Below are 70,778 nucleotides of genomic sequence, written 5' to 3' on the forward strand. Positions count from 1 at the left end.
ACCACACGATTGTTGCGGCACCCTCGTGGTCACATGATCAGAATCCAGACGCTTGGCAACCAACTCAGATATTAATGACGGTTTGCAGAGTCCTGGCATCGTGTGATCCCATTTTGCAACTTTCTGAGGAGCTGGATTGACTGAACAACCGTGTTACTAATTTAACAATTGCAATAATTCACACAACTGTGGCACGAAAGGTGATAAAATGGGGCAAAGGTCACTTAACAAAAGGTCTCACTTAGCAACAGAGATTCTGGGCTGAATTGTGGTCGTACGTCAAGGACTTCCCGTCATTCGTTTACAGTACAGAACTGTTACACCAGCAACCTTGGCCTGCTTGAGGATGTCTGGACTTCAACTCCCAGAATCCCCTCGGCCGCCATGCTGGCTGGGGAATTCTGGGAGTTGAACTCCACACACGATCTAATGTTTGATTTGTTAATCAGTTGTTTCTAAAACCCTAGTGAGAGCACACCTGGAATACTACAGCCAATTTTGGTCACCGTGCTACAAAAAAGACATTGAGAGTTTGGAAAAAAATTCAGAGAAGAGCAACTAAGATGATCCAAGGCCTGGAGACTAAAAAACGTACGAAGAACGGCTGTGGGACTTTGGGTTTGGCCAGTCTAAAGAAAAGAAGAAATAGGGGAGACATGATAGCAGCGTTCCAGTATCTGAGGGGCTGCCACAAGGCAGAAGGGGCCAAGTTGTTCACCAAGGCACACAGAAGGCAGGACGAGAAACCATGGTTGGAAACTGATCAAGGAGAGAAGCCACCTGGAATTAAGGAGAAACTTCCTGATTGTGAGGACAATTAACCCGTGGAACAGCTTTGCCTCCAGAAATCGTGGGCACTCCCATCAGTGGAGATTTTTAAGAAGAGGCTAGATGGTCATTTGTCTGAGATGGTGTATAGGTTCTCTTGCTTAAACAGGGGGGCTGGACTAGAAGACCTCCGAGGTCCCTTCCAGTTCTTATTCCATTAAGAATATTAAGCGATCAAGCATTAGGCAGATCCGAGTTCCCCATTGACTTTGATCGCTGGGAACGTGGCAAATAGTGGCCACATGTCCCCGTTGTAGAAATATGCCGGTGCTAAGCACTCAAATTTTGCTCACGTGACCGTGGGGTCGTAAGTCGGGGACTGCCTGTACCTCTTTCATTTCCGATGACTAATAAAGAGGGGTGCATGGAGATGAGAAATAAGTGGCGCAGAGGGAAGGCGACTGCTAAGCTTGTAAGCCGCCCTGAGTCTTCGGAGAAGGGCGGGATATAAATGGAATTAAAATAAATAAATAAAATAAGGCTGGTGGAATTTCTTCTGCCTGTGAGCTGCTCAGAGGCCTCTGATTAGCTTACATCTAGAAGGATGCCAGGCTGATCTGGAAGATGCTTTTGAATGCTCAGGCCCAAACCAGTATTTGAACTGGTTTGGGTCTCCTCAGCTGAGGCAAAAGGAAGAAGAATATTTATGTCTTTATGAGATGAAGTTGATTCTTGAAGAACTGGCGCCTTTCTTGCCCCAAATTGGAGATATGGGGACAAGCCACAGAATAGAACATGGCTCTTCAAACGTGGCCCAATTTTATGACTTGTGGACTTCAACTCCCAGGATCCCTCGGCCACAGGCACACGCCTGGCTGAGGAATTCTGGGAGTTGAAGTCCACAAGTCATAAAAGGGCCACGTTTGAAAGAGCCCTAGAATAGAAGTTTGTCATAAATTATATGGCAGCTATAGCATATAAATTATGTAGCTCAGTGGCCGAGTATGTGTTTTGCCCGGAGAAATTTGCTGCGTTCACAATAACTTCTTCTTAAAAAAAAAAAAAAGGCTGGAAAATTGCTTCTGGACACATGGGTGCCTCGGTCTTACAACCATTAGCGACTTCAGACTATATTTCCGATCCCAATTTCGGTTACAATCTGAGGACTGCCTGTACAGAAATAGACGGCTATTGTGCCTCGGAAGAATATAGGTTTATTCTTCAGAGTTTAAATTTTTACGCCACCCAGAGTCCCCTTGTAAGGAAGATGGGCGGCGTAAAAATTTAATAAATAAATAAAACAAAAGCACATCGATTCCTTCCCAGAAGGCCCGTGTTTCTACAATTTGGGCCTTTGGGGAGAAAAAACAACAGCAGCCAAATTATTTCATAAAGGAAACTGGTGGGAATTTGGGGTTTTGTGGACTTTAGAGCAGGTCAGGGAGATCACCGAACGGAGCGCTTGTCTCTACTTCTGCGCCTGAATCGCACAAGGGATTGTTTAAAAAAATAATTACATCCCAAATGGCTTTTCTTTGCTGACATGTTTTAATAGAGATCGGAAGAGGTGGGTGTGGTATTGTCGAAAGAAATCTGTACGTGTCTTACGTTTTTTTGGAGGTGGGGGGAAAGCATGAGTATGTTTGACTATTTATTTATCCTCGTGGTTGGGACGCTACCTTTTTAATGCCTGTAATATAAATGGCTTATTTCTCAACGCCTTGGTGAAAACTAGATGAGTGTCTTTGGGTCACAAGGTGGATTCAAGCAGATCAACTCTGTTCAGGTGCGGCTATGCAACCGTGGCAGCAACCCCCCCCTCCCTCCGCCTAACCCTGCCAAAGAATGATTTGCCTTACTCAAGACTTGACCAACACAGCTGGAAAAGTTGCCAGTCCTCAAAAAGGAAGGCAAAGAGGTCGTTGGGTGGATTGATGCGTAATGCGTTGATAGGCTGGGAGGAAGGAACGGCAGGAATCTTAGCTGCACAGATCCTTATTTCCAAAACAGGTCTTTTCCAACTCCCCAAAGTTGTTGGACGTACACTGGGGTACAACTGGAATGTGATCCAGGCCTCCCAAGACACCCTAAAGGCCAAACGCATGGCTACCTCTCCAGATTTTCTGTATCTACCTTGGATCCTTTTCTACTTGTTCTGATTTTTGGTTAACGCAAACCTCGCTCCGCGAATCCCAAAAAAAAAATCTCTCTCCGAGCCATTACGAGAAACTCTGCAGCCAACATTAAGGATCTAAAAAAATCACCACAGAAATGGACGTTAAGCTGGACTGTGTCCTTGTTTCACTCCTGTGCCTGGAATCTCTGCAGGATCGGTGGCAAAAAAAAGTCAAGATGGCCGCAAGAATGAGATGGAGGCAAAAGACGGTGGAACTTCAGCCACACCGGTGCAGCCGCCGTCTTGCTCTTGTCCAAATTGTGTGGTCTCCTTGCCTGCCCGGCCGTATCGTTGTTGTAGCAGGAAAGCTATAAAATTCTGTTTCTAGAAGCACCTGGCTGGAGAAAGGTCAGCCATCACTTTCGGAGTTCTTAGCTAAGGATCCATTTGACACCAGCAGATCCAATTCAGACAGAAAAGCACAATTTCTCCCCCCCCCCCTCCGACTTTTGCTGTCTTCCCCGCTGCTTCTCCAAAGACCTTCAATGTTTGTGGCTCAAGGGTGCATGTTTAATGACGCACACGTGAGGAAGGACCCTTCAAAATCGCACCACAAGCTGTCCCAGCCTTTGAACCCTTAAAAACAGTGCTTTTATCTTGGGGGGGGGCCCGCGGGGCTGTCTATGAGATGCATGCTCAACCTGAGGTTTTCTCAATTTTTTTTCCAATCTGCCTAAATAATTGAGGGCAGAGCTAGCTTGCAATATTAATGTTTATGATGCTCGTCCTGTACACCGCTTTTGTGTTTGTGTGTGCGCGCGCGCGTGTGTGTATATATATGTAATGCTGTATTCTTGAAATAAATAATCCTTTTGGTTTAGAAGCTCAGCCATAAATCTCGTTCTTGAGAGGCAGCGTTAGCACCTCAATGGACCTCACCCATCTACTAATAATCGCTTGCGTTAAAATATCTCAGGCATAGTTATGTTGGGCCCAGAGGTAGCTGAGAAGTATGCAGTTGAGTAGTGAGTAAAAAGTTTAAAAAAAGAGAAAAAAGACAAGCATGCCCACTGGAGAATTTTGGGAATTGAAGTCCACACATCTTAAAGTTGCCAAGTTTGAAAAGCACTGATATAGTTAAACGCTGTATAATCTGTAATTTACCCAGAGACCATCTGAGTTTGGCAGAAAGAAAGAGAGGAAGGAAGATAAATCCCTGTGTTTCCATTCCACTCCCTGTTCTATTCTATTCTGTTCTATTCTATTCTGTTCTGTTCTGTTCTGTTCTGTTCCTTATTCTATTCTGTTCTATTCTATTCTATTCTGTTCTGTTCTGTTCTGTTCTGTTCTATTCTATTCTATTCTATTCTGTTCTGTTCCTTATTCTATTCTGTTCTATTCTATTCTATTCTATTCTATTCTATTCTATTCTATTCTATTCCTTATTCGATTCTATTCCTTATTCTATTCTATTCTATTCTATTCTATTCTATTCTATTCTATTCCTTATTCTATTCTATTCTATTCTATTCTATTCTATTCTATTCCTTATTCTATTCTATTCCTTATTCTATTCTATTCTATTCTATCCTGTTCTGTTCTGTTCTGTTCCTTATTCTATTCTGTTCTGTTCTGTTCTATTCTATTCTGTTCTGTTCTGTTCCTTATTCTATTCTGTTCTATTCTATTCTATTCTATTCTATTCTATTCTATTCCTTATTCTATTCTATTCCTTATTCTATTCTATTCTATTCTATTCTATTCTATTCTATTCTATTCTATTCTATTCTATTCCTTATATGATTCTATTCCTTATTCTGTTCTATTCTATTCTATTCTATTCTATTCTATTCCTTATTCTATTCTATTCTATTCTATTCCTTATTCTATTCTATTCTATCCTATTCTATTCTATTCCTTATTCTATTCTATTCTATTCTATTCTATTCCTTATTCTATTCTATTCTATTCTATTCTATTCTATTCTATTCTATTCCTTATTCTATTCTATTCTATTCTATTCTATTCTATTCTATTCTATTCTATTCCTTATTCTATTCTATTCTATTCTATTCTATTCCTTATTCTATTCTATTCTATCCTATCCTATTCTATTCTATTCCTTATTCTATTCTATTCTATTCCTTATTCTATTCTATTCTATTCTATTCTATCCTATCCTATCCTATTCCCTATTCTATTCTATTCTATTCTATCCTATCCTATCCTATTCCCTATTCTATTCTATCCTATTCTATTCTATTCTATTCTATTCTATTCCTTATTCTATTCTATTCTATTCTATTCTATTCTATTCCTTATACGATTCTATTCCTTATTCTGTTCTATTCTATTCTATTCTATTCTATTCTATTCTATTCTATTCCTATTCCTATTCTATTACATTACATCTCTTCTCTTCTGTTACATTACATTATATCTCTTCATTCTATTCTATTCTATTCTATTCTATTCTATTCTATTCTATTCCTTATTCTATTCTATTCTATTCTATTCTATTCCTTATTCTATTCTATTCCTTATTCTATTCTATTCTATTCTATTCCTTATTCTATTCTATTCTATTCTATTCTATTCTATTCTATTCTATTCTATTCCTTATACGATTCTATTCCTTATTCTGTTCTATTCTATTCTATTCTATTCCTTATTCTATTCTATTCCTTATTCTATTCTATTCTATTCCTTATTCTATTCTATTCTATTCTATTCTATTCTATTCTATTCTATTCCTTATTCTATTCCTTATTCTATTCTATTCTATTCTATTCTATTCTATTCTATTCTATCCTATCCTATCCTATCCTATTCCCTATTCTATTCTATTCTATCCTATCCTATCCTATCCTATTCCCTATTCTATTCTATTCTATTCTATTCTATTCCTTATTCTATTCTATTCTATTCTATTCTATTCTATTCCTTATACGATTCTATTCCTTATTCTGTTCTATTCTATTCTATTCTATTCCTATTCCTATTTCTATTCCTATTCTATTACATTACATCTCTTCTCTTCTGTTACATTACATTATATCTCTTCATTCTATTCTATTCTATTCTATTCTATTCTATTCTATTCTATTCTATTCTATTCCTTATTCTATTCTATTCCTTATTCTATTCTATTCTATTCTATTCTATTCCTTATTCTATTCTATTCTATTCTATTCCTTATACGATTCTATTCCTTATTCTGTTCTATTCTATTCTATTCTATTCTATTCTATTCCTATTCCTATTCCTATTCCTATTCTATTACATTACATCTCTTCTCTTCTCTTACATTACATTATATCTCTTCATTCTATTCTATTCTATTCTATTCTATTCTATTCCTTATTCTATTCTATTCTATTCCTTATTCTATTCTATTCTATTCTATTCTATTCTATTCTATTCTATTCCTTATTCTATTCTATTCTATTCTATTCTATTCTATTCTATTCCTTATTCTATTCTATTCTATTCTATTCTATTCCTTATTCTATTCTATTCTATCCTATTCTATTCTATTCTATTCCTTATTCTATTCTATTCTATTCTATTCTATTCTATTCTATTCTATTCTATTCTATTCTATTCTATTCCTTATACGATTCTATTCCTTATTCTGTTCTATTCTATTCTATTCTTATTCTATTCCAAATACATGCCAGTTGTCCAGTACCTGAATTTTGACTATGTGACCATGGCGACACTACAAAGGTCATCAGGGAAAAACAGTCATAAGTCACTTTTTTCAGTGCTGTTTTGACTTCAAACGGTCACTAAATGAAGGTTTGTAAGTCAGGGACTATCGGTACAGGCAGGGGTAGGCAACCTCGGCTCTTTTATGACTCATGGACTTCAACTCCCAGAATTCCTTAGCATAGCATAGCTGACTGAGGAATTCTGGGAGTTGAAGTCCATGAGTCATAAAAGAGCCGAGGTTGCCTACCCCTGGGTACAGGGAATAATTGACCTACCATCAGTCACTTAGCAACTGTTCGAAGATACAGTGGTGATGGGTACAAGAAAGGAGCCTCTTTAGGTAATATATTCAGTGAAAGGACTGGCTTTTGATTATTGTTTTGAGTTTCTTTGGAGTAAGAAGCTAAGAACCGCAGTGTTCTGCTGAGAACTGGTTCAGGCTGGAATGATACAGAAAATCGAATTCTCTTATCATAAAAGCTCATTATAACAGTAGCACGCTCTTGAATGTACCATTAGTCATTAACAATATGTTAAGAATATTAGGGGATAGATATGCCAGATAACTAGATAAAATGTAGAATCTCTCTCTCTCTCATGGACAAATTTATTTATTTATTTATTGATGGGATTTATATCCCGCCCTATCTCCCGAAGGACTCAGGGCGGCTAACAACAAAACATATAATAAGTACAGAAATCAAGATAAAAATAAAATTAAAATCATCTGTGCAATAAATTAAAAACTAAAAATAAATTAAAAATTCTAAATATAATTAATTAAAATGCCTCTCAGTCCAGGTCAGCCTGGTGGAAAAGGAGTGTTTTGAGGCCGCGGCGAAAGGACTGGAGATTTTGGGCCATCCGAAGCTCAGGGGGGAGCTGATTCCATAGGGCTGGCGCTCCCACAGAGAAGGCCCTCCCCCTGGGGGGTCGCCGGCCGACATTGTCTAGCCGACGGTACCCTGAGGAGGCCTTCTCTGTGTGAGCGTACTGGGCGATGGGAATTCGTTCCCGGCAGCAGATGTTCCTGCAAGTATCCCGGGCCTAAGCCATTTAGGGCTTTAAAGGTAAGTACCAGCACCTTAAATCTCACCCGGAGGGCAACCGGTAGCCAATGCAGCTCACGCAGGAGGGGTGTAATATGGGAGTATCGGGGTGCTCCCATCACTACCCGTGCAGCTGCACTCTGCACCAGCTGAAGCCTCCGGGTGGTCTTCAAGGGCAGCCCCATGTAGAGAGCATTACAGTAATCTATACGGGAGGTAACGAGTGCGTGGGTGACTGTACGTAGGGCATCTCGGTCCAGAAAGGGGCGCAATTGGTATATAAGGCGAATTTTTGCAAATGCCCCCCTAGCCACGACTCCAATATGATCTTCAAAACTGAGTCATGAATCTAGGAGGACGCCCAGATTGCTGGAGAAAATGGTATCTCTTTATCTCTGCCCACGCCAAGGCACAGAAGCCACAATGGCGGGAGGGGAACGATAAAAAGATAAAAAGCAGGCCCAGGATTTGTGCGACTTGTCTTTCAGAAGTTAAAAAGTGATGGAAGACTGCTCCTTTGGAACTTCTGCCTGTAATGCCGCAGCTGACCAACGGGAGCCACCAGGAAGCGTATGGTGGTGGTGGTGGTGGAAACTTCTGATTATCTGGGAAAAGGTGGCAGCTGGGTCTTTTAACGAAATACAAGTACTGTGGTCAACGCTGCTAACATCAGATCTTCTGGCTTTGACAAGATGTGGAGAGGCAGCTTTGCTTCTCTAAAAACTTGTGTGTTACTTTTAGAGCTAGAATTAGTTGATGTTGGGGGGTGGGGGGGAACAGGAAGAATGTCTCCCAAGGCTGTTTTGAAATAAGAGAAGAATTGGGCGGGTTGTTGGGCTTGATTGTGTACATGCCAAAGCTATGCTATAATAATAATAATAATAATAATAATAATAATAATAATAATAATAATAATAAGAAGAAGAAGAAGAAGAAGAAGAAGAAGAAGAAGAAGAAGAAGAAGAAGAAGAAGAAGAAGAAGAAGAAGAAGAAGAAGAAGAAGAAGAAGAAGAAGAAGAAGAAGAAGAAGTTGGAAGGGACCTTGGAGGTCATCTAGTCCAACCCCCTGCTAAGGCAGGAAACCCTATACCATTTCAGGCAAATGGCTGTCCAGTCTCTTCTTAAAAACATCCAGTGTTGGGAGCATTCACCACTTCTGGAGGCAGGTTGTTCCACTGGTTAGTTGTTCTAACTGCCAGGAAGTTTCTCCTTAGTTCTAGGTTGCTTCTCTCCTTGACTAGTTTCCATCCATTGCTTCTTGTCCTGCTTTCAGGTGCTTTGGAGAATAGCTTGACTCCCTCTTCTTTGTGGCAGACCCTGAGATACTGGAAGACTGCTATCATGTCACCCCTCACCCTTCTCTTCGTTAAACTACACATACCCAATTCCAGCAACCGTTCTCGATTTGTTTTAGCCTCCAGTCCCCCAATCATCTTTGTTGCTCTTCTCTGTACCCTTTCTAGAGTCTCGACATCTTTTTTACATTGTGGTGACCAAAACTGGATGCAGCATTCCAGGTGTGGCCTTACCAAAGCATTGTAAAGTGGTATTAGTACTTCAATTGATCTTGATTCTATCCCTCTGTTAATGCAGCCTAGCACTGTGTTGGCTTTTTTGGCAGCTGCAGCACACGGCTGGCTCATATTGAAGTGATTGTTTACTAGGACTCCGAGATCCCTCTCACAGTTACTACTATCGAGCAAGGTACCACCTATACTATACCTGTGCATTTGATTTTTCCTGCCTAAATGTAGAACCTTACTTTTTTCACCATTGAATTTCATTTTGTTAGATAGTGCCCAGTGTTCGAGTCTGTCCAGATCCTCCTGTATCTTAAGCCTGTCTTCTGGAGGGTTGGCTATTCCTGCCAGCTTGGTGTCGTCTGCAAATTTGATGAGTTCCCCATCTATCCCCTCATCCAAATTGTTGATGAAGATGTTGAAGAGCACTGGGCCCAGAACAGAGCCCTGGGGCACCCCACTACACACTTCCTTCCGTGTAGATGCGGTTCCATTGGTCTTTCTATTAAAAGACTCCTTAAGGTAAACAATGCCTCGAGGTTCTTTGAAGAATTGCATCTGTCGGAACCACGCCAACTGTATTTAAAAACCCTCGGTGTTTGCTCTCCTGGTGGGTCTTTCAAGGGTTAAAGCCATGGAGGGCATATTCCCAGAGCGGCCATGTGGCACCTGCAAAAGGGGGTGGGGGGAACAGTAAATAATAAAAGTCCCTTCCTGCTCCCTCTTCCTCTCTCTCTCCCCCCCCCCCTCTCCAACAGAGCCAGCCTTTTGAATTCCCCCATCCAGGCTGATTGCTCAGCAGCCAATGTGGCAAGGTGGTTGTCCTTGTTTTTAAGTGCGGGGTGGGGGTTTGGGGTCTGGTAGACCCATCCTTTGCTTTGCAAGATTTCACGGAAGGAGAAGCTGCTTCTGGGATGGTTTTGTCAATGGGAAGCCCAAGGTGTGCAGGTAGTCCTCGACTTACGGCCGTTCACTTCGTGACTTCGTTCCAAGTTGCAACGGCAGTGAAAAAGATGATTAGGGGGCTGGAGGCTAAAACATATAGGGAACGGTTGCTGGAATTGGGTATGTGTAGTTTAATGAAGAGAAGGACGAGGGGTGACATGATAGCAGTCTTCCAATATCTCAGGGGCTGCCCCAAAGAAGAGGGAGCCAAGCTATTCTCCAAAGCACCTGAAAGCAGGACAAGAAGCAACGGATGGAAACTAGTCAAGGAGAGAAGCAACCTAGAACTAAGGAGAAACTTCCTGACAGTTAGAATAATTAACCAGTGGAACAACCAGCTTCCAGAAGCTGTGAATGCTCCAACACTGGAAGTTTTTAAGAAGAGACTGGACAGCCATTTGCCTGAAATGGTATAGGGTTTCCTGCCTGAGCAGGGGGTTGGACTAGATGACCTCCAAGGTCCCTTCCAACTTTATATTATTATTATTATTATTATTATTATTATTATTATTATTATTATTATTATAATAAAGGTGGCTTACAACCGTTTTTCACACTTGCAACCTGTGCAGCAATCCCCGTGATCACGTGATCGGAATCCAGACGCTCGGCAACAGGTTCATCTTTATGACGGGAGCTGTGTCCCCAAGGTCACGTCACCCCCTTTTGCGACCTTCTGACCAGCCAAGTCCATGGGGGAAAGCGAGATTCACTTAACAACCGGGTTACTAACTTATCAGCTGCAGTGATTCACTTAACAACTGTGGCAGGAAAGGTTATAAAATGGGCCGAAGCTTACTTAACGGATGTCTCACTTAACAACAGAAATGTTGGGCTCAATTGCGGTCGTTTAAGTCGAGGTCCACCTGCATTGTCTGACATCTCACACGCAGTATGTACATGTATGCAGTAGGGATGTGGGAAGAATCCAGAGAAAGAAATATTTCTTGGGGAATATTAAAAAGGCAGAATATATTCCCCAAAGGATCTTAAAGGCTGAAAAGCAAACCCAGTTTTTCTTAATAGCCCCAAGCAGAAACTAGGTAGAGGCCAGGTCTGTAGAAATGCAGATGTCATAATCCATTCAGGAAGGTTGCAGCCTGGAAGATAGAAGTTGACGAGATTAAGAAGACAAAGACCCCTAAAATCTACACAGCTCCACCCAGACTCTTAAGAACAGAAAACAAAATAGGATTAACCCACCAATACCAAAAAAGACACACTGAGACTCAGGTTAAAGTCTGTGACACAGGAGATACAAAGTCTCAAACAGGAACAGGAAACCACCTCAAAAGACCCAGAAGGTATAAAAACCCACCCACACGTGGTCAGTTTTTCCTAGAGCCCTCTTTCTGTCTGGCTCTCCTCTTCAATAAACTACAAGCTTCTTTCTAAAGCAGTCTCCATTTTGTTCATTCCCAGCTTGGACTGGACGCTGACGAAGATTTTTCTTTCAACAGGGAACATGTGAATATATCCGCATTTCTGTATACGTGTACATCATATGCGTACGTGGCTTATGCGTGTGAATCTATATCATGTTGGAAGGCGCGTTGGGTACGCCTGTTGCCTTATTTGTGAAAATAATAAAGGCGGGAGACAAATAAATACATTTTAATAAAATATCTCTAGTGTACTTGCTCCCTCCTGTTGTAGTTCAAAACTAGCCTCTTTTTTTTTTTATTTTGAGCTTTCCTTTTTATCATTTTGTACACACAAAAATTAAGCATCTAAACCAGACATGTCAAACTCAAGGCCCGGGGGCCAGATCCGGCCCATGAAGTGGTTTCATGCGGCCCGCGAAGCCATCCTGGAAACAGTGAGGGAACGGCCCCCACTGCCTTGGCCCTGGCCCTGAGACACTCCTTCTGCCAGAGACCCTCAGATCTGTCCCACTCCTGCCCAGGCCCCCATAGGCACCCTTGATGCGAACGATGTAGAGCTGGCCATGCCCACCCAGTAGGCCATATGCACTTTAGCCATGCCCACCCAGTAGGCCACACCCACCCGGCCCCCTGAGGGCAACCGCAATGCTGATGCGGCCCTCAATGAAATTGAGTTTAACACCCCTGATCTAAACTCTCGTGGCAGCTGTGGAAACGCTAGCCTCAAGCGTGCACATTAGCCACCCACTCACCCAATTTTGCCTTGCATTAAGCGCAACCTGGTGTCAGTTTATAAAAACGTAAAGGTAAAGGTTCCCCCGCACATGCGTGCTAGTCGTTTCTGACTCGAGGGGCCGGTGCTCATCTCCGTTTCAAAGCCGAAGAGCCAGCGCTTGTCCGAAGATGTCTCCGTGGTCATGTGGCTGGCATGACTAGATGCCAAAGGCAAATGGAACGCTGTTACCTTCCCACCGTAGTGGTCCCTATTTTTCTACTTGCACTTTTTACATGCTTTCGAACTGCTAGGTTGGCAGAAGCTGGGACGAGTAACAGGCGCTCGCTCTGCTACGCGGCACTTGGGATTCGACCCGCCAAACTGCCGACCTTCTGATCGACAAGCTCAGCGTCCTAACCCACTGAGCCACCGCGTCAATTTATAATTACCATAAATCCAATATCACTCTATTTGAGTTCACGCTAATTGTGACCTATCTATACAGATAGTCCTAGACTTGCAGTGGCAACTGAACCCAGAGCTTATGTTACTAAGTGAGCAACTTGTTAAATGAGCTCTTGCCTCACTCTACGCCTGTTCTTCCCACATTTGCTAAGTGAATCGCTGCAGTTGTTTAATTAGGAACACGGGTGGTGAAGTGAATCTGTCTTTCCTCTTTGCTCGTCAGAAGTTCACAAAAGATGATCACGTGACCCCGGGGACACCGCAACCGCCATAAATACGGACCGGCTCCCAAGCATCCAAAGGTAAATCACGTGGCCCTGGGGATGCTGTAACAGTCACAAGTGTGAAACGTGGTGGTCCCAAGTCACTTTTTTCAGTGCCCTTGCAACTTTGAAGGGTCACCAAAGAAACTGTTGTAAATCGAGGACTACAAGCTGACATCAGATTCGTTAATGAGCAGAGATTAACATCCTCTGCAAAATTACGTCATACCCACATTCACCACCGAGTGGCAGTCCCGAGACCCTTGCCATACAAGGCAATAATAGTTGCTACTGGCAGCAATGTTTGCAAATAGTGTCCTCCCTCCAAGTTGATTTTGTCACATGATCACACACACACACACAAACACACACACAAAGAAACAAAAACCCACCCACCCCCATCCTGATTGGCTGCCACGGTCAGGCCAGATTGGCTGGGATACTTTGAGCAGGCGGTCCTGCTTCTAAGAAAATGGCACTGAAGCAGCAAACGTAGTGACAATTTAAAGCTATGACAGACCCCTCCCCCCACCAAAAGGGACTTAGGATCCAGATTTAAAGTTCCCCCTCCCTCATGGTCACGTGGCTGCATGACAGGCAGAATCAGCCCACATTTGCAGCCATTTGTGGCATCCCGTGGTCACTTGACCACAATTTAGGTTTTTTCTGGAAATCAGTTACAGGTAGCCAATCAGAATAGCGTTGAAAGGGACCTTAGGGGTCTTCTAGTTCAACCCCTTCCTCAAACAGAAGACCCTATAACAGGGGTAGGCAACCTCAGCTCTTTTATGACTCGTGGACTTCAACTCCCAGAATTCCTGAGCCAGCCATGCTGAGGGGAAAGGGAGAGGTTTCCAAGCTGATTCGTGCTGGCTCAGGAATTCTGGGAGTGTTGTGATTCAGGGTCAGCCTGTGGGTTCGGCAGTTGGGTCGGACGACTCAGAGGAGGAGGAGGGGGGTGTTGAAGAGCTTGCTGATGATGGCCTTGAGGCTCCGCAGAGCCCTCAGCCAGGCCCCTCTCACCTGGTCACGACGCAGACCCAGCTGTGTGAGCCATGACAGCATGGATGAAGATGACCCACAGCTGGCCCTGTTCAAGGATGCCCGACGCAGGAGGCAGTCAATCAGGAGTAAACAGAGGAAGGCAATGGGGCACCTCGGAAGGAGGCAGAGAGAAGCCACGCCCTGAACTGTATAAAAGGGGAATGTGTGGGAGGGCTGGTTTGCTGAAGGCAACCGCTTGAATAGTTCCTGTTTCATAGATCCTGTTTCATGGTTGGTGTCTGTTTTATGTTAATAAATTTGGCAGGCTTTATTCCAGCCTCTTGCCGTTTGTAAAGGGGTTGTCCCTGCTTTTTCTGCAGGGCAGGTAGCAGGCTGGTACAGAACAGGGAGTTGAAGTCCATGAGTCATAAAAGAGCCGAGGTTGCCTACCCCTGCCTTATAACATCTAAGACAAATGGCTGTCCAGTCTCTTCTTAAAGACCTCCAGTAATGGAGCAGCCAAGGTTTCTGAAGGCAAAGCTGTTCCACTGGTTTAATTGTTCTCACAGTTAGGAAGTTTCTCCTCAATTCCAGGTTGCTTCTCTCCTTGGTTAGTTTCCACCCATAACTTCTTGTCCTGCCCTCTGGTGCTTTGGAAAAGAAATTGACACCCCACTTCTCTTTGTGGCAGCCCCTCAAATACTGGAATACTGCTATTATGTCACTCTTAATTCTCCTTTTCTCCAGAGTCTAAAGCAGGGGTAGGCCACCTTGGCTCTTTTATGTCTCGCGGACTTCAACTCCCAGAATTCCTGAGCCAGCACGGCTCAGCTTGGAAACCTGTCTCTTTCCCCTCAGCATGGCTGGCTCAGGAATTCTGGGAGTTGAAGTCCACGAGACATAAAAGAGCCAAGGTGGCCTACCCCTGTTCTAGGGCATAATAAGTGAGCCAGTGGAGTAGTGCTTAAAATATCGGGCTAGAGATGGAGAGGCTCTGAGTTCGAGGCAGCTAGAGAGCAGGCAATGAAAAACCTTGCCAAGAAAACAGCCAGGTTCTGTATAGTCATTCTCCAAGAATTGGACATGACCGTAGGCAGGGCTTTTTTTGTCATAGAACTCTCAGAACGGAGTTCCGGCACCTTTTTTGGATGGAACCTTGTAGGGTAGGCAAGGCGGGTTGTATGACATGTATGAGTTCCGGCACCTTTTTCTTTTACAAAAAAAGCACTGACTGTAGGAATAGGAAAAAATTCCTATAGAATGGACTTCAACTCCCAGAATTCCTGAGCCAGCATGGCTCAGCTTGGAAATCTCTCCCTTTCTCCTCAGCACGGCTGGCTCAGGAATTCTGGGAGTTGAAGTCCACGAGTCATAAAGGAGCCAAGATGGCCTACCCCTTCTCTAGACTAACCAAACCCAAATTCTGCAACCGTTCTTCCATTTAATGACTGTTCAAAATTACAACGGCACTGGGGAAAAAAAGTGACCCTCCTGCTCACATGATCAAAATTTGGGAGCTTGACGACAGGTTCCGCATTTATGACGCTTGAGGTGTCTCCCGGGCTCACGTGATCCCCTTTTGCGACCTTCTGACGAGCAAAGTCAAGGGGGAAGCGAGATTTGCTTAACAACCCGGGTTACTAACTTTACTAACAGCAGCAGTGATTCACTTAACAACTGTGGCAAGAAAGGTTGCAAAACGAGGCAAAATTCACTTAACAACGGTCTTGCTTAGCAACAGAAATTTGGGGCTCCATTGTGGTCGTAATCCAAGAGCTACCTGTACTTCTAGTTTCCAGAAAAAAAAATGCCACACAAGAGAAGAACGAACAACCAAAATGGCAGGTTCAATTACGTAAGACGAGGACTATCTGTCAAGACAAAGTAATGAAGAACGAGAAGCAAGGGACGAGGTTTAAGAAGACTGTCCATTTGCAGTCTTAGAAAAGGGGAAATTATTTTGGGGGGGCTCAAAAGAGTCAAGTTAAGGGCCCACAATCGTGTGATCAAAGCCCCGCCCCTTTTAAATGTATTTGTAAAAAGAGGCGGGGCTTCTACTGTAGAAGCTTGCAGCTGCCATATTGACTTTTTTGACCTCTCCTGCAGAAGCTGCTGAGCGTAACTCGAATTTCGGGTGGGTGGGGGGAATTAGTTTGCAATTTAAGAGTTGCCAAAGTTTGAAGTCCGTGTCAAAGCAAGTCTCAGAGAAACCACACAACCAACATCCATCTATTTATTACAAAATACATAATAATAATAACAATAACCACCACACATAATAACTCATGAAAATCACAATGTACTGGGTTTGGTGAGTGTAATCTAATTAAATTCATCTTGGGTTTACTGCCAATTTTGCCAAGCCAGCTCCGGACCCCCATCTGGATTGGAGTGGGAAAAATTATGGCTTCTCTCCTAATTCAATTTTTTTTCCTCTCCCCGCCCCCCCCCACCATGCATAATAAGAACAGATCCATTCCTAAGATTACTTTTTCTACCCTCCTCTATTCTGGATTCTAGTTTGATTTAGAGAGAACCGGCTTGTTGGCAGCAGACAAAATGCGATTAGTTTTTCCTCCGAGAAGCTCTCTCACACACATCCAGTAAATACACCCACCCCCACCAGCCTGAGACAACACCAATCGTTACACTTTGAAGACCTCCCCATCTTTGTGGGTCCGCTTGTGGACCACTAAGTGCGCGCTGCAGGTGAAACACCTGCCGCAAATCAGACAGGAATAAGGCTTCTCCCCCGTGTGGATTCTCTGGTGCTGCATGAGGTGGGCGCTCTGGCTGAAGCTTTTCCCACAGGTGCCGCATTTATAGGGTTTCTCGCCCGTGTGGGTCCGCTCGTGCTTCACCACATCCGAACTGGTGGTGAAGCTTTTCCCGCACAGGGAGCATTTGTAGGGCTTCTCCCCGGTGTGGATCCTTTTGTGCTTCACGAGATCTGAGCTGGAGCGAAAGCTCTTGCCGCAGGCCGGGCATTTGCAAGGCTTCTCACCCGTGTGAGTCCTCTCGTGCTGGGTGAGGATCATGCTTTGGCTGAAGCACTTCCCGCAGTACGAGCATTTGTAAGGCCTCTCCCCCGTGTGGCTTCGCTGGTGTTTCACGAGACCCGAGTTGGAAGCAAAGCTTTCCCCGCAGGTTAGGCAGGCATACGGCTTCTCGCCCGTGTGGGTCCTCTCGTGCTGGATCAGGTTTGAGCTGCGCTTGAAGCTTTTCTCGCAGAGGGAGCAACTGTAGGGTTTCTCCTCCGTGTGGGTCTTCTTGTGGTTGACAAAGTTGGAGCTGGTCGTGAAACGTTTCCCGCACTCAGGACACTGATAGGGCCGTTCGCCCGTGTGGGTCCTTTGGTGGGTCATGAGGTGGGCGTTGGAGCAGAAGCTCTTCCCGCACAGGAAACACTTGTACGGCTTCTCGGCCGCGTGGAAGCGTTCGTGGACGATCAGGTAGGACCGCTGGTTGAACCGCTTCTCGCACACCGTGCACTGATAGGGCTTCTCCCCCGTGTGGATCCGCTCGTGTTTCACCAGATCCGAACTCTGGTGGAAGCTCCTCCCGCAGTCGGCGCACTTGTACGGCTTCTCCCCCGAGTGGTTTCGTTTCTGATGGCTGATCAGGCTGGCGATGCTGCAGAAGCTTTTCCCGCAATCGGAGCAGATGTAAGTCGTGCCTTCGATGGGACTCCCGTCTTCCAAGCCGGGGATCATGCCTGGCAGACCCACCGATCCGTGTTGGAGCTCGCAGATTCCTTCCACTTTGCGGAAAGCCGAAATGCCTGGGGCCGTTTCCAGGAACGAAACACACGGTTCCAGGAATCCCGGCTTCTTCACCTCCGCGGTGTCCCCATGGTCATCCATCTGTCCGCCAGCCCCTTGCTTCGTTAAAAAAGAAAGAAGAAAGAAAGAAAGAAAGAAAGAAAGAAAGAAAGAAAGAAAGAAAGAAAGAAAGAAAGAAAGAAAGAAAGAAAAATTAAATCAGGTGACGCTCCAAAAGAATACACAGGCAGTCCTCGACTTACGACCACGACTGAGTTCAAAGTTTCTGCTGCGGAGTGACATGCGGGTTAAGTGGATTTTTGCCCCGTTTGGCGACCTTTCTTGCCACAGAGGCTAAGTGGATCACTGCGGTCGTCAAGTCACAGTGGATCTGGCTTCTCCATTGAATTGGTTTGTCAGAGGTACGCAAGAGGGGATTGCGTGACCCCGGCACCCTGCAACCGTTATAAATATGAGCCAGTTGCCAAGCATCTGAATTTTGACCACTAACCCTGGGGAAGCTGCAACGGTTGTAAATGCAAAACGGCCATAAGTCGTTTTTTTTTTAGTGCCGTTATAACTCTGAATGGTCACAAAACGATCGGTTGTAAATCGAGGGCTACAAGTAATCTGTCTACTTGGTAAGTGTTAATGCCACTTTACAATGCCTTGGTAAGGCCACGCTTGGAATACGGCATCCAGCTTTGGTCACCACGATGTAAAAAAGATGTAGAGACTCTAGAAAGAGTACAGAGAAGAGCAACAAAGATGATTAGGAGATTGGAGACTAAAACATATAAGGAACGGTTGCTGGAATTGGGTATGTGTAGTTTAACGAAGAGAAGGGTGACGGGTGACATGATAGCAGTGTTCCAGTATCTCAGGGGCTGCCCCAAAGAAGAGGGAGTCAAGCTATTCTCCAAAGCACCTGAAAGCAGGACAAGAAGCAACGGATGGAAACTAGTCAAGGAGAGAAGCAACCTAGAACTAAGGAGAAACTTCCTGACAGTTAGAACAATTAACCAGTGGAACAACCTGCCTCCAGAAGTGGTGAATGCTCCAACACTGGAGGTTTTTAAGAAGAAACTGGACAGCCATTTGCCTGAAATGGTAGAGGGTTTTCTGTTTGAGCAGGGGGTTGGACTAGATGACCTCCAAGGTCCCTTCCAACTACTTCTTCTTCTTCTTCTTCTTCTTCTTCTTCTTATTATTATTATTATTATTATTATTATTATTATTATTATTATTATTATCATCAACAACAACAACAACTGGAGCACCACTTGAACACCATTGGCACTGACAAATTTGCAATAAGTCAATTGCAAAAGGCAGCCTTACTAGGAACTGCTTGCATCCTGCAACAATATCTGTAATACCATCAAATATCTGTAATACATCTGCCTATGCCAGGTCCTTGGTAAGGACTCGATAGGTAGATAAAAATGCCAAATCCAGTCTGAACATCTGGCTGACTGTGTGATGAAGAAGAAGAAGAAGAAGAAGAAGAAGAAGAAGAAGAAGAAGAAGAAGAAGAAGAAGAAGAAGAAGAAGAAGAAGAAGAAGAAGAAGAAGAAGAAGAAGAATCCTGGTGAAGCAGATGGGCACCAGGGACCGGTTCCATGGAGGAAGGTTCTTCCGTGGACCGGAGAGTGTGTGGTTTTGTGGGCCGCCTGCATCCCACGGATAGGGCTTTGCTTGTTTGTGCGGACCAGTTGCTGGCATGCTGCGGCCCGGTACAAGTCCACGGAGCGGGGATTCTGGACCCTGCTTTAATCTAAGGATGATCTCTGCAATACTTTACTTGAAATGATCTCTGCAATGTATTAGATGTTGATGAGCTTTTATTGTATCCCATTCTTCATGTTTTGCTTTTTTTTTCCCTCTTGATTGTGCTCTTCCAAGAGCCCACCAGCTGGGATTGTAATGGGCTGCAAAAATAACCTGGGGAGACAGCAAGAAATGCTGCAGCTTTAAGCTTCAACCTTGGCCGCTTTAAGACGCGGGAACTTCGATTCCTAGAACTCCCCAACCAGCATGAATTCTGGGAGTTGAAGTCCACAGGTCTTAAAAGCGGCCAAGGTTGAGAAACATTAGCCTAGAGACCAGGAGTCTCCAAGCTTGGCAACTTTAAGACCTGTGGACTTCAACTCCCAGAATTCCTCAACCAAGCACGGCAGGCTGAGGAATTCTGGGAGCTGAAGTCTACAAGTCAGACAAGAGCTCTCTTTAACTCACAGAAGAAACGGGAGCATGGAAGACACCTCAGGAAATATCATGGGGTTGGACTAGAAGACCTCCAAGGTCCCTTCCAACTCTGTTATTCTAGCTAACTCAAATCACTGAAAGGGTGGCCGTTCTCAAGAGTGGCTGGGCTGCTCTAGGAAGTTTTCTTGCCATAGAGTTTGTCCTCCGGATACTTATGATTTTTTTTTAAAATTGTTTTTTACTTTTTTAATGTAAGATTCATCTGGACTCAAGCCGTCTCGACTTACCAGCATTTGTTTAATGACCGTTCGAAGTTACGACGCCGATGAAAAAAGTGATATGACCGTTTTTCACACCTACGACCACAGCAGCCTTCCCCCATGGTCACATGATCAAGATTCAGACGCTTGGCAACTGGCATCTACTTATGACGTTTGGAGTGCCCCGGGGTCATGCGATCCTCTTTTGTGACCTTCGGACGAGCGAAGTCAACGGGGGGGGGGGGGGGGGGGGGGGGAAGCCAGATCCACTTAACAACCGTGTCGCTAACTGAACAGCTGCAGTGGATTCACTTAACAACCGGGGCAAGAAAGGTTGTAAAATGAGGCAAAGCTTGCTGAACAAACTGTCTTGCTTAGCAACGGAAATTCTGAGCTCAGTTGTGGTAAATAAGCCGAGGACCACCTGTATAAAATAAATACGTCTAAAAAATTTCTTATGCCACCCCCCCCCGTCAGAGCGCTAAATACAGTTAAATAAATAAATAACGCCTCCTTTTTAATATTGCATGGAACTCCTGCTCAGTCTAAGTCAGGGGCCTTCAAACTTGGCCCTTTTATGACTGGTGGACTTCAACTCCCAGAATTCCTCAGCCAATGTGCCTGGCTGAGGAATTCTGGGAGTTGAAGTCCACAAGTCATAAAAGGGCCAAGTTTGAAAGACCCCTGGTCTAAGTAGTAACTATTATGTCAGGTCCCTGGTTCCTTCGCCCTTCGACTGAAAGCGAGCCAACGCTTCACTTCTTTCTATCATTACTCCCCCGCTCCCCCCATTTTCTAATCTAGAGAATCGACTCTCGCTTGGAAAGAGACTCAGCAATCAAGGTGCTTGGTGATGACCTATACAACCTCGGCTCTTTTATGACTCATGGACTTCAACTTCCAGAATTCCTGAGCCAGCTTGGCTGGCTCAGGAATTCTGGGAGTTGAAGTCCATGAGTCATAAAAGAGCCGAGGTTGCCTACCCCTGACCTATAGAGCCCTAAATGGCATGGGTCCGGATTACCTACGGGAGCACCTGCTGCCAGCATCAACTTCCCATCGTCCTGTGCGCTCCCACAGGGAAGGCCTCCTCAGGGTCCCGCTGGTCAGGGAGTGCCGGCGGGTGATCCCCAGGGGGAGAGCGTTCTCGGTGGGCGCGCCTGCCCTATGGAACCAACTTCCCACAGAACTCAGGACTGCCCCCGACCTTCGCTCGTTTCGCCGGGACCTAAAAACTTGGCTATTCGAGCTTGCCGGCCTGGACTGAGGGTTTTTGGGTTAATGGTTTTAATTTTTAATTATTTGGGGGCTATTTCATTTCATTTTTTTATTTTAACCGGTATATATATTGTACTGTTTTAATTTGCCCTGTAAACCGCCCTGAGTCCCTCGGGAAAAGGGCGGTATGTAAATCGAAATAAATAAAAATAAATAAATAAATAAGTCCAAATAAAGATCTTACTTCGGCCCAAAATATCACCTTGGCTATTCAATTTCTCTGCAGCGAAAGAGACGGTGGAAGAAAAGGGAGAGAGAGGATTATCATTACAAATAGGTTTATTTCAAGGGACTAAGAGACCCCAACAGGAATAGGCTAGATATGTTTTCCCCAAAGTGTTTTCCCTCCTTACATGTTTATTTGATAATGAAAAAAAGAAAGAAAAGCTGGATAAAAGTTCCATTGTAAGCTGCATAGCTTGGCAGGGAAGAAAAAAAAAAAGCCCGTCATTGGCGATAAATAAAGTACTGGGCCTGGCAAGCAGCCATCCCCAAGTAGCTTTTGCAAGGGCACCTCTGAACACAAATCTTTGATGAAGGTATAATTGCAGGCAGCCGGGGTTGCCTCCTCTGTTCTTTTCAAACACTGCACATTTGCCTGTACAGCCAGGATGTAGCAAGTAGGGCTTGGCTTGTTCTCCAAAAAGCGCATTCTGGTTCTTTTCATTTAAGGGTTGAAAAGCCAAACTGAGTTGGGGAGGGTGTTCAATCTTGGAGCCCCACTAATGTGACTTAAAGGGGCAGAAGCCCCTTCCTTTCATCCAATGCACCATCAAATCAAATCCAACAAGGTCTTAACAAAACAGTGGAGGGGTGGGGCGTGTGGGGGGGGAAGAACAGCTATCAATCATCCCTCTGCCTTTCACTTACCCTCTGGAACAACACAGCCCCCCCCCAAATGAGGTTAGCCCCAGCCCTCAGGATCTTCCCGAAAGCCCTTAAAACATGGCTGTTGTTTTTTCCAAAAAGCTGGAGATCCCGTCACTTGGGAGCTTGCCCGCTCGTTGGTTGTATTTCTAACACCTCTTCCCTCCTGGCTTTGCTTATTTAAGAGAAATAACAGAAGAACAGAGTGGGAAGGGACCTTGGGGGTCATCTAGTCCAACCCCCTGCTTGAGCATGACATCTTATACCAGGGGTTGAAGTCCACAAGTTGTAAAAGAGCCCACTTTGAAGACCCTTGTCTTATACCATTTCGGGTAAATGGTTGTCCAATCTCCTTGTAAAAAGCCTCCAGTGATGGAGCACTGGACTTCAACCCCTGGTTGACTGTTCTATCAGGAGATTTATTTTGATCATTACTGAAATTTATTTTGATTGTTGCTAAGGGTTTGCAAGAAAACGTTTGCAACCTAATGTTTTAATTCCTGGTTCGACTGCACACACACAAACAAACAAACACACACAGACACACACACACACACAGCCACAGAGATGAGCACCCAGGTAAGTGTGATCAATAAACACACCTTTGGGACAGCCATGACCTGGATGACTGAGAATCTCCATAGTAGACAAATAAAATAATAATAATAATAATAATAATAATAATAATAATAATAATAATAATAATAATAATAATAAGAAGAAGAAGAAGAAGAAGAAGAAGAAGAAGAAGAAGAAGAAGAAGAAGAAGAAGAAGAAGAAGAAGAAGGAAGGGACCTTGGAGGTCATCTAGTCCAACCCCCTGCTCAGGCAGGAAACCCTATACCATTTCAGGCAAATGGCTGTCCAGTCTCTTCTTAAAAACCTCCAGTGTTGGAGCACCCCAGTTTGAGGATTGTTTTTTTTTTAATCCCATTTATAAATGGGAGCGGCTTACAATCTAAGAAGCACAAATCAACGTGCTTAGCAATAGCCTTCATTCTATGTATATGCCTGCTTATTCGGGCTTTTTTTGGGGGGGAGGGGGAGGGAAGCAGCATTTTTTGCCCCCAACAATCTGGCTCCTCATTTTACCTACCTGGGAAGGAGGGAAGGCTGAGTCACAACCTTGAGCCTGGTGGGACGCAAACCTGCACTAATTGCAGGCAGCTGGTGTTACTTAAGGAGGCATTAGCCCAGGGGTCTTCAAACGTGGCCCTTTTATGACTTGTGGACTTCAACTCCCAGAATTCCTCAGCCAGCGTGCCTGACTGAGGAATTCTGGGAGTTGAAGTCCACTCCTCTTAAAGTCCATATCAGGGGTCTTCAAACTTGGCCCTTTTATGACTTGTGGACTTCAACTCCCAGAATTCCTCAGCCAGCGTGCCTGACTGAGGAATTCTGGGAGTTGAAGTCCACTCCTCTTAAAGTCCATATCAGGGGTCTTCAAACTTGGCCCTTTTATGACTTGTGGACTTCAACTCCCAGAATTCCTCAGCCAGCGTGCCTGACTGAGGAATTCTGGGAGTTGAAGTCCACAAGTCATCAAAGGGGCCAAGTTTGAAGACCCTTGCATTAGCCCACTGCTCCACCAAGGCACACACACACACACACACACACCCCACACACCCCATTTCCCCCATGCAAGGAAAGGCTTGACCTCTGTCTGCTTCTGCAGAGCTCAAAGCAGGTTTAAGGCAGGGAAACAAAGGGAACTTTTATTTTTTTTGGGGGGGGGATTCCCTCTTCCCCACTTAAAGGGGACGGAGGAAGACCCCTCCCCCTCTCCCCCCCTCCCCTCCCCCCCGGTTCAGCGGCTGCTCTCCCTCCCCTCCCCATCTCCTCCACCCTCCTGGCTCTCCCCTCCTCCTCCTCCTCCTCCCCAAGCTCCTTTTGTCTGCAATCCAGCCGCGGGGAAAACGGCGGGGCTTCTTCCCCGCTCAAGCCCACCTGCAAGGTGCGCCGCGGAAGCCGCTTATCCGAAGAGCCGCGGCGATCGCAAACGCCGCCAGGCGGGCCAGCCTCCGCCGGAGCGATGGGAAGGGCGCCGGCAAGGGGGGAAGGGGGGGAAGGGTGGTGGTGGGGAACGAGAGAGGAGGAAGTGGCGAGGAGGGGGAATGGAAGGGAGGAGGAACAGGAAGTGGCCTTCATTTTTATCGCCCCCACCCCTCGCTCGCTTGTACGATCCCTCTAGGAATCGGGGTGGAAAGCTCGACTGTCCGCCCCCCCCCCCCCCCATGAACGTTCCAATAGGGCCGGGGTCTTCAAACCTGGCCCTTTTATGACTCGTGGACTTCAACACCCAGAATTCCTCAGCCAGCTTGCCTGGCTGAGGAATTCTGGCAGTTGAAGTCCACAAGTCATAAAAGGGCCAAGTTTGAAGACCCCCTGTCTCAAAGTGTGCTAAAGTAGGCTGGCTGGGGAATTCTGGGAGCTGAAGTTCTCAAGGCTTAAACTATGCTGGCTGGGGAATTCTGGGAGTTGAACTCCACAAGCCTGCAAGCAGGGGTCTTCAAACTTGGCCCTTTTATGGCTTGTGGACTTCAACTCCCAGAATTCCTCAGCCAGGCATGCTGGCTGAGGAATTCTGGGAGTTGAAGTCCATGAGTCATTAAAGGGGCGAGTTTGAAGACCCCTGCAATAGGGGATCGGACAAGTCTAAACTATAAAGAGCGGCGCCTAACAGATACGTTGGACTCCAGCACCCATTGTGCTCCGTTATGGGCGTTGGGGTTTTTGGACAGCCACTTGCCTGAAATGGGATAGGATCTGCTGCTTGAGCAGGGGGTTGGACTGGAAGGCACGCAAGGTCCCTTCCAGCTCTGTTCTGATTGATTGAGCTTGCAACTTATAATAGCAATAATAATAAAATTGGAAGGGACCTTTGCAGGTCATCTAGTCCATCCCCCTGCTCGGGCAGGAAACCCTATACCGTTTCAGACAAATGGCTGTCCAGTCTCTTCTTAAAAACTTCCAGTGTTGGAACATTCACCACTTCTGGAGGCAGGTTGTTCCACTGGTTAGTTGTTCTAACTATCAGGAAGTTTCTCCTTAGTTCTAGGTTGCTTCTCTCCTTGACTAGTTTCCATCCATTGCTTCTTGTCCTGCTTTCAGGTGCTTTGGAGAATAGTTTGACTCCCTCTTCTTTGTGGCAGCCCCTGAGATACTGGAACACTGCTATCATGTTACCCCTCATTCTTCTCTTCATTAAACTACACATACCCAATTCCAGCAACCGTTCCCTATATGTTTTAGCCTCCAGCCCCTTAATCATCTTTGTTGCTCTTCTCTGTACCCTTTCTAGAGTCTTGACATCTTTTTTACATTGTGGTAACCAAAACTGGATGCAGCATTCCAGGTGTGGCCTTACCAAAGCATTGTAAAGTGGTATTAGTACTTCACATGATCTTGATTCTACCCCTCTGTTAATGCATCCTGGCACTGTGTTGGCTTTTTTGGCAGCTACAGCACACGGCTGGCTCATATTTAAGTGATTGTCCACTAGGACTCCGAGATCTCTCTCACAGTTACTACTATTGAGCAAGGTACCACCTATGCTATACCTGTGCATTTCATTTTTTTCTGCCTAAATGTAGAACCTTACTTTTTTCACAATTCAATTTCATTTTGTTAGATAGCGCCCAGTGTTCGAGTCTGTCCAGATCCTCCTGTATCTTAAGCCTATCTTCTGGAGTATTGGCTATTCCTGCCAGCTTGGTGTCAATGAGGGTGATTTTATCTTTTTTTGAGGGCACCTGGCTAGATTGAATGGTCAGAAGGCTCAGCAGTTGGAAAAGCAGGGTCATGAGTCTTTCATGTCTCTTTCTCTTAATTTCAGCTGGGTTAGCCATCCAGAGTTGCTTAATGGGATTGCCTGGTTCCTTCAGTGAAAAACCATCTCGTTTCCTCTCCTTGTATAGCTGCACTTCACCTTCTTCAGCATATGACAAACAGAGAATCAGAAATTAAAAGAACTGCCAGCAAACCTCAAAATAAATGGATGGAGAAAAGCCTCTTGGTTTGCACTGAACACTTGGGCTAAAATTAATTAAGAGCACTTCATTGGCTCCCTCAAAGAAACGGAATCGCCTCGATATAAGGAGAAATCACAGTTTGAGCCCTTCTGACTTGGTCATCTCAGATTCGTTTGAGAATAAAGTGCAGAGAGACCTTAGGGCCCTACAGAGCAAGGATTCTTCACCGACCCGTAAGGGACGGTGACTGAAGGGCTGAACAAGCTCCAGAATTCATCTCTGATGGTATGAGGGAAAGAGGGATGCTGGAGATCACATAAATCCTTTCCACTTGTCTTAGGGCAGGAGACGCTATACCAGACATGTCAAACACAAGGCCCGGGGGCCAGATCTGGCCCGCGAAGTGGTTTCATGCGGCCCGCGAAGCCATCCTGGAAACAGTGAGGGAACAGCCCCCACTGCCTTGGCCCTGGCCCAGAGACCCTCCTCCTGCCAGAGACCCTCAGATCTGTCCCACTCCTGCCTAGGCCCCCATAGGCACCCTTGATGTGAACGATGTAGAGCTGGCCATGCCCACCCAGTAGGCCATATGCACTTTAGCCATGCCCACTGAGGGCAACCGCAATGCTGATGCGGCCCTCAATGAAATTGAGTTTGACACCCCTGTCTTAGGGGGATACTTCCAACCAATAGTGAACAACTGGAGAAGATCATCCTGACAGTAGAATTAAATCGGTGGAACTGCTTTTGCCTTCAGAGGTGGTGGATGTTCCAATTCTGGAAGTTTTAAAGAAGAGACTGGACAACTATTTGTCTGTAATGGTGTAGCGTCCCCTGCTTGAGCAGGGGGTTGGACTAGATGACCTCCAAGGTCCCTTTTACCTCTATTGTTCTGTAGTCTGTTTCTGGAGCTCTCTCTGTCACTTGGCTCATTGTTAGCAAGACAACTTCACACACGAGAACCCTCTCGTCTCGTGCTTTCCTCTATTCTAAATAAGGGGGGGGGGAATTCCTGTCTTCATGCCTTTCTTAATAAATCTAGCTTTTATTTCAAATGTAACGAACCCCTGTAGCGTTCACTGACAGCTGGGCTATATGCTGCACATGTAAAACAAATTAACATTTTTAACTTGACAACTTATGATCCCTTGGATCGTCCTTCTTTCCACACCTATAACTTGTGGATTCTGCTCAAAAGAGCAGAGAGTAGTTGTGGACAACTACCAATTGCACAGCTTCAATTGGTGCACCAGTTGCAAATAATGTAATATTTACACTATAAAAAAGATAAAAACTTTTTTTAACCCGAAAGGCATCCCAATTAATTGGGCAATACATTTTTTAAAAAAAAAAACATTTTTAATAGAGGTGCTTATGAGAACTGCAACCAATGGGCATCCATTTTTGAAAATGTGTTTCTGCCCTCCCTATCACCTTCTAGGTAAAGGTAAAGGTTCCTCCGCACATGCATGCTAGTCGTTTCCGACTCTAGGGGCCGGTGCTCATCTCCATTTCAAAGCCGAAGAGCCAGCGCTTGTCCGAGGATGTCTCCGTGGTCATGTGGCCGGCATGACTGGATGCCAAAGGCGCACGGAACGCTGTTACCTTCCCACCGTAGTGGTCCCTATTTTTCTACTTGCATTTTTACGTGCTTTCGAACTGCTAGGTTGGCAGAAGCTGGGACGAGTAACAGGCGCTCACTCTGTTACGTGGCACTCGGGATTCGACCCGCCAAACTGCCGACCTTCTGATCGACAAGCTCAGCGTCCTAACCCACTAAGACACCGCGTCCCACCATATTGTGGTTTAATTTGATGCCCCGGCTCACCAGCATGCTAATACTCAATATGACTTGGTTTTTACATACGTATTTGAGTATTTACGGAGATTCTCAATCGTCCAGGTCATGGTTGTCTGAAAGGTGCTCTTTCAAGAGGCAACGGGACTTTCTTGTTTTAATTTGAAGGAATATAAATCCTTCCATTCCCCACCATCCAGTCAGAGCTGAAGAAGCTTCTTGGATGAGAAGTGAAACGTCTTCAAAGAAAAAAGTAGATCACAACCTACTACTTGATAAGATAGAAAAATGTGGGTTAGACAGCATCACCACCGGATGGATTCGTAGCTGGCTGACAGGCCGTACTCAACGTGTGGTCCTCAATGGAACTGCATCTACATGGAAGGAAGTGTGTAGTGGGGTGCCCCAGGGCTCTGTTCTGGGCCCAGTGCTCTTCAACATCTTCATCAACGATTTGGATGAGGGGATAGATGGGGAACTCATCAAATTTGCAAATGACACCAAGCTGGCAGGAATAGCCAATACTCCAGAAGATCGGCTTAAGATACAGGAGGATCTGGACAGACTCGAACACTGGGCGCTATCTAACCAAGTGAAATTCAAGGGTGAAAAAAGTAAGGTTCTACATTTAGGCAAGAAAAACCAAATGTACAGGTATAGTATAGGGGGTACCTTGCTCAATAGTAGTAACTGTGAGAGGGATCTCGGAGTCCTAGTAGACAATCACTTCAATATGAGCCAGCAGTATGCTACAGCTGCCAAAAAAGCCAACACAGTGCTAGGCTGCATTAACAGAGGGATAGAATCAAGATCAAGTGAAGTACTAATACCACTTTACAATGCTTTGGTAAGGCCACACCTGGAATACTGCATCCAGTTTTGGTCACCACGATGTAAAAAAGATGTTGAGAGTCTGGAAAGATTACAGAGAAGAACAACAAAGATGATTGGGGGACTGGAGACTAGAAACATATAAGGAACGGTTGCTGGAATTGGGTATGTCTAGTTTAATGAAGAGAAGGACTAGGGGTGACATGATAGCAGTCTTCCAATATCTCAGGGGTTGCCCCAAAGAAGAGGGAGTCAAGCTATTCTCCAAAGCGCCCGAAGGCAGGACAAGAAGCAACGGATGGAAACTGACCAAGGAGAGAAGCAACCTAGAACTAAGGAGAAACTTCCTGACAGTTAGAATAATTAACCAGTGGAACAACCTGCCTCCAGAAGCTGTGAATGCTTCCAACACTGCAAGTTTTTAAGAAGAGACTCGACAGCCATTGGACTGAAATGGTATCGGGTTTCCTGCCTGAGCAGGGGGTTGGACTAGATGACCTCCAAGATCCCTTCCAACTTTACTATTATGAAATTATGAATAGAAAACAAGAAAGTCCAGTGGCCTCTTGAAAAAGCACCTTTGAGATACCTATTCAAGTTTCCAAGCCATGATTTATGGTTATTTGGCATGTCGTGCCAAGGTATAATGCGCAATATCACACTACGAAGTCAGTATTTCTCAATTTCTAGAACTTTTTAAGATATTTGGATGGGGTTGCTGTACATATGTTGGCCAGGTTGGAGACGGCTAACCTAGGGAATAAAGCAGGGGTCTTCAAACTTGGCCCTTTTATGACTTGTGGACTTCAACTCCCAGAATTCCTCAGCCAGCAAAGCTGGCTGAGGAATTCTGGGAGTTGAAGTCCACAAGTCATAAAAGGGCCAAGTTTGAAGACCCCTGGAATAAAGATTTGATTCAAGTTGCTAGGTCAGAACAAGGCTTGTTGGATTTAGGCTAAACCGGTTGTGTGAATCTGGCCTTTGTTCTTTGGAAACCCAGGCCTAGCAAGGTTATCCCTGGGGTTACTTCCATAAACCATCTTTATTCGGCGCCACTTTTAAACCCACCCAGCACAAAAATATTAGGGAAGAGGAGGATTTTTCTTCTGCGGGCCTTGAAGGGTTAAAGGAAAGGAAAGACCTCCTCCTCCTCCCCCTTTTCCTAGAGCGGCCCGCAGGAGAAGCTGCGCTGAGGGGAGGGGGCCGTTCTCTCCCTGCGTGGTCCCGACCTTTCGTTCCACACGGAACCGCTGCCTGGAATGTTTCGCGATTGGCTGCTTTCTCCCAACTTGCGCGAGGGGTTTCGGGAGTTGTAGTCCGGCAATGCGCTTGGATAGGGAATGAAGTAAAACGCTAGAAAGTTGTGATCAGACTTTTGCAATTCGACAAAGGGGTTAAATGTTTTGCCGAGCTGTTGATTTCCTAGAAAAGCAGAGAGCTGTTTTGGCAAGGAGGGTGGCAGATTATGTAATCTACTTCCTGCTCCGCTTCCCGTGGGAAAGTAGGGTTTCACTTTCCCAGGCGGCGGCTTAGGGTCCACGGTGATATATTTATTTTTCTGTGTTTTAGGTACGGGCGTGGGGGAGCTCTGCCTAGCGCAGGGGTCTTCAAACTTGGCCCTTTTATGACTTGTGGACTTCAACTCCCAGAATTCCTCAGCCAGCTTTGCTGGCTGAGGAATTCTGGGAGTTGAAGTCCACAAGTCATAAAAGGGCCAAGTTTGAAGACCCCTGGCCTAGCGAAACGAGACGGTGGAGTTAGGGTTTCTGGTTTTGCTTTATTTTTAACTGCTGGCTGAGCTGGGATGAGGTTGATTGTTGGGGGCAATTAAGCTGACTTTGTATGTAATAATGCCGCTTGGGGTGTGTGTGTGAAAGCCCTAATAAGCAGGCATATACATAGAATGAGGGATGCAGTGGCTCAATGGGTTAGGACGCTGAGCCTGTCGATCAGAAGGTCGGCAGTTTGGCGGGTCAAATCCCGAGTGCCGCGTAACAGAGTGAGCGCCTGTTACTCGTCCCAGCTTCTGCCAACCTAGCAGTTCGAAAGCACGTAAAAAGTGCAAGTAGAAAAATAGGGACCACTATGGTGGGAACGTAACAGCGTTCCGTGCGCCTTTGGCGTCTAGTCATGCCGGCCACATGACCACAGAGATGTCCTCGGACAAGCGCTGGCTCTTCGGCTTTGAAACGGAGATGAGTACCGACCCCTAGAGTCGGAAACGACTAGCACACATGTGCGGGGGAACCTTTACCTTTATAAATAGAATGAAGGCTACTGCTAAGCTTGTAAGCCGCCCTGAGTCTTCGGAGAAGGGCGGGATATAAATGGAATTAAAATAAAAAAAATAAAAATAGATTTGCTGTGCCCGCCAGGCAGAAATCAAACCGGTGTAGTTTGTCTCCAGCAGCGCCAAGTGCCTCTGCTAAATTTCTGCTGCAAAGTTCACAGGTTGTGCTAAGCCTGATTGATACTGAACAATCCTTAGCCATCTGGTTTTGCATGAGAACGCTAAACTCGGAAGCTAATCACATGGCTTAAGGATATGTGCACGTTTTTGGATTTCTGTACATTCTTTTTTTTATAAAACTGAACTTTTTTTACTAGCCCCTTCCTTCCTGCTTTGCAGAAGACAATTTTTTTTTTGATCCAGCAGACATCTGGCTTATAATCTATGAGAAAAGAATAGCAGATGGGTCTTGAGTTGCAAACCTGATACCTGGCTAGGCGTCTCTGCTGCTCATAAAATGCTACGGAAAGGATATAGGTTATTTCTAAATTGCATCTCCCACAACATGAGAGTGTCTCAAGTGCCATTTTTAATAATATATGAGCAGCTGCTCTATGTCTACTTCAGAATAAAGAATGATTAGCTATATTAGTAAAGGTAAAGGTTCCCCCGCACATGCGTGCTAGTCGCTTCCGACTCTAGGGGCCGGTGCTCATCTCCGTTTCAAAGCCGAAGAGCCAGTGCTTGTCTGAGGACGTCTCCATGGTCATGTGGCCGGCATGAATAGACGCCAAAGGCGCACAGAACACTGTTACCTTCCCACTGGAGTGGTCCCTGTTTTTCTACTTGCATTTTTACATGCTTCCGAACTGCTAGGCTGGCAGAAGCTGGGACAAGTAACAGGCGCTCACTCTGTTATGCGGCACCCGGGATTCGACCCGCCAAACTGCCAATCTTCTGATCGACAAGCTCAGCGTCCTAACCCACTGAACCACTGCATCCCTAGCTATATTATACCTTGTATATACAGTGGCCATTATCCTGCCTTTATTGTTTTTATAAATAAGACTGCAAACATGCCTAAAATTCCTTCCTTCTCCTATTTCCCCAATCAACACCTGTGTGAGAGCAGCTGGGTTGAGAATGAGCAACTAACCCAAAGTCACCCAGCTCGCTTTGATGCCTAAGTGGGGACTAGAACTCACAAGTCTCTAGGTGTGGCCCTTTACTACAAGATCAAATTGCTCTCGGAATTCTTTGGGGAAAAATTAAAAGGGCAGATCTGAAAAAAGAGGCAAATCTGAAAAAGCTTCCTAAAGATAAAAAAAACTTTATGTTTAAAACTTTGTTTTACAAAGCAAAATTTATTTATTTTATTTATTTTATTACATTTATATACCGCCCTTTCCCTGAGGACTCAGGGCGGTTAAAATTCAAGACCAAAACCAAGAAAATTAATTTTATTTTAATTTAAATAAATCTAAAAGGGCAGCTTTCTGAAATATTCTGCAAGTAGTGAGGATGACCATTTTTGTTGATTACATTATGATTTTTCTGTAGCATGCTGTCCATTGTGTAGAAACTTTATATAATTTATTACCGGTTTTAAAAAAAATTAAGAGCGGTAATTACTAATAAACATTAAATTAGGACAATGAAAAAGAGAAATAACAAAAAAAATAAAAGTGCAATAAAAAGTAGAAAAGAGAAAGATATAAAAAATATATAAAGTATTTTGTAATATTCTTCCCAGCAGTTGTAAAAGTACAATTATAACCTCTTTCTAAAGTTCCATCATGACTCTCTTCTATCTATAATTTGTCACAAACATCTTTAGTTTATTGATATAATCTTAGCTATCTAAAGCTGAATAGATTTGCCAGCTTGTGATTTCATTTTGCGTTCCTTGGCATTGTTCAACTCTTGTCCTCCTTTTAAAATTTCTCCTTAGGGACTCGAAGCGTTTCACATGGCAAGAAGACCGATGCTTCTAAACTATCCTGTGGCCTGAAATACACTGTGGGGTGTTGATATCCAAAGCAGCCGCTTCAGTGGGTGGGATTCACACATTCAAGCCATCATTGGTGGCAGGAAGAGGACATGGCTTCTGAGCAAAGAGTGGTGATGCCTCTGGGTCTTTTTCAACAGGTTGGAATTCCACAGGAAGTGAAAGCAGAGCAGGCAGAGTCCATCCTGTTTGAATCGGGGAATGGGAAAGACCTTCCCATCTTGCTCACTGGGAACAGGGAAGAATTCTGGGAAAGAACCGGGGTTGGCTATCCAAATGGACTGCAACAGCCCTGGGAAGGCCAACTGCAGGCTTTCTTGAGAGCGATGGAGTCTTCCCAACGTCGGGCAAGTGGGGAGATGAACCATCCAAGGCTCAGCAGAGATGTCCAGCTGATGGCCAACCGTGACCCGGCGAAAGACCAAGGGGAGGAGGGTGAGGAGGTGAAGCAAGAGATCCAGCCAATCGAACAAGCATTGGGCACCGATCTGGAGCGCCGACGTTTCCGGCAGTTTGGCTACAAGGAGGCTGAAGGGCCCCCGAGAGGTTTGCCACCAGCTCTGGGAACTTTGCCACCAGTGGCTGAAGCTGGAAAGACACACCAAGGAGCAGATCCTGGAGCTGGTGGTTCTGGAGCAGTTCCTGCCCATCCTTCCAGCAGAAATGCAGAGCTGGGTGAGGCAAGGCAGGCCAGAGAGCTGCCCTCATGCTGTGCAGTGGCGTAGCGTGGGTTGTCAGCACCCGGGGCAAGGCAACCGGAAGCGGAAATAGAGGGGCAGGCGGGCGGTGATGTCACGGCACTGCTGAAAAGACGCGCCCCGCAGCGGCGTAGACTTTCCAAGAAGAGTCGCGCGCATGCGGGATGCTTCTGGGTCCCTCTCGAGGGCGGCTGGGTGGGGCTCCGACCTGCAAGAGCCGCTGCATTCAAGCTCGCAGGTGAGCCCCGCTAAATAAAGCCACCCATGCGCATGAAGCTAGGCCGGCCGGCCAGCGGGTCCGCCTTCGCTCGGCCAAACCTGCCAGGGCGCCTGCGGGGCGCTTGCGGTTGGCCTGAGCCTGGGCGGAGAGTTGGGCGCTTCTATTTATTTTATTCAGTTTATGTGGCCGCCCATCTCACCTGCTGGACTCATTTCGCTTTGCAAGAAAGAGCAGCTGGAGAGCGGAGCCAAGCCAACTCTGTGCAGCCCTTGGGGCTCCCTGAGCAGCTCAGTGCAAGCGCGCCCCCCCCAGATGTTGCGCCTGGTGCGGCCGGCCCCCCCTGCACCCCCCACGCTATGCCACTGATGCTGTGGTCCTGGCAGAGGGTTTCTGCTGAGGCAGCAACATGGAGCAAAACAGGTGGAGCAGGTAAGAGGATGGGTGGTTAAGCCTGAGAGTCAGGGTGGTGGATTGGGACTGGGGGATCTTCCATTCGGGTCGACTTCCATTCCCCTAATCCACACTTGGGAATACTGCATCCAGCTTTGGTCGCCACAATGTAAAAAAGGTGTTGAGACTCTGGAAAGAGTGCAGAGGAGAGCAACAAAGATAATCAGGGGACTGGAGGCTAAAACATACAAGGAACGTTGCTGGAATTGGGTATGTCTAGTTTAATGAAGAGACGGGCGAGGGGGGACATGATAGCAGTCTTCCAATATCTCAGGGGCTGCCCCAAAGAAGAGGGAGTCAAGCTATTCTCCAAAGCACCTGAGAGCAGGACAAGAAGCAATGGGTGGAAACCAATCAAGGAGAGAAGCAACCTGGAACTAAGGAGATATTACCTGAGAGAACGATTAACCAGTGGAACAACCTGCCTTCCAGAAGTTGTGGTGCTCCATCAGGGAAGGCTTTTGAGAAGAGATTGGGCAACCATTTGTCTGAAATGGCAGAGGGTTTCCTGCCTCAGCAGAGGGTTGGACTAGAAGACCTCTAAGGCAGAGGTCCCCAATCTTTTGGGCACCAGGGACCGGTTACAAGAGAGATTTTTCCGCGGACCGGAGGGGGCGTGGTTTTGTGTGCTTCCTGCATCCTGCAGATGGGGCTTTGTTTGTTTGTGCGGCCCAGTTGCTGGCATGCCGCGGCCCGGTACCAGTCCACGGACCGGGGGTTGGGGACCCCTGCTCTAAGGTCCCTTCCATCCAATTCTGTTATTCCCTAGCCCTTAGGGTCCTTGGTGCTTTCTGATCTTGGTGATTTTCTTGCAGACCTTTCGTTACCCAAACTACGTAACATCATCAGTGCTAGTCACTGGTGATGATGTGTGAACTTCAGCTCCCAGAATTCCCCATCCAACACAGCTGGGGAACAGGATGAGGGAAAGAACAGAAGTGCACCTTCTGATTGAATGATTGTCCCCCCCTCCCCCATGGAATAATAATAATAATAATAATAATAATAATAATAATAATAATAATAATAATAAGAAGAAGAAGAAGAAGAAGAAGAAGAAGAAGAAGAAGAAGAAGAAGAAGAAGAAGAAGAAGAAGAAGAAGAAGAAGAAGAAGAAGAAGAAGAAGAAGTAGTAGTAGTTGGAAGGGACCTTGGAGGTCATCTAGTCCAACCCCCTGCTCAGGCAGGAAACCCTATACCATTTCAGACAAGTGGCTGGCCAGTCTCTTCTTAAAAACTTCCAGTGTTGGAGCATTGACTGCTTCTGGAGGCAGGTTGTTCCACTGGTTAGTTGTTCTCACAGTCAGGAAGTTTCTCCTTAGTTCTAGGTTGCTTCTCTCCTTGACTAGTTTCCATCCGTTGCTTCTTGTCCTGCTTTCAGGTGCTTTGGAGAATAGCTTGACTCCCTCTTCTTTGGGGCAGCCCCTGAGATATTGGAACACTGCTATCATGTCCCCCCTCACCCTTCTCTTCGTTAAACTACACATACCCAATTCCAGCAACCGTTCCCTATATGTTTTAGACTTCAAGTCTTTGCAGGGATCTTTTCTCCCATCCTTGTGTGCCTGAAATCTTTTCCTAGAATCCCCATACAGCCCTTTGTTTCCTGTGTCTGCAAACCATTTCTCCCAAACTCCCTATCTCTTGGGACAGCCTCATATGCCACATATTTTTTTTGCAATTTGTAAACCATCCAGAGACATCACCCTGTCAACAAAAGTGCGTATAGTCAAGGCTATGGTCTTCCCAGTTGCAATGTATGGCTGTGAAAGTTGGACCATAAGAAAGGCTGAGCGCCAAAGAACTGAGGCCTTTGAACTCTGGTGCTGGAGAAGACTCCTGCAGGTCCCTTGGACTGCAAGGCGATCAAACCGGTCAGTCCTAGAGGAGATCAACCCTGACTGCTCTTTAGAAGGCCGGATCCTGAAGCTAAAACTCAAATCCTTTGGCCACCTAATGAGAAGGAAGGACTCACTGGAGAAGAGCCTAATGCTGGGAAAGGTTGAGAGCAAGAGAAGAAGGGGACGACAGAGAATCAGGTGGCTGGATGGAGTCACTGAAGCAGTAGGCGTGAGCTTAAATGGACTCCAGAAGATGGTAGAGGGCAGGAAGGCCTGGAGGAACGTTGTCCATGGGGTCGTGATGGGTCCGACACGACTTCGCAGCTAACAACAACAAACCATCCAGAGTTGCTGGGAATCGGGCAGCATATCAATTTAACAAATAATAATTTATCCTTCTTGGTCGCACAGTCAGCCAGATGTTTAGGCTGGATTTGGCATCTCTGTCTACCTGTTGCTGGGGTCCACCTGGCTGGCTGAGGAATTCTGGGAGTTGAAGTCCACAAGTCTTAAAGTTGCCAAGTTTGAAGAGCCCTGCCCTATTGAGTCCTTCCCAAGGACCCGGGATAGGCAGATGTTGTGGTTTGATGGGGATAAAGGTCTCCTTACAGGATATAAGCTGTTCCAAGCAAAGCTTCCTTTTGCAATTGACTGATGGGAATGTTCAGGTAGCACTCCAGATGTTTGGGGATTTGCACCCAAGGGGCCTATTGCTATCAGAATTATCTTTGCTTTCTTTCTACTTCACTTTGCTGGTCTTTATATTTTGTGTTTTTCTCCAGTATAACTTATTAATACCGTATGATTTATAGTTTTATGTATACTATATAATTTAGACTGCATAATTTGTAATCATTTACACTATATTATTCTTTGCATCTGGTTCTCCTCGCTTTCCTCTTTTGCTCGGCACCTCGCTTTACAAAAAGTCCTTAATTGAAAGCCGGTAGAAATCTTTGCTCGTCTCTCCTTTGAATTCAGGTGGGTTTCCGCAAAAGTGGTGCTGGATCCCCTGAATTGAGAATCTTCCCTTGCAGTGAACGGCAGAAGCCTCCCTTCGTGGAGATCAAACAAGAGACGGACAAGGAATCACACTTGCCATTAGGTAAGGATCCTTTGGGATGGTATCCCCACCCTCCTGTTGGGGTTTTAGTGGATCCCAAGCAGCGGGGTCTCCCAATGGTGGGAGATGACTGCTCAGAAGCCCCCCCCCATCTGTCTTGATTGCTACAGGATGACAAGTCTAGGGAGATGGACTAGTGCAGAGGTAGGCAACCTCGGCTCTTTTATGACTCATGGACTTCAACTCCCAGAATTCCTGAGCCAGCACGGCTCAGCTTGGAAACCTCTCCCTTTCCCCTCAGCATGGCCGGCTCAGGAATTCTGGGAGTTGAAGTCCATGAGTCATAAAGTGGCCTAGGCCAGGGGTAGGCAACCTCGGCTCTTTTATGACTCGTGGACTTCAACTCCCAGAATTCCTGAGCCAGCATGGCTCAGCTTGGAAACCTCTCCCTTTCCCTTCAGCATGGCCGGCTCAGGAATTCTGGGAGTTGAAGTCCACAAGTCATAAAGTGGCCTAGGCCAGGGGTAGGCAACCTTGGCTCTTTTATGACTTGTGGACTTCAACTCCCAGAATTCCTGAGCCAGCATGGCTCAGCTTGGAAACCTCTCCCTTACCCCTCAGCAGGGCTGGCTCAGGAATTGTGGGAGTTGAAGTCCACAAGGCATAAAGCGGCCATAGTTCCCCCATGTTGGCTCAGGAATTGTGGGAGTTGAAGTCTACAAGTCATAAAAGGCCCAGGTTTGAAGACCCCTGGTTTAGTGAGTAGGCCAGGGGTAGGCAACCTCGGCTCTTTTATGACTCATGGACTTCAACTCCCAGAATTCCTGAGCCAGCATGGCTCAGCTTGGAAACCTCTCCCTTTCCCTTCAGCATGGCCGGCTCAGGAATTCTGGGTGTTGAAGTCCACGAGTCATAAAGTGGCCTAGGCCAGGGGTAGGCAACCTCGGCTCTTTTATGACTCGTGGACTTCAACTCCCAGAATTCCTGAGCCAGCATGGCTCAGCTTGGAAACCTCTCCCTTTCCCTTCAGCATGGCCGGCTCAGGAATTCTGGGAGTTGAAGTCCACGAGTCATAAAGTGGCCTAGGCCAGGGGTAGGCAACCTCAGCTCTTTTATGACTCGTGGACTTCAACTCCCAGAATTCCTGAGCCAGCATGGCTCAGCTTGGAAACTCTTCCTTTCCCCTCAGCATAGCTGTCTCAGGAATTCTGGGAGTTGAAGTCCACGAGTCATAAAAGAGCCGAGGTTGCCTACCCCTGGACTAGTGGCTAAGAATCAAGATACTAGCCGAATTCTTTGTAGCTTGACTAAATGATCTTTTGGTGTAGAGAAGACTGAGACTGCAGGGATCCTGTCTGCTCTCCAGTGGCTAAGCAGGGTTGGTGATGGAGACCAATAAGAAATCCCCAGTATGGCTAGTCCTTGACTTACGAGGGTTTGCTTGGTGACTTTTATGACGGTCTTAGGAAAGCTCAAAACTTTCTTAAAGACTCGTCTCACCCCGGAAGTTCTTTTTTTTTTTTGAACTATTACCATCTGGCAGACGGTACAGGATAATAAAAACGAAGACAAATAGGCTGAAAAATAGTTTATATCCCATATTAAATACTAATGTATAGTGCCACATTGAGGTGCAATATTGGGGGCGGCGTATTGGTGAATAGAATGTGAAGGATGCGTGTAGATAATGTACGTTTTTATTTGTGGTTTTTACTCGTGTGCAGTGCGCGCTGTGCGTAGCGCTTAATTTCGTTGTGAGTTACACAGTGGCAATAAAGATAGTCTATGAGGGACTACCTAAAACAGGGGTGTCAAACTCAATTTCATTGAGGGCCGCATCAGCATTGCGGTTGCCCTCGGGGCCAGGTGGGTGTGGCCTGGGTGGGCGTGGCCTACTGGGTGGGCGTGGCTAGAGTACATATGGCCTACTAGGTGGGCGTGGCCAGCTCTACATCATTCGCATCAAGGGTGCCTATGGGGGCCTGGGCAGGAGTGGGACAGATCTGAGGGTCTCTGGCAGGAGGAGGGTCTCTGGGCCAGGGCCAAGGCAGCGGGGGCCGTTCCGTCACTGTTTCCAGGATGGGCTGCATGAAACCACTTCGCGGGCTGGATCTGGCCCCCGGGCCTTGTGTTTGACATTTCTGACCTCAGATTTGAAGTTTTGAGGGCCGCCTGCCTCTCTCCCCCCCCCCAGTCCTGTGATCACAATTTACAACAGTTTTGCTGAAAGAAGCATTTTTCCAGTTTTCAGCAAACCACACTCGTTTTAGACGATGGCTTCACTCAATGACTGCGGTGCAAAAAAATAAAAGTCAAATTGGGTCAGTCATGTGCTGACCTCTTTAATGACCAGCATGACTTACAACTGTCATTGATTTACGCTCCTAAGTTGAGGACTGCTTTGTAGGAGATATAAAAAAAAACCATTGGGGAAGAAGACAACGGCAGATATTCTGTTGCCAAGAAAACAACACAGAGGCATCTCTGTAATCGCAGAAGCTGATCCTGCTCCCTGCTTTAACTAAGGATTTCTCCTAGCCCACCATTTTTTTTTTTGGTCTCCTGGTGGTTTCATTAAAGGTAAAGTAAAGGTAAAGTTTCCCCCGCACATGCGTGCTAGTCGTTTCCGACTCTAGGGGCCGGTGCTCATCTCCGTTTCAAAGCCAAAGAGCCAGCGCTTGTCCGAGGACGTCTCCGTGGTCATGTGGCCGGCATGACTAGACGCCAAAGGCGCACGGAACGCTGTTACCTTCCCACCGGAGCGGTCCCTATTTTTCTACTTGCATTTTTACGTGCTTTCGAACTGCTAGGTTGGCAGAAGCTGGGACAAGTAACAGGCGCTCACTCTGCTACGCGGCACTCGGGATTCGACCTGCCAAACTGCCGACCTTCTGATCGACAAGCTCAGCTTCCTAACCCACTGAGCCACCGCGTCCCTTGTGGTTTCATTAGTACTATTTAAAATGAATTAATATTCACTTTGGCGGCAATGTTTGGAGCAGGAATCTTAACATGGAGTCAGGAAGTCAGAGTTTTCTATTTTGATACACCCAGGGATACTGATGTTCACTCTGGACGGCTGCAAAACTAATAAAAGGAATTTTAATAAAGGAGAACATGTGTAGCTCAGGGATGAAATGAGGGGCCCTTGGTGCTCTCTGAGCTTGGATGTTTTCTTGCAGACGTTTCATTACCCAAACTAGGTTAACATCATCCCAGTGCCCCGCTATCATTATCAAACCACGTTTGGGTAATCACAGTGATCATTAGTTTGGGTAATGAAAGGTCTGCAAGAAAACAAGCAAGCTCAGGGAGCAAAGGAGCCTTGCAAAGGAAGTTTGCATAAATGCAAAATGCAGTTATGCTCAAACACTATAATCAGAATATTAAAAATAACAAATCTATAATACTGTAACATCTTGCCAGCAGATGTGAGATCGGCCCCCACCCTTTTGGCTTTCCAAAAGAGCCTTAAAAACTGGCTCTGCCAGTTGGCTTGGGGCCCTGATGAGGGTACTCTGTGAAAGAGGTTTGCAAACTTGGTCCTTTTATACCTTGTGGACTTCAACTCCCAGAATTCCTCAGCCAGGCACATGGCTGAGGAATTCTGGGAGTTGAAGTCCACAAGGCATAAAAGGGCCAAGTTTGAAGACCCCTGCTCTATGATGTGAGTGGAATATTCATACTGTCATCCTATTATGTCAGGGGTCTTCAAACATGCCTGGCTGAGGAATTCTGGGATTTGAAGTCCATGAGTCATAAAAGGGCCGAGTTTGAAGACCCCTGTATTATGTTCTTCATGGTCTTGATTTTTTAGTCTTTTGCTAATTCTTCTTAATTTTAATCTCCTCATATTTACGATTTTATCATACTAGTGTAAGCCATTCATAGTTGCTCTGGAAAATGAGATGTGTGGTATATACATTCAGTGTGAATAAATAACAGTGCTAGATGAATTTCTTTACTAGTCCAGTAGATCAGTAACAAAACCTAAATTTTAGTTAGATGTTAGTGAAAATAAAGTTTGATTTCCCCCCCCCTCTATCCTCCCCGTAAACTGTGTAGTGCCGAGAAATCAGTGGGCCTACTGTATTCCTGTCATTGGGTGATCGCAGTGTACAATAAATCTAAACGTTTTTATTTTATTTTTTTAAAAAAGGGAGAAACGTCACGTCATCAAAACCCAGTGCTACTTCAGGGTGATTCTGGGGTAGATTGGCAGATATCTGTCCAGAGATTAGCGTCCCAAATGGAAAAATGGCAGCTCAGATTTTGTAACTCAGGGTTGAATCTGTGGCATTGGTGCCCTCTGAGCTTGGTTGTTTTCTTGCAGACGTTTCATTACCCAAACTAGGTAACCTCATCAGTGCCAGCTACCTAGTTTAGCTTAATTTGGAAGATCATCTAACGGCCATGACCAGGGGGACCTTCGCACAGGTTCGCCTAGTGCGCCAGTTGTACCCCTTTTTGGACCAAGATAATAATAATTTTAATAATTTAATTTGTATACCGCCCTTCTCCCGAAGGACTCAGGGCGGTGAACAGGGCAATACATAGTAAAAAACCGAATACACAAATTAAAAGCAATTAAACCATTATGCCCATAATAATTAATACATTAAAATTAGAACTATTTATAAAAACCCAACCCCATCCCATCAGACCAGGCCAGCTTGTTCGAAAAAGAAGGTTTAAAGATGCCCTATGCACGGTTACCCACGCCCTCGTCACTTCTCACCTGGATTACTGCAATGCTCTTTACATGGGGCTGCCCTGGAAGAGCACCCAGAGGCTTCAACTGGTGCAAAATGCGGCCGTGCGGGTGCTTATGGGAGTATCTCAGTACTCCCATGTTACACCACTCCTGCGTGAGCTGCATTGGCTTCCGGTTGCCCTCCGAGTGCGATTCAAGGTGCTGGTAATAACCTTTAAAGCCCTACATGGCTTAGGCCCGGGGTACTTGCGAGACCACCTGCTGCCAATGTCAACCTCCCATCGCCCGGTTCGCTCCCACAGAGTCGGCCTCCTCAGGGTGCCGTCGGCCAGGCAGTGCCGGCTGGTGACCCCCAAGGGGAGAGCCTTCTCTGTGGGCACGACGACCCTCTGGAATGAACTGCCTCCAGAGCTGCAGACGACCCCTGACCTTCGGTCCTTCCGCCGCGACCTGAAGACATGGTTGTTCCAACAAGCGGGCCTGGACTGACTACTGTTTTTAATTAGGCTTTTTACTGGGTTAAATTGTCTCGTAATTTTGCATGTATTGTTTAATTCTCTTTTAAATTTTTTACTCTATGTTTTTAAATTTTAATGGTTGTCAGCCGCCCTGAGTCCTCGGGGAGAAGGGCGGCATATAAATTTAATAATAAAAACAACCAGGTTCAGAGAACACCAAGCACCCTTCCATTCAGATTTTCACCATAGAGTTCTCTCTTTATTCTAGGAGATGCGGAAGAGGAAAGCAAATTGGGGAAGAAGAACTCCAAAACTCCCGGAAGAGCTGAGCCAAACCATCTGAAGCAAGATGGTGCCGCTATACGCCCAACAGAAACTTACCTTGAAAAAGATCTGGACCAGTTCATCAATTCCCAGGGACGGTATGTTGAGTTGGATAGTGGCACCTCTCAGCTAACAACCCCTGCAGGCCGAAGACAGAAACCTCTAAGTGAGTGTGAGAAACCTTGTGCGTGCTGCAACAAGGACTTACAAGTCAAGCGCAACTTCGGAGCGCCCGAGAGAACTCACACGGGCGAAAAGCCGTACAAGTGCTCCGTGTGCGGCAAGGGCTTCAGCACGAGGGCGTATCTGGTCACCCACGCCAGGATCCACACGGGCGAGAAGCCCTACCGGTGCTCCGACTGCGGCAAGGGTTTCTGCGACAACTCCAACCTCATAGTCCACAAAAGGACTCACACAGGCGAGCGACCGTACCAGTGCGCCGATTGTGGAAAGAGCTTCCGGGAACGCCCGGTCCTTATTCGGCACCAGCGGATCCACACGGGAGAGAAGCCCTACAAATGCCGAGACTGCGGGAAAGGGTTCAGCCAGAGCTCTGGTCTTTTGGTGCACGAACGCACTCACACCCGAGAGAAGCCGTACACCTGCACCGATTGTGGGAAGGGCTTTGGGGGCAACTCAAACCTGAGGGTGCACATGAGGATCCACATGGGGGAGAAGCCATACCTGTGCTCTGATTGTGGGAAAATGTTTGGAGACAGATCGCTTCTCGTGAGGCACCAGAACAGCCACCAAGAAGACAAATGTTGATGAAAATCAAAATCTGCATTTGGAGTGCTGGCGAAATCATTAAAAAAAGATATTCATGCACCCGGCTAACTGGAAAGTTTGTCTGCATAGGGCAGTGTCTGTCATACTGGGGCACTTTAAGATGTGTGGACTTCAAGTGCCAGAACCCCTCAGTCAACATGGCTGGCTGAGGAATTCTGGGAGTTGGAGTCCACGCATCTTAACAGTGGCCAAGGCTGAGAACCACTGGTGTAGTGTACATCTAATGCACATTGTGGACACCGCACCCTAAAATGGACACCAACAAATTTGGGAGTGAATTCTGAGGAAGACTAATAAGATTTGTTGGTGGGAGGGGGGAAAGGCAAGTCCTGTGAAGAACATAGTACATTTAATCTCCAGAAAAGAGGACTGAGGGAATGTTAAAGTGGCCTATATTAAATGTAAATAATAATAATAACTTTTCAGGCATTTGAAAAATAGGAGGGAAACTGTGTGTGTGTGTGTGTGTGTAAAATCACTCTAAATATCTGAGTCCCGGGTGTATTCATTTAAAAGATTATGAGAGACTGTTAAAATGCTGTTCCCCGGGATGAAAAAATCTTTATTTAACATTGAGCTTTTGTCAGCAACTGCTGAAGTTTTCAAACTACGAGCCAGCGTCTGTATGTGCTTGTCCCCACGGCTCTCTAGATGCCAATGATCCGGCCTTTGGGCGCACAACAGATCCATCCATCCTCGCTCTCCCGTGATAGAATGTATCGATCCGCCCTTGCTGGTTGGCGTCCGCCTTAGTTCCGCCGCTCTCTCTGCTTGCCCTGTCTGCCGATCTTCTCTGTCTCGTGAACCGCGGTTGTCACGCAAGGAATGGCCGTTAAGTGTTGCTGCAGGACATCTCCTTCTATTGACATATCTGGATGTGCCGTTTGTCATATTTGTCGCTGCTCTCCCCACTTGCGTCTAAGGAACATGCACACCTCTATCAGGTACTGTATGCATGCCAAATGGGTATTTGGTGGATTTCATCCGACGCTGCTGCCCACACCAAAAACCATGACCAACCAATGATGGACCAACAACAGCCACTTGGGTGACACTAACGTATATCAATGGGGTATCCGAAGCAGTGGCAGGGATACTCGCCTCTCATGACATCAAAGTGGCACATATGCCTAACCAAACCCTGCAGATGAGAATAATATGCCCCAAAGGCTCCATCCGAAGGCAAAAAGTCATCCGTGATTACAGAATTAATTGCCTGTGCAATTATATTGGAGAGACCGTGAAACACCTTCAGACAAGGGTCCATGAACACGAATTAGTGGCCAAACGTAAAGAGCAATGGTCTCAGGTCTGGACACACATGAGTGAACACAACCACCCATGTAACTTTGCAGGAACTAAGGTCATCGCTCAAGACCCAACGAAGGGTGGCCACCTGCTGAAAGAAACCTGGCTATCCAACCAGCATTCTATTAACTGACATACAGAATTATTGCCAGCGTATCAAACACTGGACAGGGACGCGGTGGCTTAGTGGGTTAGGATGCTGAGCTTGTCGATCAGATGGACGGCAGTTTGGCGGGTCGAATCCCGAGTGCCACGTAGCAGAGTGAGCGCCTGTTACTCGTCCCAGCTTCTGCCAACCTAGCAGTTCGAAAGCACGTAAAAATGCAAGTAGAAAAATAGGGACCACTACGGTGGGAAGGTAACAGCGTTCCGTGCGCCTTTGGCGTCTAGTCATGCCGGCCACATGACCACGGAGACGTCCTCGGACAAGCGCTGGCTCTTTGGCTTTGAAACAGAGATGAGCACCGGCCCCTAGAGTTGTAAACAACTAGCATGCATGTGTGGGGGAACCTTTACCTTTACCTTTATCAAATACTGAGACAACACAAACAGTCACGCAGGGGACTCAAACGGATAAACCATCGAACACCCGTCTCCGAAGCAAACAGAAACATGAAAGGTCTTAGCCACACACTTACAGAGACATCGACATGAGCAGCGTTCCCAGGTATGGTCACGTGTAGCCGAGAACAACCACACATTTGATTCTGCGGGGGCTGAGGTCATCACCCAGGACTCTACGAAAGGGGGCCGCCTATGAAAAGAGGCGTGGCTAATCGTTATTCGATCAACTGACGTGGAATTACTACCTCCATACCAAACACTGAGAAGACATGTACACCTACGCAAGGAATCAGAGCAGGCAAACCTTCTACCACATTTGTACCGGATGAACAGAAACATGAAAGAGTTGGGTCGCTTACCTATTGAGCGGCAAGGTCCCATCATGAGTGGGGAGATGGAAGCACGGGCAGCACCCATTACAGAATCAAAAGGAAGGCAGCAGACCAGCACGATCGGGATGAGACGTGCGGCAAGAGCGTTGTCAGTGGACACGGCTGCGTGGCATTTTGACGGCACTGCCGAAAGGGACGGTAGGGAGAACGATCCGGCAGCACCGCCAAACAGCTGCGCGCTGCGGAATGAACGTGACCAGCGGGCTGGGCAGATCAGGGGAGGGAAAGTGTTACGATCGCGGTAGATTCCAGCTTATATGGTGAAACCGGGATCAATTACGGGAGAGCGAGGGATGGATAGGCCGGTCACGCGCTCCATGACCAGAGCGCTAAATATCGCATAGCTATAAAAGCGAGTTCTTCCAGCCATTTGCTCTTACTTTGATGATGTCAGCAGAGGACTGACGAAAGCTCAGTGATTAAAAACGTTTTTTCTTCATCCCGGAGATCAGTAGCTTTTATTGGATTTTAATGGTGTATACTTGGGATTCAAGTTTTTAAAACTGTTAAGGATATATATAGTTAGGTAAAGGTAAAGATTCCCCCGCACATGCGTGCTAGTCGTTTCCGACTCTAGGGGCTGGTGCTCATCTCCGTTTCAAAGCCGAAGAGCCAGCGCTTGTCCGAGGACGTCTCCGTGGTCTCGTGGCCGGCATGACTAGACGCCAAAGGCGCACGGAACGCTGTTACCTTCCCACCGTAGTGGTCCCTATTTTTCTACTTGCATTTTTACGTGCTTTCAAACTGCTAGGTTGGCAGAAGCTGGGACGAGTGACAGGCGCTCACTCTGTTACGCGGCACTTGGGATTCGACCCGCCAAACTGCCGACCTTCTGATCGACAAGCTCAGCGTCCTAACCCACTGAGCCACCGCGTCCCCATATATAGTTAGGTGACCTTATAAACCTTGAAATATAGAAAATTAAATAAACTACAGGGAAATAGATTGAGGTGAGATATATAGAAGAACAGAATGACAGAGTTGGAAGGGAACTTGGAGATCTTCTAGAGCAGGGCTCTTCAAACTTGGCCCTTTTATGACTTGTGGACTTCAATTCCCAGAATTCCTCAGCCAGTCATAAAAGGGCCAAGTTTGAAGAGCCCTGTTCTAGTCCAATCCCCTACTCTTGACCCTAGTTGCCATTATAGCCACCTTTATCTGAGACATAGCAGCCTTGAACGCGATATGATTGTCTGCTGAGTCAAACACTGGAGTAGAAGGTACCTCAGAGGTCATTTAGTCTAACCCTCTGCTTAGCACAAGAGCTGCTAGAACATTTTTGGCAAATGGGGAAGCAGGCTTTGTTTCAAGATCTCCAGTGAAGGAGAATTTACCATGAGGCAGCCTTTTCCACGGGATGGTAGCCACTAAACGAACTCTTCTATGTTGAGGACTACTGAAGACTTCTAGGAAATAAGCCTGTGTAGGATGTAAGCATTCCTGGTTATTTTGAGGAGGGGAAGATTTGATTGGTGGGTAGCTCTTACTACTAGGCACCATGGTACTGTAGTAATAAATAGCTCTTAGTTCTTTGTTTGCTTGCTTAATTCAGTTTAGAGGTTGCTCATCTCCGCTGACTTTGGGCAGATTGCGCTATAATAAATATGGAAAAGTAAAGTGGAGAAAAGAAAAATAACGTGCATCTGGTAAAAAGCAAACAACACCACACATAACACACCAGAGAGCAACTCTGGCGGGGTCTCCATAGCCACACTGCTATGGACTGGGCAAACAAGCAGGTTTTCCAGTAATCTTGGAACATCATGGGTGCAGAGGAGTCAGAAGGATTTCTGGGGCAGGGGTAGGCCACCTTGGCTCTTTGATGACTCGTGGACTTCAACTCCCAGAATTCCTGAGCCAGCATGGCTCAGCTTGGAAACCTCTCCCTTTCCCCTCAGCATGGCCGGCTCAGGAATTCTGGGAGTTGAAGTCCACGAGTCATAAAGCGGCCTAGTCCAGGGGTAGGCAACCTTGGCTCTTTGGTGACTTGTGGACTTCAACTCCCAGAATTCCTGAGCCAGCATGGCTCCGCTTGGAAACCTCTCCCTTTCCCCTCAGCATGGCCGGCTCAGGAATTCTGGGAGTTGAAGTCCACGAGTCATAGAAGAGCCAAGGTTGCCTACCCCTGCTCTGGGGAGAGGCTGCTCCAGCAGGAAAGTCCGCACCGCGTTACGTTGATGAGCAGATGTGTAGTTACAGCCTCAGAATGACGCTTTCCCTTCTAATTTCCCCATGGGGAGTTTCACAGTATTGCATAAGCTTTGCCCGTAAGTGTAAATTGGATTTAGAAAGAGTTTGGATACCTTCATGCTAACCCATTCTTGGAAAATCAGCACAGTACATAAGAAGCAGATGTGTTACGCAAATCACAACTGGGGCAAGTTGACACATAACTAAGATACTGACCTTAAACGCACAGACTCATTCAAAAACTATTTTAAGGAAGTGGTTGAACTTTTTTTAGACTTGGTTACTGTTGAGAACACTGTTTCTCAACTCAGTTCTATGAGTTCATGATGGAACAAAAAGTAAACTTTTTTTTAAAAAACACCTTGTACATCACCTAATACTAACCATGACAACAGGGGGAATTTTTACGTGGTATGAATCCATAGCGGCTTTGCTATTGTTTGTAAAACATGGATTATAGGTCCAAAATTAATTGTATTGAGAAGTTCAATATTTTCCATCATTTTAATACAAGGGTCCCTTGATAATCTGAATTCCTCCCTTCTCTGGGGTTGAGAGGGAAGGACTAGCCCAGGGGTAGGCCACCTTGGCTCATTTATGACTCATGGACTTCAACTCCCAGAATTCCTGAGCCAGCATGGCTCAGCTTGGAAACCTCTCCCTTTCCCCTCAGCATGGCTGGCTCAGGAATTCTGGGAGTTGAAGTCCACGAGTCATAAAGCGGCCTAGGCCAGGAGTAGGCCACCTTGGCTCTTTTATCACTCATGGACTTCAACTCCCAAAACTCCTGAGCCAGCATGGCTCAGCTTGGAAATCTCTCCCTTTCCCCTCAGCATGGCCAGCTCATGAATTCTGGTAGTTGAAGTCCACGAGTCATAAAGCGGCCTAGGCCAGGGGTAGGCAACCTTGGCTCTTTTATGACTCGTGGACTTCAACTCCCAGAATTCCTGAGCCAGCATGGCTCAGCTTGGAAACCTCTCCCTTTCCCCTCAGCATGGCTGGCTCAGGAATTCTGGGAGTTGAAGTCCACGAGTCATAAAGCGGCCTAGGCCAGGGGTAGGCCACCTTGGCTCTTTTGTGACTCGTGGGCTTCAACTCCCAGAATTCCTGAGCCAGCATGGCTCAGCTTGGAAACCTCTCCCTTTCCCCTCAGCATGGCTGGCTCAGGAATTCTGGGAGTTGAAGTCCACGAGTCATAAAGCGGCCTAGGCCAGGGGTAGGCAACCTTGGCTCTTTTGTGACTCGTGGGCTTCAACTCCCAGAATTCCTGAGCCAGCATGGCTCAGCTTGGAAATCTCTCCCTTTCCCCCTCAGCATGGCTGGCTCAGGAATTCTGGGAGTTGAAGTCCACGAGTCATAAAGCGACCTAGGCCAGGGGTAGGCCACCTTGGCTCTTTTGTGACTCGTGGGCTTCAACTCCCAGAATTCCTGAGCCAGCATGGCTCAGCTTGGAAATCTCTCCCTTTTTTCCCCCTCAGCATGGCTGGCTCAGGAATTCTGGGAATTGAAGTCCACGAGTCATAAAAGAGGCAAGGTTGCCTACCCCTGGCACTAACCTAAAATCTCCAGAATTGTGGTTCCCCCATTTCTCGTCCAACCTTTCCCTGCTATTCCTTGCTGGTTCTGGGGCTCAGAAATGAGACTTGCCCAAATCCACTCCCCATAGAGTGTCTGTGGGGTGCATGCATGTATACAGATAGTCCTCAACTTACGACCACAACTGAGCCCCAAATTTCCATTGCTAAGCAAAACAAGTCTTTCACAACTGTCTTTCTTGCCACAGTTGTTAAGTGAATCACTGCAGCTGGTTAAGTTAGTAACCCGGTTGTTAAGTGAATCCGGCTATCCCATTGACTTTGCTTGTCAGAAGGTCGCAAAAGGGGATCACATGACCCCAGGTCATTTCAACCGTCATAAATATGAGTTAATTGCCAAGCGTCTCAATCTTTATCACATGAGCATGAGGATGCTGGAACGGTTGTGTGAAAAATGGCCATAAGTCAATTTTTTCAGTGCCGTCGTAACTCTGAATGGTCACTAAATGAAACTTAGCCTCCCCATTCCTGAGATTAGTGTTTTTGTCAACTTTGTGATGGGTGGACTTCCACTCCCAGAATTCCTCAGCCAGCCACGTACAACTAGTCCTCACGACCACAATTGAGCCCAAGATGTATGTTGCTAAGCGAGATATTAAGTGAATTTTGTCCCGTTTTACGACCTTTCTTGCCCCAGTTGTTCAGTGCATCACTGCAGTTGTGAAATTAGTCCCACGGCTGTTCAGTGAATCAGCCGCCGTGTATCAAGTCCACATTAAACATGAGATCCTTTTTCAAGAGGTGTAGCCGTTACGGCAGGGGGGGGGTGTCTTCAAGCTTGGCCCTTTTATGAGTTGTGGACTTCAACTCCCAGAATTCCCCAGCTAGCATACTTTTAAGACTGTGGACGTCAACTCCCAGAATTCCCCAGCTAGCATACTTTAGAGACAGGGGTCTTCAAACGTGGCCCTTATGACTTGTGGACTTCAATTCCCAGAATTCCCCAGCTAGCATACTTTAAGACAGGGTCTTCAAACTTGGCCCTTTAAGACTTGTGGACTTCAATTCCCAGAATTCCCCAGCTAGCATACTTTAAGACAGGGGTCTTCAAACGTGGCCCTTTTATGACTTGTGGACGTCAACTCCCAGAATTCCCCAGCTAGCATACTTTAAGACAGGGGTCTTCAAACTTGGCCCTTTTATGACTTGTGGACGTCAACTCCCAGAATTCCCCAGCTAGCATACTTTAAGACAGGGTCTTCAAACTTGGCCCTTTTATGACTTGTGGACTTCCAGAATTCCTCAGCCAGCGGCCACATTAAACATGAGATCCTTTTTCAAGAGGTGTAGCCATTACGGCAGGGGGGGTATCTTCAAGCTTGGCCCTTTTATGACTTGTGGACTTCAACTCCCAGAATTCCTCAGCCAGCGGCACATTAAACATGAGATCCTTTTTCGAGAAGGTGTAGCCATTATGGCAGGAGGTCTTCAAGCTTGGCCCTTTTATGACTTGTGACTTCAACTCCCAGAATTCCTCAGCCAGCGGCACAATAAACATGAGATCCTTTTTCGAGAGGTGTAGCATTACGGCAGGGGGTCTTCGGCAGGGGGTCTTCAGCTTGCCCCTTTTATGACTTGTGGACTTCAACTCCAGAATTCCCCAGCCAGCCTACTTTAGCACACTTTGAGACAGGGGTCTTCAAGCTTGGCCCTTTTATGACTTGTGGACTTCAATTCCCAGAACTTCCCCAGCTAGCATACTTTAAGACAGGGGTCTTCAAACGTGGCCCTTTTATGACTTGTGGACGTCAACTCCCAGAATTCCCCAGCTAGCATACTTTAAGACAGGGTCTTCAAACTTGGCCCTTTTATGACTTGTGGACGTCAACTCCAGAATTCCCCAGCTAGCATACTTTAAGACAGGGGTCTTCAAACTTGGCCCTTTTATGACTTGTGGACTTCCAGAATTCCTCAGCCAGCGGCACATTAAACATGAGATCCTTTTTCAAGAGGTGTAGCCATTACGGCAGGGGGGTATCTTCAAGCTTGGCCCTTTTATGACTTGTGGACTTCAACTCCCAGAATTCCTCAGCCAGCGGCACATTAAACATGAGATCCTTTTTCGAGAGGTGTAGCCATTATGGCAGGAGGTCTTCAAGCTTGGGCCCTTTTATGACTTGTGGACTTCAACTCCCAGAATTCCTCAGCCAGCGGCACAATAAACATGAGATCCTTTTTCGAGAGGTGTAGCCATTACGGCAGGGGGTCTTCAAGCTTGGCCCTTTTATGACTTGTGGACTTCAACTCCCAGAATTCCCCAGCCAGCCTACTTTAGCACACTTTGAGACAGGGGTCTTCAAGCTTGGCCCCTTTTATGACTTGTGGACTTCAACCCCCAGAATTCCCCAGCCAACATACTTTTAAGACTTGTGGACGTCAACTCCCAGAATTCCCCAGCTAGCATACTTTAAGACAGGGGTCTTCAAACGTGGCCCTTTTATGACTTGTGGACTTCAATTCCAGAATTCCCTCAGCTAGCATACTTTAAGACAGGGGGTCTTCAAACTTGGCCCTTTTATGACTTGTGGACTTCCAATTCCCAGAATTCCCCAGCTAGCATACTTTAAGACAGGGGGTCTTCAAACGTGGCCCTTTTATGACTTGTGGACGTCAACTCCCAGAATTCCCCAGCTAGCATACTTTAAGACAGGGGGTCTTCAACGTGGCCCTTTTATGACTTGTGGACTTCAATTCCCAGAATTCCCCAGCTAGCATACTTTAAGACAGGGGTCTTCAAACTTGGCCCTTTTATGACTTGTGGACTTCAACTCCCAGAATTCCTCAGCCAGGCACGCTGGCCTGAGGAATTCTGGGAGTTGAAGTCCACAAGTCATAAAGGGTCGAGTTTGAAGACCCCCCCCCTGCATTAACCGGGTCTTCTTTCCCCCTTTTCCCATCCACCCTCAACCCCCCACCCAACCTCGTCCCGCTTCTAGAGAGGCCAGGAAGTGGTGGCGGGGGGGAGGGCGGGGGATGTAAACACCTCCAGTCACTTCCGGCCCCGGCCTCCCGTGGGAAAGTGGCCTTTGAATTTCCCAGCTCGTGGGAGGGAGAGATCGGGTGAGTGCAAAAGGGCAGCGGGCGGGGGGAGCCTTCCCGGCCGGAGGAGCCTGGAGGTTGCCAACTTGTCTTCCCGGGCGGGGCTCCTGTGCTTGGATGGCCCGGGAAAAAGGGCGGGACGGGCCGGCCCCGGGTTTCAGCTTCAGGAAGTTTGCCTTCCCTGGGGAAGCAGGCCAAGCTGCTAGCGACGATCGTGGGAAGGGAAAGCGGGGAAAGCGTCAGCTGTCGCGCTCCTGCTAAGGTTTTTTTTAAAAAAAGGGGGGGGTAGAGAAAAAACACGGGGAGGGGGGTAGGGAAAGACACGGGTCGCATCCCTTTTCTGAAAGGCAAGGATGGAGGAGTGTTTTGCAAAAAGAAAAAAAAATGGAAAAGAAAAAGAAAAGGGGATCTAGGGTGGGGGGAGGGTGGTGGTGGGGGGTAAGGAGCCCGAGAAGAACCCCCCCCCCTCTGCAAAGCGATGGAAGGGGAGGAAGGTGGAAAGTTGTACGGAAAGCTGAAGGTGGGCAGGCTGCCCATGGTGGATGGCGGCTCACTAAAACAGGGCATTCACACGTTCTCCGGATTTCTTCCGCAGGGTGGAGTCCCCTTTCACACAACATCCCCCCTTCCTCCCCCAAACCAGCCGGTCTGGAAGAGCCAAGAAAGATGGAGGTGGGGTGGGGGGGGTTATTTTCAGCTGCAGAGTCCTGCAGTTTAGAGCAGGGGTCTTCAAACTTGGCCCTTTTATGACTTGTTGGACTTCAACTCCCAGAATTCCTCAGCCAGCTTTGCTGGCTGAGGAATTCTGGGAGTTGAAGTCCACAAGTCATAAAAGGGCCAAGTTTGAAGACCCCTGTTTAGAGTTTGTCTTGGAATAAGGTAAAGGTTCCCCCGCACATGCGTGCTAGTCGTTTCCGACTCTAGGGGCCAGTGCTCATCTCCGTTTCAAAGCCAAAGAGCCAGCGCTTGTCCGAGGACGACTCCGTGGTCATCTGGCCGGCGTGACTAGACGCCAAAGGCGCACGGAACGCTGTTACCCTTCCCACCGGAGCGGGTCCCTATTTCTCTACTTGAGTTTTTACGTGCTTTCGAACTGCTAGGTTGCAGAAGCTGGGACGAGTAACAGGCGCTCACTCTGCTATGTGGCACTCGGGATTCGACCCGCCAAACTGCCGACCTTCTGATCGACAAGCCTCAGCATCCTAACCCACTGAGCCCACCCGCGTCCCTTTGTCTTGGAATGGGCTGAGTGAAATAGAGCAGGGGTCTCCGAAAGTGGCCACTTTTAAGACGTGTGGACTTCAACTCCCAGAATTCCCCAGCCATTGTGCCTGGCTGAGGAATTCTGGAAGTTGAAGCCCACAAAGTCATTAAAAGGGCCAAGTTTGAAGACCCCTGTCTCAAAGTGTGCTAAAGTAGGCTGGCTGGGGAATTCTGGGAGTTGAAGTCCGCAAGTCTTAAAGTATGCTGGCTAGGGAATTCTGGGAGCTGAAGTTCTCAAGGCTTAAACTATGCTGGCTGGGGAATTCTGGGAGTTGAACTCCAGAAGCCTTCAAGCAGGAGTCTTCAAACTTGGCCCTTTTATGACTTGTGGACTTCAACTCCCAGAATTCCTCAGCCAGGCAGACTGGCTGAGGAATTATGGGAGTTGAAGTCCACAAGTCATAAAGGGCCAAGTTTGAAGGACCCCTGTCTTAAAGTATGCTAGCTGGGGAATTCTGGGAGTTAACATCCACAAGTCTTAAAAGTATGTTGGCTGGGGAATTTTGGGGGTTGAAGTCCACAAGTCATAAAAGGGCCAAGTTGAAGACCCCTGTCTCAAAGTGTGCTAAAGTAGGCCTGGCTGGGGAATTCTGGGAGTTGACGTCCACAAGTCATAAAAGGACCAAGTTTGAAGACCCCTGTCTTAAAGTATGCTAGCTGGGGAATTCTGGGAATTGAAGTCCACAAGTCTTAAAAGTATGTTGGCTGGGGAATTCTGTGGGGTTGAAGTCCACAAATCATAAAAGGGCCAAGTTTGAAGACCCCTGTCTCAAAGTGTGCTAAAGTAGGCTGGCTGGGGAATTCTGGGAGTTGAAGTCCGCAAGTCTTAAAGTATGCTGGCTAGGGAATTCCGGGAGCTGAAGTTCTCAAGGCTTAAAACTATGCTGGCTGGGGAATTCTGGGAGTTGAACTCCAGAAGCCTTTAAGCAGGAGTCTTCAAACTTGGCCCTTTTATGACTTGTGGACTTCAACTCCCAGAATTCTTCAGCCAGCAAACTGGCTGGGGAATTCTGGGGGTTGAAATCCACAAGTCATAAAAGGGCCAAGTTTGAAGACCCATGTCTCAAAGTGTGCTAAAGTAGGCTGGCTGGGGAATTCTGGGAGTTGACGTCCACAAGTCATAAAAGGGCCAAGTTTGAAGACCCCTATCTTAAGTATGCTAGCCTGGGATTCTGGGAGTTGACATCCACAAGTCTTAAAAGTATGTTGTCTGGGGAATTCTGGGGGTTGAAGTCCACAAGTCATAAAAGGGCCATGTTTGAAGACCCCTGGATTATTAGCACTAAGGAAATTAATCAAGGAGAGAGCCTGGTTCACATCTCTTCTTAGCTGTGGTACCTCACTCACTTTGTCAGTTGTTCCTTCTCAGCAAACCTACCTTGCAAGGCACGTGTGAGGAAAAGCAGAGTGGGGGCAGGAGGGGAATTAATTTAATTTAATTTAATATTTGCATTTGTATACCGCCCTTTCCCTGAGGACTCAGGGCGGTTTACAGGGAATTAAAATCGAAACATACAAAAGTTAAAACCAATTAAAAAAGCAAGTCCACAAGTCATAAAAGGGCCAAGTTTGCACCTGACCGGGTGAAACCAAGACGAGTGTTGCACCTTTACTATTTAATTGGTTCATTAAGGATACCAAATACCGAGTCAAGAAAAAAATAATCCAGTAAAGATGGGAAACAGGAAATTGTCCGTATCCCTCTTATGGAAATGATTTATTGCTTAACGTTGCCATTCTGAGACAGTCTTGCACAGCCAGTTCTTCGGATGGCGATTGTTCCTGAAATTGTCTACTTGTGATAAATTTGTTGAGAGGAATGCCATACAAGGCCACCTTAAAGTCCCCTGTACAGTAGATTTCATAGGATAGAACCATAAAAGAAAGAATTGGAAGGGACCTTGTAGGTCTTCCACTCCCCCAATACCATTTCAGACAAAATGGCTGCCCAGTCTCTTCTTAAAAACCTCCAGTGTTGGAGCATTCACCGCTTCTGGAGGCAGGTTGTTCCACTGGTTAATTGTTCTAACTGTCAAGAAGTTTCTCCTTAGTTCTAGCTTGCTTCTCTCTCCTTGATTAGTTTCCATCCTTGCTTCTTTGTCCTGCCTTCAGGCGCTTTTGGAGAATAGCTTGACTGCCTCTTCTTTGGGGCAGCCCTCAGAGACTGGAGCACCGCTTTCAATTTCCAGAGTTTGGGGAAGGGGAGGTCAGATCTGGCTATCTCGAGAGCACCCCGGTTGGCAAAGGGTAATACAAAAAAAAAAAAATCTATTTTATTTATTTTATTTTTTTAGAAAAAAGGAATTGAGTGTGAGGACTAGGGCCTTGCCTAGTCATCCCAGTTGCCAGCTTTGGTCTCAAAATTTCTTATTTTCTTCATTTTTTATTTATTGATTGATTTAATCCCATGTATATCCCGCCCTTCTCCCGAAGACTCAGGGCGGCTTACAATCTAAGAAGCACAAATCAAATGTGCTTAGCGATAGCCTTCATTCTATGTATATTTATTTAGTTTTATTCCATTTATATCCCGCCCTTCTCCGAAGACTCAGGGCGGCTTACAAGCTTAGCAGTAGCCTTCATTCTATGTATATGCCTGCTTATTAGGGCTTTCACACACACACCCCAAGCGGCATTATTACAAAGTCAGCTTATTGCCCCCAACCATCTGGGTCCTCATTTTACCTACCTGGGAAGGATGGAAAGGCTGAGTCAACCTTTTTGTGGGGAGGGGGGAAAAAACCTTGTTGGCATTTAGTTGGCTTTGGTTCTGATGCCCGTGCCCATTTTCTTCTGAGACAGGGGCGTCGCCGAGCGGAAGCGTCGATCCAATCCAGGGGTAACCCAGAGAGAGAAAATGGCTGCAGAGCTCAGGGAGAAATCGGCTCCGAGTCCCTTGAAGGCCGCCGAGCAAGGGAAAGGGACGCCAATGGGAGAGCGCCTCCTGGCGGGGGGCCACGAAAGAGAAGGGAGCGGGCCCGGGCTCTCGCCTGATTCCCGCCAGCGCGCATCCAGGATTTCTGGGGGCGGACTGATCCGGAGAAAACAAGCCCGGAGCCTTGCAGGAGCCTGCAACAACGGTGGGAGTCTCAACTGCAGGAATTCCTAAAGTGTTGGAAGCCCCTTCCTTGGAAGTGGGAAGCCCACAGTCTCGGACGCCTCTGCCCAGAAGCCGCCCCTCGCCCAACCGGGTCCCCCTTCCGAGGGAGACCCGGTTGCCCCTCAGCAGCCTCGAGCCGAGAGAGGCACTCAGCTGACCATCAGCCTGAGTGGAGAAGCTCACGCCGCCGTGGTGGAGCCCCCCAAGAGGCTTCACGGTCAGAAAGGTGCCCGTCTCCGCCTGGCCCAGGAGGCCGTCGGCTGGAACGACGAGCGCGGCCTTTTCCGGCACTTCAGCTACCAGGATGCCGACGGGCCGCGGGAAGCCTGCCGCCACCTCCGAAGGCTCTGCCACCAGTGGCTGAAACCGGAGCAGCACACCAAGGAGCAGATCCTGGAGATGGTGGGTGCTGGAGCAGTTCCTGGCCATCCTGCCCCCGGAGCTGCAGGGGTGGGTGCGGGAGAGTGCCGCCCTCTGACTTGCACCCAGGCCGTGATCCTGGCGGAGGATTTCCTGCTGCGAGAGCAGGGAGAGCAAGGCCCAAGAAGAGCAGGTGAGGGGTGCCTGTGGGGTGTGTGTGTTTGTGTGTCTGTGTGTGTTGTGGGGTGGAAGAAGGGTAGAGAGGCAAGGCCGTCTCTGGAGAGGTAGATGGGGATGGGAGGGTGGATTGGGATGGGCGGAAGGGAAGGGAAGGGGAGGGGGGAAAAGGAGAGGAAAGAAGAAGAAAAAAGAGGAGGGAAAGAAATGGAAAGGGGGGAGGGAAAGGAAAGAGAAAAGGAGAGAGGAAAGGAAAGGAGGGAGGGAGGAAAAGGAAGGGAAGGGTGGGGGAGGCAGACAGACAGGACGGAGAGAGAGAAGAATAGAAAGAATAATTGGAAGTTAGAAGAGCCAAAGGGAACAAGCTCCCCATTTGGCAAATGCATTGTGGGAGAGCCAGTTTGGTGCAGGGGACAAAAGCCCCCGTCAAGGCACCGGAAAAGGGCATGAGGTCAGGTGGGCGACTTTGGGCCAGTCTCTCTCTCTCTCTCTCTCTCTCTCTCTCTCTTTCTTTCTTTCTTCTTTTCTTTTCTTTCTTTCTTTCTTCTTTCTTCCTCCCTCCCTCCCTCCCTCCCTCCCTCCCTCCCTCCCTTCTTCCTTCCTCCCTTTCTTCCCTCCCTCCCTTCTTCTTTCTTTCTCTCCGCCCTCCCTCTTTCTTTCTTTTCTCCCTCTTTTCTTTCTTTCTTTCTTTCTTTCTTCTTTCTTTCTTTCTTCCCTCCCTCCCTCCCTCCCTCCCTCCCTTCTTCCTTCCTCCCTTCCTTCCCTCCCTCTCTTCTTCTTTCTTTCTTTCTCCTGCTCTCCCTCTCTCTCTCTCTCTCTTTCTTTCTTTCTTCTCTTTCTTTCTTTCTTTCTCTCCCTTTTTCTTTCTTTTCTTTCTTTCTTTCTTTCTTTCTTTCTTTCTCTCTCTCTCTCTCTCTCTCTCTCTCTCCCTCCCTCCCTCTTTCTTTCTCTCTCCCTTCCTCTTTCTTTCTTTCTTTCTTTCTTTTCTTTCTTTCTTTCTTTCTTTCTTCTTTCTTTCTTCTCTTCCTCTTTCTTCCCTCCCTCCCTCCCTCCCTCCTTTCTTTCTTTCTTTCTTTCTCTTTCTTTCTTCCCTCCCTCCCTCCCTCCCTCCCTCCCTCCCTCCTTTCTTTCTCTTTCTTTCTTTCTTTCTTTCTTTCTTTCTTTCTTCTTTCTTCTTTCTTCTTTCTTTCTTTCTTTCTTTTCTTCTTTCTTTTCTTTCTTTCCATGGGAAACCGCCTTTGACAACATGGCCAGGAAAATCCCATTGGATCCAAAGGCATCACGAAGGCTTCCTCTGAAAGGGCGCTGGCTGAACGGTCTGGCTGGGGCTCCTTCCATCACGGGCCTCTTTCCCCTTTCAGGCCATCAGCCTCCTGGAGAAGGACCACTTGACTGCAAAGGCCCCCCTGGAAAGCTGGCAGAGACCACCCCTCAGAGAGACGAAGCGGGAGAGCGACCCGTCAGGTGGTGCTGCTGGGTGAGGCCTTGGGGTGCCAGAAACTTTGGGGGCTGGGGCAACTTCCGAAAGGAAGGGGCTGGGCAACTTCCGAAAGGAAAAATTTGGGGAAAGTGCTGTGGGGTGGGTAGTTCCTTATTTACAGGTAGTCCTCGACTTACAATGGCTCATTTAGTGACCGAAATTACAATGGCAGTGAAAAAAGTGACTCATGGCCACTTTTCACACTGATGGCCGTTGCAGCATTCCCCCGCTGTCGTGTGATCAGGAAAATAAAATCTGTCACTACCTCCATTTTTTCCCCATCTATTTGCCAGGAATTGAGAGGGCCGGATGCCATGATCTTCGATAGATAGATAGATAGATAGATAGATAGATAGATAGATAGATAGATAGATAGATAATGGATGGATGGATGGATGGATGATAGATTAGAAGATAGGTGATAGATAGATTAGAAGGTAGAGATGGGTGGATAATAATAATAATAATAATAATAATAATAATAATAATAATAATAATAATAATAATAATAATAATAATAATAATAATAAAATTGGAATGGACCTTGGAGGTCATCTATTCCAATCCCCTGCTCGGACAGGAACCCCTATACCATTTCAGACAAATAATTGTCCAATCTCTTCTTAAAATCTTCCAGTGTTGGAGCATTCACCACTTCTAGAGGCAGGTTGTTCCACTGGTTAATTGTTCTAACTGTCAGGAATTGGATGGATGATAGATAGATGGATGTAGATGTAGATGTAGATAAATATACATTTTATATACATATACATGTGTGTGTACATGTACATGTACATGCATATATGAAAATGATGCAGGTTAGAGAATGGAAGATTCAAAGAGATTGATTCAGTTTACTAAGATACATGTTTATAAAAATACATAGGTAAGGAGAAATGTGAGGCACAGAACGAGGATTACAGCAGAGCAATTTATTCTTTCACTCAGTTTATTTGGATATAAATATATCTGTATATGATATATATGACGAGAAACGCAGGGTAGAGAACGAGGATGCCGGCCGATTAATTGACTGACTGATTCAACCTTGTATGGCTACATCACTATATCCCTTTGTGCAGATGACGAGGAGGTCTGCGAGGCGGAGAGCGAGGACCGGGACTCGCGCTGGGAGTGGTCTGGGAAAGGCGAGCCCGGCGTCCCCTCTTCTCCCAATCCGGGAGAAGCTTCTGACGCCCTCTACTGGAACAGCGTGGAGAAGGCGGAGGGCAAATTCATCAATTCCCAGGGGACCTACGAGGACTTGGACGAGAGCGTCTTGCAGCCGAGCCTTTTTCCCAGCGAGCCGGACAACACCTGCCTGATTTGCCGCAAGGTCTTCCGGCGCCGTTCCAACCTCATCGCCCACGAGCGGACCCACTCCGGCGACCGGTGGTACAACTGCTCCGAGTGCGGGAAGAGCTTCGTCAGCCGGGCCGCCTTCCTGATCCACCAGCGGGTCCACACGGGGGAGAAGCCGTACAAGTGCTCTTACTGCGGGAAGGGCTTCAACACGGGCTCCAGCCTCACCCGCCACAAGCGCATTCACACGGGCGAGAAACCCTACAAGTGCCTGGATTGCGGGAAGCGTTTCAATGACTACTCCAACTTCATCGTCCACAAGCGGATTCACACGGGCGAGAAACCCTACGAGTGCTCGGTCTGCGGGAAGAGGTTCAGCGATAACTCTAACTTTATCAAGCACCACCATTGAGAGGCCTGTGTTGCGGGCCGGTAGCGTTTTTGTGGTCTTTAGTTTTCGTTTTGTTTCGTTTTGTTTCCCTCCCTCTAGTTGATGAGAAACACGATAGAATTGCCATAATGGCTGTAGAGCGGTATCTATGGTCACACAAGCCTTTGTGCATATAGATAAAGTCAGAAGTGGGTTTCTGCAGCCTTGGTTGACTTGAGGGGTTGGGGTGCGACTCTGAAGAGCCCCAAAACTGCTTCCATTTGTATCATTTCCCTTTTCCACCCCTCTAAAGTACAGTTCCCACAACACCAAGTCAGTTTTTTCTGTCTGCCATCTGGGAATGAGGCATTTCAGGCCCCGCTTAGTTGGCAAGACCACAGCAGGGATTTCAGGACGTCCTATCATGGTAGTAACTACAGGTGGTTCTCAATTGACGACCACCACTCAGGCCCCAAATATCTGTTGCTAAGCAAGACAGGCGCCCAATATCCGTTGCTAAGCAAGACAGGCGCCATTTTGTAACCTTTGTCATCACGTTTGCGAAGTTAGTAGCACGGTGGTTAAGTGACGCTGCCTTCCCCGTTGTCCCGAAGGTGCTTTTTTTTCAAGAGGCAACTTGGAATTTCTTGTTTTGCTTTGAAGACGTTTCGCTTCTTGTCCAAGAAGCTTCTTCAGCTCTGACTGGATGGTGGGGAAATGGAAGGATTTATACCAGAGGTGTCAAACTGCCGGCCTGCGGGCCGGATGCGTCATGACAAAAACGCAATGGGGAAAAAGCTCCGATACGTCACCTGACGTCGCGAGTTTGACACCCCTGATTTATACTCTCTTCTGTTTACACTCTTTCTGTTCCTTTCTCTCCTTTTCCTTCCTTCCTTCCTTCCTTCCTTCCTTCCTTCCTTCCTTCCTTCCTCCCTTCCTTCCTTCCTGTTTCTTCTTTCTTTCTTTCTTTCTTTCTTTCTTTCTTTCTTTCTTTCTTTCTTTCTTTCTTTCTTTCTTTCTTTCTTTCTTTCTCTCTCCCTCCCTCTCTCTTTCTTTCTCCCTCCCTCCCTCCCTCCCTCTCTTTCTCTTTCTCTTTCTTTCTTTCTTTCTTTCTTTCTCTCCTTAGCTTCCTTCTGTGGCAACCCAAACTCTCTATGGTACAGGTAGTCCTCGACTTAACGACCACAATTGAGCCCCAAACGTCTGTGGCTAAGTGAAACATTTCTTTCTTTCTTTCTTTCTTTCTTTCTTTCTTTCTTTCTTTCTTTCTTTCTTTCTTTCTTTCTTTCTTTCTTTCTTTCCTCCCTCCCTCCCTCCCTCCCTCCCTCCCTTCTTCCTTCTCTTTCTTTCTTTCTTTCTTTCTTTCTTTCTTTCTTTCTTTCTTTCTTTCTTTCCTCTCCCTCCCTCTCTTTTCTTTCTCCCTCCCTCCCTCCCTCTCTTTCTCTCTTTCCTTTCTTTCTTTCTTTCTTTCTTTCTTTCTTTCTTTCTTTCTTTCTTTCTTTCTTTCTTTCTTTCTTTCTTTCTCTCTCCTTAGCTTCCTTCTGTGGCAACCCGAACTCTCTACGGTACAGGTAGTCCTCGAGTTACGACCACAATTGAGCCCCAAACGTCTGTGGCTAAGTGAAACATTTCTTAAGTGAATTTTGCCCCGTTTTCTTGCCTCGGTTGTTAAATGAATCACCGCAGCCGTTAACCTAATGACACGGTTGTTAAGTGAGTCTGGCTTCGCCATGGACTTTGCGTGTCAGAAAGATCCTAAAAGGGGATCGCGGAACCCTGCAACCGTCATAAATAGGAGTGGGTTGTCAGCGTGCCTGAATTGGGATCACACGATCACGGGCGGGGGGGGGGTGTCAAGTGTGAAAAAAAGGTCCATTAAGTCCCTTTTTTTTCCCCAGTGCCGTTGTAACTTTGAACGGTCACTAAATGAACCGTTGTAAATCGAGGACTACCTGTACAATCTCCTCCCAGATTATGGGATTATGTGGCAGCGATCCTCACTGGGGTTAATTCAGGGTTCAGTTGCGTTGTGTGAAGTTCAGGCAGTTGGGTCAGTTCTGGAATTTGGGGATAAAACTAACCAAGTATGATGGACTCTTGTGACTCTTGAGCCTTGGTTAGTTTTGGAACTGAGTCGGTGTTAACTAGGAATTGTCCCTCCGGTTCGCCCTGTCACGCTAAAGCATCCTGTTATTTGTTTGCTTTTGATTCTATGTGTTGTGTGGATGCACACCCTGCGTCTGTATTGCTTTCAGTCCAATCCTAACAATTTTATTGGAAATGCCCCCTTTTAGTTTGTGCAAAGAACCAAAGACGGAGCCTCCACCACTGCCCCCAGTTATAGATCTTTACAGCTGAGTGTGTGTGTGTGTGTGTGAGAGAGAGAGAGAGTGTGTGTGTGTGTGTGTAGCTTTAGTCCTCTCCAGATAGACTCAGTATGTTGGCTTCTTGCTGCTTTCTTGCTGGGGTTGGTTTCCTTGCAGACGTTTCTTTACCTGGTTGGGTAACATCACCAGTGTGCCATTGGGTTACTCGATCACTTCTGATCACTTAAGTTTTCTAGGGAACAAGAAGTTAAATCCTCAATCTGAGTGATGTTTTGTGGTTCTTAATTCACAAGCAATCTGTGTTGAGTCTCAAGGCTCCTACTTGAGGGGCAGCAATAAATAATTCTGACAGGGAGCCCAACCTTTATTATTATTATTATTATTAATTATTGTTATTATTAGTTCCTAATCTTGCTTTTTCCTAATAAATGCAGGTAGTCCTCAACTTACAGTTTACAACCACTTCACGACCACCCCTGAGCCCAAAATTTACGTTGTTAAGTGAGAAATTTGTTAAGTGACTTTCGCCCCGTTTTACGACTTGTCTTGCCCCATTTCTTAAGTGAACCGTCGCAGTTGTTAAATTAGTAACCGGGTTGTGAAGAGAAACTGGTTTCCCTGTAGACTGCCTGTCAGAAGGTCACAAAAGAGGATCACATTTATTTATGCAGCCGTCATAAATAAATCCCTGTTGCCAAAAACAAGAATTTCGATCACATGACCATGGGGGAAAGGCTGCTTCCCCCTTGGTCTTTGCGGGTCAGAAAGTGGGAAAAGGTGGTCGTGTGAGCCCGGGACCCTGCAACCGTCACAAATACATGCCAGAAATGGACAGATTGACAGTGGAAATGAAAGAGAAAAACAAGATTCAGAATACTTTAGACCAGGGGTAGGCCACCTTGGCTCTTTTATGACTCGTGGACTTCAACTCCCAGAATTCCTGAGCCAGCCATGCTGAGGGGAAAGGGAGAAGCTTCCAAGCTGAGCCATGCTGGCTCAGGAATTCTGGGAGTTGAAGTCCCTGAGTCATAAAACAGCCAAGGTTGCCTACCCCTGGCCTAGGCCGCTTTATGACTCGTGGACTTCAACTCCCAGAATTCCTGAGCCAGCCATGCTGAGGGGAAAGGGAGAAGTTTCCAAGCTGAGCCATGCTGGCTCAGGAATTCTGGGAGTTGAAGTCCACAAGTCATAAAAGAGCCAAGGTGGCCTACCCCTGGCCTAGGCCGCTTTATGATTCGTGGACTTCAACTTTAAATAAAATAAATAAATAAACTCCCAGAATTACTGAGCCAGCCATGCTGAGGGGAAAGGGAGAAGCTTCCAAGCTGAGCCATGCTGGCTCAGGAATTCTGGGAGTTGAAGTCCATGAGTCATAAAACAGCCAAGGTTGCCTACCCCTGGCCTAGGCCGCTTTATGATTCGTGGACTTCAACTCCCAGAATTCCTGAGCCAGCCATGCTGAGGGGAAAGGGAGAAGTTTCCAAGCTGAGCCATGCTGGCTCAGGAATTCTGGGAGTTGAAGTCCACGAGTCATCAAAGAGCCAAGGTGGCCTACCCCTGGCCTAGGCCGCTTTATGACTCGTGGACTTCAACTCCCAGAATTCCTGAGCCGGCCATGCTGAGGGGAAAGGGAGAAGTTTCCAAGCTGAGCCATGCAGTTGATAAGGCAGTCACACGGTTGTTAAGTGGATATGGCTCTCTCCCCCCCCCCCCATTGAGTTGCTTGTCGAAAGGGGTCATAAGGATCAACCGGTTGCGGGGTATCTGAATTTTGTTCACATGATCATGGGGATGCTACAAAGGTCGTAAGTGTGAAAAGCAGCCCTAAGTCTCTTTTTTTCAGTGCCATTGTAACTTTGAACAGTCACTAAAAGGAACCGTTGTAAGTCGAGGACCACGTGTGGTTCCTGAAGGGTGGGATCTTCTACACACTACGGTTGTCTGTGTTGCATAATAAGCTTAATGAAAAGACACACACACACACCCCAATATGGTCCTCGACTTACAACCGCAATTGAGCCCAACATTTCTGGGGCTAAGTGAGGCAGTGAAGTGAGCTTTGCCCCATTTTACGACCTTCCTTGCCACAGTTGTTAAGCGAATCGCTGCAATTGTTAAGTTGGTTATATGGTTGTTAAATGAATCCGGCTTCCCCCATTGACTTTGCTGGTCAGAAGGTGGCAAAAATTAAACACGTGACCCCGTCATAAGTATGGAGCAGTTGCCAAGCATCCCAATTCTGATCACGTGACCATGGGGGGGGGGACGCTGCAACTGTCCTCAACGGGGGAAGGTCATAAATCCCTTTTTTCAGTGCTGTTGTAACGGAAAACAGTCACTAAACGAGGAGTTGTAAGTTGAGAACTACCTGTCAATCATCCTGAAGGGGTTCTATTGTCAGCAGAGGACCTGGGAATTCTGGGTTCAAATCTCTTATTCATAAAATTCATTAAAAATACACAACTGGGGGTGTGTGTCTTTACCCCACAGTGAGTTCCGGTTTAGTTTTCTGGAGAGTTGACCGATGGCCGTCCGATTGCAACCTGAATATCCCTCAGGTCGATTGGTGAGTCTCAGTCTGGCCTACCTCCTAGGGCCGTTGTGAAGATTAAAGGCTAGGAGTGGGGAAGGAGGAGAATTGAGTCGCCCAGCTTATGAATCATGCGGCGTTGGTTAATTTCATGTCTTCGTTTCTCTTTTGTGACTTAAGCCAGTTGTGTAAATCCTCCACGTCTTTGGGGAGCTTCTCAACGACGTGTTGTGTGATTCCCCACAAACGGGTTGATTCCGTAGCTAAGTTGAGCTTCGTATTTTAGGAATGCAAGAATATATTTCTTTGAACTCTTTGGGAGATGGGAGCGCTGAAGAAATTCCTTTGTTATTTGCTACTTCTTCTATTCTACCCAGGGCTTGTTATGAACGCAAGAATTGCCATTTCTTGTGGGGGTGATATAGTTGGGGTATTTGTACATGAAAATAATTCTTTTTCTCCCCCCCTTTTTTAAAAAATTGTATGCTCATTTTGTTGGGTTTTTTTTTTGTTTTTTAACGGTGCTTGAAGGAGTTTCCTATCACTTGAGGTTTCTGTAGCTTAAGTGAGCTTCCTCATGGTTCCTTGCGGCAAGAGACTTGAGAAATATTCCCGATTGGTATCCGGCATCACAACTGATCAATCCCACACTAGTGAGGTGTGTAATTCAGCTGCATAATAGTATGACTGCTAATAAAAAAGGAGGGGGGAATCGATAATTGGATACAGGTAATCCTTGAGTTATGACTATACTGAAGTCTCCCTGTTCTGGCCTTCAGTCATCATTTTTTATGGTGTGGTCATTAACTGAACTAGGAGCCACCTAGTTAGGCCACCTTGGCTCTTTTGTGACTCGTGGACTTCCAACTCCCAGAATTCCTGAGCCAGCATGGCTCAGCTTGGAAACCTCTCTCTTTTCCCCTCAGCATGGCTGGCTCAGGAATTCTGGGAGTTGAAGTCCACGAGTCATAAAGCGGCCTAGAGCAGGGGTAGGCCACCTTGGCTCTTTTGTGACTTGTGGACTTCAACTCCCAGAATTCCTGAGCCAGCATGGCTCAGCTTGGAAACCTCTCTCTTTCCCCCTCAGCGTGGCTGGCTCAGGAATTCTGGGAGTTGAAGTCCACGAGTCATCAAAGACCCAAGGTGGCCTACCCCTGCCCTAGGCCGCTTTATGATTCGTGGACTTCAACTCCCAGAATTCCTGAGCCGGCCTTGCTGAGGGGAAAGGGAGAGGTGTTCAAGCTGAGCCATGCTGGCTCAGGAATTCTGGGAGTTGAAGTCCACGAGTCATCAAAGAGCCAAGGTGGCCTACCCCTGAACTAGATGGCTTGTGATGGGCCAGGTTTTTTTTTTTTTAACGAAAACCAGGAATAAATGCTGGCTTTCAACAAAACCATTGTAACCACAGGGCACCCCTAATGGCTGCAAATATGGCCCAGTTGCCAAAGAGCCGAAGTGTGATTGTGTGACTGTGGGAGGAGTGACCGTTGTAACGTTGAATCTAGGTCATAAGGAGCCCCAGGTAGGACCGTCGTAGCTTTGAACGCCTGTTAAGCAGCCAGTCAGTCATAAGCCGAGGACTACCTGTAGAAAAGAATAGCTGACCGAAGGAGAATGAAGAAAGACTAGATACAAAAAAATATATATATATAGAGAGAAATGATGGTATTATTCTCTAGCTAGGGCATTCTTGACTTACACTGAGAAGCTGCCTGTAAATTTCTGTTAGAACTGCATCTCGAAATGATGAAAGGGCATCAATTGGTTAACCCCTTTCATATCTGGGGAGCTCTTTTGAGTGTCCCTTTGCTTGCCCATTCGGTGACTTTTTTCATCAGTCTTAAAGAAAGCTGCGGCCTGGCTGTAGATTTGGGGGTCCCTTCCTTCCAAAGAAGAGATTGTCAGAATTTTATGGGTCGGGCTAACCTGTAGCGAAACACCCACCGCGTAGTAATTTTTACACATTTGGGAAATGTACAGGAAGTAATAATATTCAGTAAGCGGACTTTTCATAACGACTATTCCAATAAATGAACTTTTAATAAAAATGTAAATTAAATTCAAGCAGCGTGGATCCTGCTGTCTGTTTCTTGGCTTGTGACTCGACACGTGGCCCTTAGCCAGGGCGTGGGGAGGGGGGTGGGTGAGCGGGTGAAAAATCAAGATGGTGGTTAAAGGTAAAGGTTCCCCCGCACATGCATGCTAGTCGTTTCCAACTCTAGGGGCCGGTGCTCCTCTCCGTTTCAAAGCCGAAGAGCCAGCGCTTGTCCGAGGACGTCTCCGTGGTCATGTGGCCGGCATGACTACACACCAAAGGTGCACGGAACGCTGTTACCTTCCCACCGTAGTGGTCCCTATTTTTCTACTTGCATTTTTACGTGCTTTCAAACTGCTAGGTTGGCAGAAGCTGGGACGAGTAACAGGCGCTCACTCTGCTATGCGGCACTCGGGATTCGACCCGCCAAACTGCCGACCTTCTGATCGACAAGCTCAGTGTCCTAACCCACTGAGCCACCGCATCCCCTAGTAAGATGGTGGTTGCTGCTGTGTAACTGGGAAGCCACGTTTTTTTGAGCAGGCTTTTGTGTTGCACCCAAGCACTGAAGGCCGGGGGTCGAAGTGCAGTTGCCCTTGCCCTTACCCCCCTCTGCCCACACCCATTAAGATACTCTAAGGTGGTCCGACATGTCGAAAATGGGAAGCGCGATGGTTTACTGGTTTAAAGACACTGGAGCTGGTCTCTGTTCCAGCGGTTCAAGTCCTAGCACCGCATGGCAGAGTGAGCTCCCGTCACTTACCTCAGCTCCTGCCTACCTAGCAGTTCGAAAGCAGGCCACCAGCGAGTAGATAAATTGGCATCCCTTCGGTGCGAAATGTGGTGCTTTGGGCGGACAGTCAGACTGAAGGCAACATTGGCGGGGAGAGAAGGCCCCCGGAGGATGCCACAGAGTGCCGCTTGTCTTTCTGATGTGGACCTAGTTCGCCCCCTGTGGTGCATCCTGGATAGTGCTCGAGTGTGAATTAAAGCAGTGCTCCCCGACCTTTTGGGCACCAGGGACCAGTTCCTTGGACAGAGGTTTTTCCATGGACCAGAGGGGTGTGTGGTTTCAAGTGCTGCCTGCATCCCAGGGATGGGACTTGGCTTGTTTGTGTAGCCCGGTTTCTGGCAAGCCACGGCCCGGTGCTAGTCCATGGAACGGGGGGTTGGGGATCCCTGAACTAAACAGACTAGCATTCTGTGGCAGCCAAACAACTACTGTACCAGGGGTAGGCCACCTTGGCTCTTTGATGACTCGTGGACTTCAACTCCCAGAATTCCTGAGCCAGCATGGCTCAGCTTGGAAACCTCTCCCTTTCCCCTCAGCATGGCTGGCTCAGGAATTCTGGGAGTTGAAGTCCATGAGTCATAAAAGAGCCAAGGTGGCCTACCCCTGGCCTAGGCCACTTTATGACTCGTGGACTTCAACTCCCAGAATTCCTGAGCCGGCCATGCTGAGGGGAAAGGGAGAGGTTTCCAAGCTGAGCCATGCTGGCTCAGGAATTCTGGGAGCTGAAGTCCACGAGTCATAAAAGAGCCAAGGTGGCCTACCCCTGTACTATACAGTACTAAGACTGTAGTCTTCTGGGTAATTTACTATTGCCCTGCACTAAATAATGACAAAATGAATGAAAAGGGAGCATTTTGCTCCTGTAAAAATTTGGGTCCAATCACATCTTTCTTGCCTGCCCTTCCTTCGCCTGGCAGGCACTCTAATGCTCAGTTTTCCCTGAGGAGAATATTTGAAATATCCCTGCCTTGCTACACATGAGGATAAGTTTGTTTTTTTCCACCCGCTTTCTCCATCTTACTTCAGAGGCCTCTGAAAGGACAGCCAGTCCCAAACGGGAGGCATCCAAAAGGTAACATCCTCCTTGTCTAGAGCGTGACTCTTGGCGACATAATGGATATGTTCCCACATTGTTTGTAGCAATTGTGTGGAAGCTTTCCCTTTGATTTGTGGGGTGGCTTAGAGGTGAAGACGCTCACCTCCCACCCGTAAGGTTAAGAGTTCAATCCTAAGTAGGGACAAGATGTTTCTCTATCAGGGTGCAAAGAGAAATTATCTGCTGTGAACTCTGCATAGGCGTCAGGGAGGGCATCTGGCCAGTAAATACTCAGCTCCAATTCAGTCGCCCAGATTCCACCCCAATAAAAGGGATTACAGGGTCATTAAAAAGAAGGAAAAAAAGAGGAAGCTTTCCGATTCGTGATGATCTTTTTTAAAAAAAGTCCTCCAGCCTAGCCTCCGGCCGTGCTATTCACTGGTAGTATTCTGTTCAATATTTCATAAGGTTATGTATTATGCATGTCCATGAGCCCAGTCTTTTGCACTGAGCAGATGCTGTCATCTGCTCACAGTATCACATTGTAATGGGTGGCTCTTTGGAGTCAAATAAACCCTAAAAATCAAAAAAAAACCTCCACGATGTAAAAAAGATGTTGAGACTCTAGAAAAAATGCAGAGAAGAGCAACAAAGATGATCAGGGGACTGGAGGCTGAAACATATAAGGAAAGGTTGCTGGAATTGGTATGGTATGTCTCTCTAGTCTAATTAAGAGAAGGATGAGGGGGGACAGGATAGCAGTGTTGCAGTATCTCAGGGGCTGCCCCAAAGAAGAGGGAGTCAAGCTATTCTCCAAAGCACCCGAAGGCAGGACAAGAAGCAATGGATGGAAACTAGTCAAGGAGAGAAGCAACCTAGAACTAAGGAGAAACTTCCTGACAGTTAGAACAATTAACCAGTGGAACAACCTGCCTCCAGAAGTGGTGAATGCTCCAACACTGGAAGTTTTTAAGAGGAGACGGGACAGCCATTTGCCTGAAATGGTATAGGTTTTCCTGCCTGAGCAGTGGGTTGGACTAAATGACCTCCAAGGTCCCTTCCAACTTTATTATTATTATTATTATTATAAAAGCTGATTGTCCCATAATTCTTCTGTGTCAAACTTTAGACTGCCAGAATGGAGCCACAGTCTTGACTTTGTCGTTGGCCGAAAATATGTCATCGGTACATGTTTTTTTTAAAAAAGTTTTTTTTTTAAAT

General features: G+C 46.8%; 2 protein-coding genes and 1 pseudogene across 3 annotated transcripts; 2 read left to right on the forward strand and 1 right to left on the reverse strand.

The window, feature by feature from the left end:
- Nucleotides 1-16,196: 16,196 nt before the first annotated feature.
- On the reverse strand, nt 16,197-24,399 carry LOC310636532 (uncharacterized protein). Its single transcript, XM_083356471.1, has 2 exons — nt 24,246-24,399; nt 16,197-17,805 (listed from the first exon to the last, which is right to left on the reverse strand). Exon 2 carries the CDS (start codon nt 17,785-17,787, stop codon nt 16,570-16,572), a length of 1,218 nt encoding a protein of 405 aa, XP_083212597.1. The 5' UTR covers nt 17,788-17,805; nt 24,246-24,399; the 3' UTR covers nt 16,197-16,569.
- Nucleotides 24,400-32,983: 8,584 nt separating this feature from the next.
- On the forward strand, nt 32,984-44,156 carry LOC310636512 (uncharacterized protein). Its single transcript, XM_083356430.1, has 4 exons — nt 32,984-33,842; nt 34,420-34,483; nt 37,327-37,450; nt 42,849-44,156. The coding sequence occupies exons 1-4, from the start codon at nt 33,229-33,231 to the stop codon at nt 43,670-43,672; spliced, it is 1,626 nt and encodes a 541-aa protein (XP_083212556.1). The 5' UTR covers nt 32,984-33,228; the 3' UTR covers nt 43,673-44,156.
- Nucleotides 44,157-56,755: 12,599 nt separating this feature from the next.
- LOC310636517 lies at nt 56,756-61,810 on the forward strand (annotated as a pseudogene). Its single transcript, XR_014494479.1, has 3 exons — nt 56,756-57,697; nt 59,043-59,158; nt 60,244-61,810. The product of XR_014494479.1 is annotated as an uncharacterized misc_RNA (transcript).
- Nucleotides 61,811-70,778: the final 8,968 nt, after the last annotated feature.

The sequence above is a fragment of the Vipera ursinii genome (assembly GCF_947247035.1).
Source record: "Vipera ursinii genome assembly, chromosome: 2".
Taxonomy (NCBI): domain Eukaryota; kingdom Metazoa; phylum Chordata; class Lepidosauria; order Squamata; family Viperidae; genus Vipera; species Vipera ursinii.

Bases quoted from the DNA above. Each gene is read 5' to 3' on its own strand.
- LOC310636532 (XM_083356471.1), bottom strand. From the start codon at position 17,787: ATGGATGACCATGGGGACACCGCGGAGGTGAAGAAGCCGGGATTCCTG.
- LOC310636512 (XM_083356430.1), top strand. From the start codon at position 33,229: ATGGCTTCTGAGCAAAGAGTGGTGATGCCTCTGGGTCTTTTTCAACAG. The intron at 34,484-37,326 runs GTAAGAGGATGG...CTTTGAATTCAG, and splicing joins GAGCAAAACAGGTGGAGCAG to GTGGGTTTCCGCAAAAGTGG. The intron at 37,451-42,848 runs GTAAGGATCCTT...TCTTTATTCTAG, and splicing joins GGAATCACACTTGCCATTAG to GAGATGCGGAAGAGGAAAGC.